The sequence below is a fragment of the Pagrus major genome, chromosome 19, assembly GCF_040436345.1.
Source record: "Pagrus major chromosome 19, Pma_NU_1.0".
NCBI lineage: Eukaryota > Metazoa > Chordata > Actinopteri > Spariformes > Sparidae > Pagrus > Pagrus major.
Genome location: NC_133233.1, coordinates 794768 through 866856, shown reverse-complemented (window position 1 = coordinate 866856; position 72089 = coordinate 794768). Strand labels below are relative to the sequence as shown.

The 72089-nt window shown below is 39.6% G+C and overlaps 1 protein-coding gene across 1 annotated transcript; it reads left to right on the top strand.

Moving 5' to 3' along the window:
* Positions 1 to 30002: 30002 nt before the first annotated feature.
* LOC141014905 (uncharacterized) lies at positions 30003 to 52949 on the top strand. The gene is made up of 5 exons (XM_073488847.1): positions 30003 to 30090; positions 50850 to 51025; positions 51113 to 51286; positions 51662 to 51706; positions 51822 to 52949. The coding sequence occupies exons 1-5, from the start codon at positions 30003 to 30005 to the stop codon at positions 52107 to 52109; spliced, it is 771 nt and encodes a 256-aa protein (XP_073344948.1). The 3' UTR covers positions 52110 to 52949.
* The last annotated feature ends 19140 nt before the right edge of the window (positions 52950 to 72089 follow it).

Here is a 72089-nt window from a genome sequence, read left to right as displayed (position 1 = left end):
ATACTAAGCACACAGTAGAACTACACAGCACACAGTGGAATAACACAGTAGAAATACACAGCCCATCGTAGAAATACACAGTAGAAATACACAGCACACAGTAGAAATCCACAGTAGAAACACACAACACACAGTAGAAATACACAGTAGAAACACACAGCACACCGTCAAAATACACTGGAAATACTAAGCACACAGTAGAAATACACAGCACACAGTGGAATTACACAGTAGAAATACACAGCCCACCGTAGAAATACACAGTAGAAATACACAGCACACAGTAGAAATCCACAGTAGAAACACACAGCACACAGTAGAAATACGCAGTAGAAACACACAGCACACTGTCAAAATACACTGGAAATATACAGCACACAGTAGAAATACACAGTAGAAACACACAGCACACAGTAGAACTACACAGCAGAAATACACAGTAGACATACACAGTAGAAAGACACATTAGAAATACACAGCACACAGTAGAAAACACAGTAGACATACACAGCACACAGTAGAAGTACACAGTAGAAATACAGAGCACACAGTAGACATACACACTAGAAATGCATATCACACAGTAGAAATACGCAGTAGAAATACACATCACACAGTAGAAATACACTAGAAATACACAGTAGAATTACACAGTAGACATACACAGTAGAAAGACACATTAGAAATACACAGCACACAGTAGAAAACACAGTAGACATACACAGCACACAGTAGAAGTACACAGTAGAAATACAGAGCACACAGTAGACATACACACTAGAAATGCATATCACACAGTAGAAATACGCAGTAGAAATACACATCACACAGTAGAAATACACTAGAAATACACAGTACATAGTAGAAATACACAGGAGAAATAAACTGTAGAAATAAAGAGCACACAGTAGAAATACACAGTAGAAATACACAGCAGCAATACACATCACACAATAGAAATACACATCACACGGTAGAAATACACTGTAGAAATACACATCACACAGTAGAAATACACTGTAGAAATACAGAGCACAGTAGAAATACACTGTAGAAATACACAGTACATAGAAGAAATACACTGTAAAAATATGCATCACACAGTAGAAATATACTGTAGAAATACAGAGCACACAGTTGAAATACACATCACGCAGTAGAAATACACAGCACATCGTAGAAATACACAGTAGAAGCACACAGCAGACAGTAGAAAAACACAGTAGAAACACAAAGTAAAATTCACACAGTAGAAATACACAGCACATAATAGAAATACACAGTAGAAATACACAAGAGAAATACACATCACAAAGTAGAAATACACTAGAAATACACAGTACATAGTAGAAATACACTGTAGAAATACACAGCACAGAGTAGAAATACACATTACACATTAGAAATACACAGCACACAGTAGAAATACACAGAAGTACACAACACACAGTAGAAAAACAGAGTAGAAATAAACATGACAGTAGAAATACAGAGTAGAAATACAGAGTAGAAACACACAACACAAAGTAGAAATACACAGTAGAAACACACAGCACATAATAGAAATACACAGTAGAAGTACACAGCACAGAGTAGAAATACACATTACACATTAGAAATAGATCACGTGATCGGCATTGACATACTCCACACTGTGGTTGACTGTAAAATGCTTGTATTCAAATTCAGGCAGAGCCTGACGGTAGGCCCGCCACTTATCAGTCAGTATTGTGGATCCCATCCGAACATGGTGCAGAACCAGTGGGATCAGCTCTCGTCTGGTCCGTCTTTCCACCAAGCAGAGAACAGGCATTGTCTTCTGTCCTCTGTGCCTGACACCCAGCATTCGAAACATCCACTTTTTCCGTGTCCACCCACCAACCATTCTTCCACGTCCATACTGTCAAAATATTCAAATAGAACACATATTAGAAATGGTAGTTATTCACATGATGATGTGTGACTAATATATGGTATTCCTTTGACCATTAAAACATTAAAAAATTAAACTAATTTAATTTACTTAAATTAGTTATAAAAATTATTATATCCCTGTAAGTATGGATTCACCCCCACCATTGTATCAACAAATCCTTCCTCTTAGTGCAAATAGTTTTCTCATGACAATGTTTTCAAATTTGCTGTCAGCATTAGTGAGCATTAGGTGGCAGTCTCCTTACCTGTTATTCATACAGTGACAAAACCCAAAGATACAGCTCCTCATGGAAAATAAATTTGTCACAATGACCTATGACCATTTTGGATTTTCCACCATTTCAAATGTTAATATAAAAGCACATCTTCCCCTACTCATACTACTGTTGACTGTACATCTGTCTCACCCAAAATTAAAGCAAAATATATTTTTCCTCTACAATTTTGTCAGCGTTCTCAGCCTACAAAACCCTCCTGAAGAGGAGAAGGAAAAGAAGATTTTTAATGTTACGAGTGCTGTCGGAGTTTGCTGGAGGGAGACCGCGTCGTTCTCCATTTGTTTAGGAACGTCGCCGGGTGAAGGACTTTTGGGAAGTCATACCACGACTTCACATCCGGGTTAGTCATGATTTATTCGCAAAACCTGTTTCAATAACAAAAAGTCGCATTTTCCTTTTATCGATACGCTGACAAATCCACCCCCTCCAAGCGTAAAAACTTTTTTGCGAATTTACTGCCTTTTTGCGAATTTCTGGCATTTGGAATAGAATTAATCTGGAGTTCACAAATGGTTAGTATAATGGACATCACTGCACAAAGTTGTCTAAAACTTAAAGAGGGTTTTTTAATATATTTTTTTGTTGTCATACAAACCAAATTATGTTGTCCATGACTGATTTATAAAAGCAATAAAGGGTAAAACATCCAAGGGGGTGAATACTTTTTATAGGCATTGTATGTGTAATATGCTTATAGCCCATCAGGTCCTCTGGCAGGAGACTGCTAATTGTTCCAAAGGGACTAAAACATCTGGTGAGGCAACTTTTAGTTTTGCTCTGAGCCACTGGAACAGTCTGCATGCAGATCTGAGAACAACTGGAAGAGTTGAAATCTTAAAACATAAACTTAAAACCTACTTAAACATAATTTACTACTATTACTGCTATTATAGCTTACCTGTATGAAAGGTGCTATACAAATAGTGTTCCCCCTAGAATGTTTTTTCAGGCCTGGTGGTACCCACCCATATTGATGCGGTCAGATTCAGTCAGATGGTGCAGCAGGCAGTCTGCAGTTCATATTTGCATTCAAATTTTTGTTCACTTGGTATATTCAAGACTTAGAACACTGTGTGCATGAAGTGCTAATGTAGAACGCAAGATCATTAAAGCTTCTCTTTGTGATCACTTTGTTGCATGGGCCTGAAAGGCTGCAGTGTGGTGGTCTGACTTCATATGAGTGTCAAGCACATCTTTCCTAAATTCCATCTGCCTCAGTCACATTTTTTCCGTTACCTCCAAATGAGGCACTTCATACACGAATACATCTCAGACTTCACAACTAAACCTAAGAACCATATGTTTCACGATATATGTAAGTCACACCCAAATTCTAAACACTTGGTTTCTCGTTTTTTCTCTGCCTTCCAGGCATCAGTGGACACTGGCCAGTTAAGAGATGCTTGGGCTAAAAAGCTGGGCATTCCAATATCAGATGAGCTGTGGGAGGAGGGTCTATCTAGTATTCAGAGTTGTTCTATTAATTCTAGATATAGACTGATACAATTTAAAATACTGCATAGGTTGCACTACTCCAAAATCAAACTAAATAAGATTGATACTTCAATCTCTGCCATGTGTGACAGATGTGGTACTGCCGAGGGATCTTTATCACATATATTTTGGCAATGCCCAGTTATGACTAACTTTTGGGAGGGCATATTTAAATTGTTCTCGAGGCAACTGGAAAGCAGCATTCAGCCTGATTGTAGCCTTGCGATATTTGGCTGCTCTAATGAGACAAGGGCCCTTCCCTCTCGCCAAAAACAGGTGTTAAAGGCGGGCATGGTTGTAGCTAAAAAGCTTATATTGTTTAATTGGAAATCCCCATCACCTCCCTGTTTCAAAAGATGGCTGAACAAAATGCTCTCCATTGCTAATGTAGCAGAATGAAGTTGTGTGGTGGATTTCAGCGGTGTGGCTCTTCCCAGCCAATGGCTGTGAGAGAGCACCTTATAAAAGGCAGGCAGAAGGCACCTGGTTGTCCTCTTGCCTGACGGATCCTGGGTCACGTCACTTCCTGACGCCCTCCACTTCCGCATTCATTTGGTGGCAGAGGCTCGCTTGGGTGTTGCTGCCGGCTGCACGCTGCTCACCGCTAGCTGCAGGCTGCTCACTGCTCACCGCTCGCTGTCCGCTGCTGGTCGCCCTCAGGTAGCCAAGCGCTTCGCTCCGCGCTGTGCCGATCGGGATTGCCTGACCGGGTAAAGATACCTGTGTAGCAGCACCCGCTAACCCGTCTGCAGGAAATCACTGCTGCTTTGCTTTGCTCTGCTTTGCGTTGGCTCGACTGTTGCTTCGCATTGCTGCTGCTTGGCTTCGCTTTGCTTCGCCTAGCTGCTTTGCTTCGCCTCCTTGTTATTACGGCGCTGCCCGCTGCTCGCCTACAGACTGTTATTTGTAACCGCTACTGCGGTAAGCTATTCCAACGCTGTCTGCCTGGCTCCCGGCTGTTCACTACAGCTGGCTAAGCGCTAGCCCGGCTCCTTTGTCCAGGTCGTGTTACTGTTTATTTTCGGACCTGCCGCAATTGCTTTCACTGCAACCTGTAATTTTGACTCTTATGCTGGCTTTACGGTTATTTTGGTTGCAGGCGGGCCCCGTTCTAGGCATGGGCACGGAGGGGCAATGCCCCCCCAAATGCTTCGACTGCCCCACCGCCAAACCGACCCCGCTTCTTTCCAAAAATCAAAATATATATATATATTAAATTGTAATTTAATCCCATAAATGCTGCTCAGAGTAATCACAATCCACGGCTCTTCTGCCAACAGAGCCGGGGTCTCTCTCTCTCTTGCTCCGTCCATACAGTCAGTAGCAGCTTCTCTCGGTTAGCATCACATTAGATACTGACTGACTCCATTACTCCATTTCTTAGACACATATAAAATGTTACGGAGAGGAATAGGGGCCACTGGGATAGCTTCTAGAGTGAGCCATGTAGAATCAGGGTCACCTCTGAACCAATGCCATAAATAACTACAAAGGCAAGCAATTTGGTAACGTTTAATATTCGGCACCGCCAGACCCCCTTCCTCGAAAGGGCGATGTAGGGTGGTGAGTTTCAGCCTAACACGTTTATTTCTCCAGAGAAAGGAAGATAGAGAGCTATTTAAAACTGAAAGTGATTTCCTTGTTAAAAGAACCGGGATCATTTGAAAGGGGTATTACAACCGAGGAAGTATGTTTATTTTGAAGAGGTTTACTCTCCCCAGAAGAGAACAGTGGAAGAGCCGTCCAGCGGGCTAAGTCTTCTTTAATCCTACGAATTAGGGGCACGAAGTTGGCTTTGTACAGGCCAGAGATGGAGGGAGTAATATGTATGCCCAAGTAGACAAAACCTGATGGGGACCAACGAAAAGGGACAGAGCAATTTGAAGACCATGACACATAAGGGGTCATTGGCATTGCCTCGGATTTAGAGTAATTAACCTTATAGCCTGAAATTTTTTTCGAAAGAAGAGCTGCCGGATGGTTTGCCAGAACTTCCTTGAGGCCGACCGAAAGTCCCTCTCCATAGCCACACCGAACTCCTCCCACACCCAGGTTTTTGCTTCAGTGACCACCAAAGCTGCAGCCCTCCTGGCCTCCCGGTACCAGTCTGCTGTTTCAGGAGACCCCTGGGCCAGCCAAGCCTGAAAGGCCTCCTTCTTCAGCTTGACGGCTTCCTTCACCACCGGTGTCCACCAGCGGGTCCTTGGGTTGCCGATGACGTCTGACCACAGCTCTTGGAGTCCGCCTCTACAATGGAGGCTCTGAACATGGTCCATTTGGATTCCATGTCCCCAGTCTCCCCTGGGATGAGCGAAAAGTTCTTCCAGAGGTGGGAGTTGAAGACCTGACGGACCGGGGCCTCTGCCAGACGTTCTCAGTTCACCCTCACTACCCGTTTGGGTTTCCCAGGTCTGTCCGGCAGCCTCCCCGCCACCTGATCCAACTTACCACCAGGTGGTGATCAGTTGACAGCTCCGCTCCTCTCTTCACCCGAGTGTCCAAGACATACAGCCGCAGGTCCGATGATACGACCACAAAGTCTATCATCGACCTTTGGCCTAAGGTGGCCTGGTACCAGGTACAGTTATGAGCCACCCTATGCTCGAACATGGTGTTTGTTATGGCCAATCCATGACTAGCACAGAAGTCCAATAACAAAACACTCTTCGGATTCAGATTGGGCAGGCCGTTCTTCCCAATCACCCCCCTCCAAGTTTCCCCATCGTCACCCACGTGAGCGTTAAAGTCCCCCAGAAGAACTATGGAGTCCCCAGGCGAAGCCCCTTCCAGGACACCACCCAAGGACTCCAAGAAGGCCGGGTATTCTGAGCTGCTGTTCGGTGCATACGCACAGATAACAGTCAGAGCCTTCCCCCCAGCGACCTGCAGTCGCATGGAGGCAATCCTCTCGTCCCTCGGGGAGAACTCCAACACAGCAGCGCTCAGCCGGGGGCTTGTGAGTATCCCCACACCCACCCGGCGCCTCTCACCCTGGGCAACCCGGAAAAGGAGAGAGTCCAGCCCCTCTCAAGGAGTTTGGTTCCAGAACCGGTGCTGTGTGTGGAGGTGAGCCCAACTATATCTAGTTGGTACCGCTCTACCTCCTGCACCAGCTCCGGTTCCTTCCCCGCCAGAGAGGTGACATTCCACGTACCGAGAGCTAGTCTGCAAAGCTGGGGGTCAGGACACCCAGGTCCCCCCCTTCGCCTACTGCCCGATGTACATTGCACCCGACCCCATCGCCTACCAGCACCGTGAGCAGACCTACGACAGACGTCAGACAGCAAACTCTATGCCTCTCTCTCTCTCTCTCTCTCTCTCTCTCTCTCTCTCTCTCTCTCCCCTTACTGCTACCTTACTCCTTTTGGAAAGGAATAATTATTTTATATACTCGTCACTTTACTTTTTACAGAAGTCCTTTAATTAAACATTTCTGTTTTTAAACTTTTTAAACCTTTTCTGATTTTCATTTGTCATTTTGTCAATTGAGATAGAATGATAGTGAAAGACAGTGTAGCGCTGGAGAAGTGGTGTGTGCTCTTCCTACACATAACAATGAAATAATTTTTTGTCTTGGGTTAGGATAAAATAACAAATAATTGTGTATAGGTCAGTGTTTTTATTGAGGTAAAAAAGTAACAAAGTAAAAAAGTAATAATAGGTACTTGATTTGAATTGTAAGCATTACTACACTTATTCACTCAGAAAGTTAAGTAACTTATAATTAGTTACCCCCAACACTGAAGTTCGAAAGGTTGCCACTACAGTTGCAGCTTGAAGTCATGTTGGTATTAAAAAATATTGTGAAGGTATTAAAAAAGGTATTAAAAGGTATTAAATTCAACTTAAGAATTTCTGTATATACCCTGTATATACATAGCAATAATACCACACTCAGAGCGAGGAATTAAACAGTTTGATAGCCACAGGCAGGAATGATTTCCTGTGGTGCTTTGTGGTGCATCTTGGTGGGATCAGTCTAGTGCTGAATGTACTCCTGTGGCTGACCACCACATCATGGACTGACCAATGGCTGGAGCTGCTCCAAGACGAGTCTCTCCAGAGTCTTCATGATGTGGGAGGTCAGTGCCACAGGTCTGTAGTCCTTGAAGCCACCAGGACGCGTCGTCTTCGGCACAGGGACAAGGCAGGATGTCTTCCACATCACAGGGACCCTCTGTAGACTCGGTGAAGTACTCCACATAGCTGGGGGGCACAGGCTCTGAGCACCTTGGGGCTGACACCATCAGGACCCGCAGCCTTGCCCGAGTGGAGTTTCACCAGCTGTCTCCTAACGTGGTCAGCTGTGATGTTCACTGTAGAGGTGACAGGTAGGGGAGGGTGAGGTGTAGAGTCAATTGGTTGTAGTGTGTAGTGAGTTTGGAGACCAGGGGAGGAGGAGTGGGGAGGGATCTCACAGGAGGATGAAAGGCTGTAAGGAGGAGGAAGGGGGGGAGAAGGTGGTAGTTGGTAGACAGCAGTAGGATTGATGGTGGTGTTATCAGGGGTTGCAGGGGTCTCAGTATCAAATCTGTTAAAAAACAAATTGAGTTTGTTGGCCCGGTCCACACTGCCTTCAACTCCTCTATTGCCAGCTGACCTGAATCCAGTGATGGTCCTCATTCCTTTCCAGACCTCTCATGTTATTCTGCTGAAGTTTCCACTCCAGCTTCCTCCTATAGTTTTCTTATAGAGTATAATTAAATGATTAATAATTAGTATAATGTGTATTTATACTGTGTACTGTGTATGTATACGGTGTAATGTGTTTTTATACTGTGTACAGTGTATTTATACTGTGTACTGTGTATTTACACTGTGTACAGTATATTTATACTGTGTACTGTGTATGTATACGATGTAATGTGTATTTTTACTATGTACTGTGTTTTTATACGGTGTACAGTGTATTTATACTGTGTACTGGGTATTTATACTGTGTAATGTGTATTTCTACTGTGTGCTCTGTATTTCTACAGTGTGTTTCTACTGTGTGATGTGTATTTCTACAAAGTATAGTACTATGTACTGTGTATTTCTAAAGTGTATTTCTACTGTGATGTGTATTTCTACTGTGTGCTGTGTATTTCTACAGTGTATTTCTACTGTGTGCGGTGTATTTCTACAGTGTATTTCTACTGTGTGCTGTGTTCTTCTACTGTCTATTTCTATTATGTGCTGTGTATTTCTACTGTGTGATGTGTATTTCTACTGTGTTTTTCTACTGTGCGCTGTGTTCTTCTACTGTGTATTTCTAATATGTGCTGTGTATTTCTACTGTGTGATGTGTATTTCTACTGTGTGCTCTGTATTTCTACAGTGTATTTCTACTGTGTGATGTGTATTTCTACAGTGTGCTTTATTTCTACTGTGTGATGCATATTTTTAGTGTATTTCTATTGTGTATTTCTACTGTGTATTTCTACTGTGCTCTGTATTTCTACAGTGTATTTCTACTGTATGATTTGTATTTCTACAGTGTATTTCTACTGTGTGATGTGTATTTCTACTGTGTAGTTCTACTGTGATGTGTATTTCTACTGTATATTTCTAATGTGTGCTGTGTATTTCTACTTTGTATTTGTACTGTTTTTCTACTGTGTGCTCTGTATTTATTTCTACTGTATGATGTGTATTTCTACTGTGTAATGTGTATTTCAAATGTGTGATTTGTATTCAAACTGTGTGCTGTGTATTTCTGTATTTCTACTGTATGATGTGTATTTCTACATTGTATTTCTACTGTGTGATGTGTATTTCTACAGTGTATTTCTACAATGTACTGTGTATTTCTACTGTGTTTCTACTGTGATGTGTATTTCTACTGTATATTTCTGCTGTGTGATATGTTTTCTGCTGTGTATTTGTACTGTGTATTTCTATTATGTGCTGTGTACTTCTACTGTGTGATGTGTATTTCTACTGTGTGATGTGTATTTCTACAGTGTATTTCTACTGTGTGCTCTATTTCTACAGTGTATTTCTACTGTGTGATGCATATTTTTACAGTGTCTTTCTATTGTGTATTTCTACTATAATGTGTATTTCTACTGTGTGATGTGTATTTCTACAGTTTATTTCTACTGTGTGCTCTATTTCTACAGTGTATTTCTACTGTGTGATGCATATTTTTACAGTGTCTTTCTATTGTGTATTTCTACTATGATGTGTATTTCTACTGTGTGATGTGTATTTCTACAGTGTATTTCTACTGTGTGATGTGTATTTCTACAGTGTATTTCAACTATGTACTGTGTATTTCTACTGTGTAGTTCTACTGTGATGTGTATTTCTACTGTGTATTTCTATTGTGTGCTCTGTATTTCTACTGTGTAATGTGTATTTCAACTGTGTGATTTGTATTCATACTGTGTGCTGTGTATTTCTGTATATCTACTGTATGATGTGTATTTCTACATTGTATTTCTACTGTGTGGTATGTATTTCTACAGTGTATTTCTACTATGTGTTTCTACTGTGATGTGTATTTCTACTGTGTGATGTGTATTTCTACTGTGTATTTCTACTGTGTGCTCTGTATTTCTACTCTGCTCTGTATTTCTACAGTTTATTTCTACTGCATGATGTGTATTTCTACTGTGTATTTCTACTGTGTGATGCATATTTTTACAGTGTCTTTCTATTGTGTATTTCTACTATAATGTGTATTTCTACTGTGTGATGTGTATTTCTACTGTGTGACGTGTATTTCTACAGTGTATTTCTACTGTGTGCTCTATTTCTACAGTGTATTTCTACTGTGTGATGCATATTTTTACAGTGTCTTTCTATTGTGTATTTCTACTATGATGTGTATTTCTACTGTGTGATGTGTATTTCTACAGTGTATTTCTACTGTGTGATGTGTATTTCTACAGTGTATTTCAACTATGTACTGTGTATTTCTACTCCGTAGTTCTACTGTGATGTGTATTTCTACTGTGTATTTCTATTGTGTGCTCTGTATTTCTACTGTGTAATGTGTATTTCAACTGTGTGATTTGTATTCATACTGTGTGCTGTATATTTCTGTATATCTACTGTATGATGTGTATTTCTACATTGTATTTCTACTGTGTGATATGTATTTCTACAGTGTATTTCTACTATGTGTTTCTACTGTGATGTGTATTTCTACTGTGTATTTCTACTGTGTGATGTGTATTTCTACAGTGTATTTCAACTATGTACTGTGTATTTCTACTGTGTAGTTCTACTGTGATGTGTATTTCTACTGTGTATTTCTATTGTGTGCTCTGTATTTCTACTGTGTAATGTGTATTTCAACTGTGTGATTTGTATTCATACTGTGTGCTGTGTATTTCTGTATATCTACTGTATGATGTGTATTTCTACATTGTATTTCTACTGTGTGGTATGTATTTCTACAGTGTATTTCTACTATGTGTTTCTACTGTGATGTGTATTTCTACTGTGTGATGTGTATTTCTACTGTGTATTTCTACTGTGTGCTCTGTATTTCTACTCTGCTCTGTATTTCTACAGTTTATTTCTACTGCATGATGTGTATTTCTACTGTGTATTTCTACTGTGTGATGCATATTTTTACAGTGTCTTTCTATTGTGTATTTCTACTATAATGTGTATTTCTACTGTGTGATGTGTATTTCTACTGTGTGACGTGTATTTCTACAGTGTATTTCTACTGTGTGCTCTATTTCTACAGTGTATTTCTACTGTGTGATGCATATTTTTACAGTGTCTTTCTATTGTGTATTTCTACTATGATGTGTATTTCTACTGTGTGATGTGTATTTCTACAGTGTATTTCTACTGTGTGATGTGTATTTCTACAGTGTATTTCAACTATGTACTGTGTATTTCTACTCCGTAGTTCTACTGTGATGTGTATTTCTACTGTGTATTTCTATTGTGTGCTCTGTATTTCTACTGTGTAATGTGTATTTCAACTGTGTGATTTGTATTCATACTGTGTGCTGTATATTTCTGTATATCTACTGTATGATGTGTATTTCTACATTGTATTTCTACTGTGTGATATGTATTTCTACAGTGTATTTCTACTATGTGTTTCTACTGTGATGTGTATTTCTACTGTGTATTTCTACTGTGTGCTCTGTATTTCTACTCTGCTCTGTATTTCTACAGTTTATTTCTACTGCATGATGTGTATTTCTACTGTGTATTTCTACTGTGTAATGTGTATTTCAACTGTGTGATTTGTATTCATACTGTGTGCTGTGTATTTCTGTATTTCTACTGTATGATGTGTATTTCTGTATTTCTACTGTATGATGTCTATTTCTACATTGTATTTCTACTGTGTGATATGTATTTCTACAGTGTATTTCTACTGTGATGTGTATTTCTGCTGTGTGATGTGTATTTCTGCTGTGTTTTTCTACTGTGTGCTGTGTATTTCTACTGTGTATTTCTAATGTGTGCTGTGTACTTCTACTGTGTATTTCTACTATGTGCTGTGTATTTTTACTGTGTGATGTGTATTTCTACTGTGTGATGTGTATTTCTACTGTGTATTTCTACTGTGTGCTCTGTATTTCTACAGTGTATTTCTACTGTGTGATGTCTATTTCTACAGAGTATAGTACTATGTACTGTGTATTTCTACTGTGTGATGTGTATTTCTACTGTGTATTTCTACTGTGTATTTCTACTGTGATGTGTATTTCTACTGTGTATTTTGACTGTGTGATGTTGTTTTCTACTGTGTGCTGTGTATTTTTACAGTGTATTTCTACTGTGTGATGTCTATTTCTACATTGTATTTCTACGGTGTGATGTCTATTTCTGCAGTGTATTTTTAATGTGTATTTCTACAGTGTGATGTGTTTTTTTTACTGTGTGCTCTGTATTTCTACTGTGTATTATTACAATGTGTTTTTACAGTGTGATGTTTATTGCTACTGGGTATTTATACTGTGTGCTGGTTATTTCTACTGTGTGATATGTATTTCTACGGTGTATTTCTACTGTGTGCTCTGTATTTCTAGTGTATTTGTACTGTGCTGTGTATTTCTAATGTGTATTTCTACTGTGATGTGTTTTTCTACTGTGTATTTCTATTGTGTGCTCTGTATTTCTACTGTGTATTTCAACTGTGTGCTGTGTATTTCTACTGTGTATTTCGACTGTGAGATGTCTATTTCTACTCTGTTTTTCTACTGTGTGCTGTGTACTTCTACTGTGCGATGTGTATTTCATCTCTGTGCTGTGTATTTCTACTGTGTGATGTGTATCGCTACTGTGTATTTCTACTTTTTGATGTGTATTTCTCCTGTGTGATGTTCATTTCTAGTGTGTATTTCTACTGTGTATTTTTACTGTTTTTTCTACTGTTTGCTGTGTACTTCTACTGTCTATATCTACTATGTGCTATGTATTTCTACAGTGTATTTCTACCGTGAGATGTGTATTTCTAATGTGTATTCTGTATTTCTACAGTCTACTTCTACTGTGTGATGTGTATTTCTATTGTTTATTTTTACTTTGTTCTCTGTATTTCTACTGTGTGCTGTGTATTTACACTGTGTACAGTGTATTTATACTGTGTACTGTGTATGTATACGGTGTAATGTGTATTTATACTATGTACTGTGTTTTCATACGGTGTACAGTGTTTTTACAGTGTTATGTTTATTGCTACTGGGTATTTATTCTGTGTGCTGGTTATTTCTACTGTGTGATATGTATTTCTACGGTGTATTTCTACTGTGTGATAAGTATTTCTACGGTGTATTTCTACTGTGTGCTCTGTATTTCTAGTGTATTTGTACTGTGCTGTGATTATTTCTAATGTGTATTTCTATTGTGATGTGTATTTCTACTGTGTATTTCAACTGTGTGCTGTGTATTTCTACTGTGTATTTCGACTGTGAGATGTCTATTTCTACTCTGTTTTTCTACTGTGTGCTGTGTACTTCTACTGTGTGATGTGTATTTCATCTCTGTACTGTGTATTTCTACTGTGTGTTGTGTATCGCTACTGTGTATTTCTACTTTTTGATGTGTATTTCTCCTGTGTGATGTTCATTTCTAGTGTGTATTTCCACTGTGTATTTTTACTGTTTTTTTCAACTGTTTGCTGTGTACTTCTACTGTCTATATCTACTATGTGCTATGTATTTCTACAGTGTATTTCTACCGTGAGATGTGTATTTCTAACGTGTATTCTGTATTTCTACAGTCTACTTCTACTGTGTGATGTGTATTTCTATTGTTTATTTTTACTTTGTTCTCTGTATTTCTACTGTGTGCTGTGTTTTTCTACTGTGTGATGTTTATTTCTACTGCGTACTTCTATTGTGTGACGTGTATTTCTACTGTGTGCTGTGTTCTTCTACTGTGTGATGTGTATTTCTACAGCGTACTTCTACTGTGAGATGTGTATTTCTACAGCGTACTTCTACTGTGTGATGTGTATTTCTACTGTGTGATGTGTATTTCTGTGTATTGCTACTGTGATGTGTATTTCTACTGTGTGCTGTGTATTTCTTCTGTGTATTTCTATTGTGTGCCGTGTATTTCTACTGTGTATTTCTACTATGCGCTGTGTTCTTCTACTGTGTGATGTGTATTTCTACAGCGTACTTCTACTGTGTATATCTACAGTGATGTGTATTTCTACTGTTATGTGTATTTCTACTGTCTGCTGTGTATTTCTGCAGTGTATTTCTGCTGTGTGATGTGTATTTCTGCAGTGTATTTCTACTGTGTGATGTGTATTTCTACTCTGTGCTGTGTATTTCTAGTGTATTTCCACTGTGTGATGTGTATTTCTACAGTGTATTTCTACTCTGTGATGTGCATTTCTACTTTGCATTTCTACTGTTCAGTTCAGTTCAGTTCATTTTCTTGACCGCTATATCCGTGAGGGTCGCGGGAATGTTGCCGCTTTATCCCCCCTTTCGGGGGGTTGCGGGGCTTACTGGGGCCAAATCCAGTGTTCATATGGGCGGAGGCCAGGGTATATCCCTGGACGAGTCGCCAGCTCATCGCAGGGCCCTCTGACGGCAGAGGCTGCCACACAGGGTGCCAACTGCGCGTCAGGAGCAATTTCGGGGTTCAGTATCTTGCTCAAGGATACTTCGGCATGTGGCTCAGTTCCGCCCAGGGGAGCCGGGGTTCGAACCAGCGACCACCTGCTCTCCCCACTGAGCCACAGCCGCCCTGCATTTCTACTGTGTGCACTGTATTTCTAGTATGTATTTCTGCAGTGTATTTCTGCTGTGTGATCTGTATTTCTACTGTGTGATGTGCATTTCTACTGTGTGCTGTGTATTTCTACAGTGTATTCCTACTGTTTGCTCTGTTTTTCAACAGTGTATTTCTATGTACTGTGTATTTCTACAGTGTATTCCTACTGTGTGATGTGTATTTCTACTGTTTCAGGCTAGGAGACCTCAGTGAAAACCCTTTTTTCAGTCAAATACAGCTTATGCTACTGCACAGTGCAGAAAGAGGCTTCTCTCATTCTGAAACGCTCAAAATTGACATAAGCCAGTTTTTACCCTTAATGAATTAAAGGACAGGAAAAACCTTGTTTGCCATGAAATAGATCCAAATTCAACCAGTGCAGGGCAGGAAACTTCCTTGAAAAACCTTTTTTCAGTGAAATACAGAGCACACAGTACAAATACACTGTAGAAATACACAGTAGTAACACACGTCACACAATAGAAATACACTGCACACATTAGAAATACACAGTAGAAATACAGAGCACGAAGTAGAAATACACATAACACAGTAGAAATACACAGAAAACAGTAGAAATACACAGTACATAGTAGAAATACATAGAAAAAATACACATCACACAGTAGTTATACACTGTAGAAATACACATCACACATTAGAAATACAGAGTAGCAATCCACATCACACAGTAGAAATAGACTGTAGAAATACAGAGCACAAATTGGAAATACACATCACAAATTTGAAATACACTATAGAAATACACAGTACATAGTAGAAATATACTGTAGAAATACACAGCACATAGTAGGAATACAGAGTAGAAATAAACATCACACAGTTGAAATACACAGTAGAAATACACAGCACACAGTCAAAATACACAGTAGAAATACAGAGCAGAAAATAGAAATACACAGTAGAAATACACATCACAGTAGAAATACACATCATAATAGAAATACACAGTAGAAATACATAGCACACAGTACAAATACACTAGAAATACATATCACAGTCGAAAAACAGGAGAAATACAGAGCAGACAATAGAAATACACAGTAGAAATACACATCACAGTAGAAATACACATCACAATAGAGATACACAGTAGAAATACACAGTAGAAATAAACATCACACAGTCGAAATACACAGTAGAAATACACAGCACACAGTCGAAATACACAGTAGAAAAACACATCACAACAGAGATACACAGTAGAAAGACACAGTAGAAATACACATCGCATAGTAGAAATACATATCACAATAGAGATATACAGTAGAAATACGCAGTAGAAATAAACATCACGCAGTCGAAATACACAGTAGAAATACACAGCACACAGTCGAAATATACAGTAGAAATACAGAGCAGACAATAGAAATACACAGTAGAAATACACATCACAATAGAAATACACAGTAGAAATACACAGCACACATTACAAATACACTAGAAATACATAGCACACAGTCGAAATACACAGTAGAAATACAGAGCAGACAATAGAAATACACCATACAAATACACATCACAGTTGAAATACACATCACAATAGAGATACACAGTAGAAATACATGGTAGAAATAAACATTGCACAGTAGAAATACACATCACAGTAAAAATACACATCACAATAGAGATAGACAGTAGAAATTCACAGTAGAAATAAACATTGCACAGTAGAAATACACATCACAGTAGAAATACACATCACAATATAGATACACAGTAGAAAAACACAGTAGAAATAAACATCACACAGTCAAAATACACAGTAGAAAGACAATAGAAATATACAGTAGAAATACACATCACAGTAGAAATACACATCACAATAGAAATACACATCACAGTAGAAATACACATCACAATAGAAATACACAGTAGAAATACACAGCACACAGTACACATACACTAGAAATACATGGCACACGGTAGAAATACATTGTAGAAATACACATCACACAGTCCAAATACACTGTGGAAATACAAAGTAGCAATACACATCACATTAGAAATACACAGTAGAAATACTGCACATTGCCAAAAGAAGCTTCTATCCCTCTGAAACACTCAAAATTGACATGAGTGAGTTTTCACCACAAATGAATTAAAGAACAAGGGAGACCATGTTTGCCATGATATTTATCCAAATTCAAATATTCCTGGCGAAGAAAATTCCTTGAAAAACCTTTTTTCAGTGAAATACAGATTAAGGAACTTCACAGTGCAAAAAGACGCTTTTCTGCTCTGAAACGCTCAAAATTGACATAAGCCAGTTTTCACCCTTAATGAAATAAAGGACAGGAAAAACCTTGTTTGCCATCAAATAGATCCAAATTCAACCAGCTCAGGCTAGGAAACTTGCTTGAAAGACCCTTTTTCAGTCAAATACAGCTCATGCTACTGCACAGTGCAAAAAGAGGCTTCCCTCGCTCTGAAACGCTCAAAATTGACATAAGCCAGTTTTCACCCTTAATGAATGAAAGGACAGGAAAAACCTTGTTTGCCATCAAGAAGATCCAAATTCAACCTGTTCAGGCTAGGAAATTTGCTTGAAAGACCTTTTTTCACTCAAATACAGCTTATGCTACTGCACAGTGCAAAAAGAGGCTTCCCTCGCTCTGAAACGCTCAAAATTGACATAAGCCAGTTTTCACCCTTAATGAATTAAAAGAAAGGAAAAACCTTGTTTGCCATGAAATAGATCCAAATTCAATCAGTTCAGTCTAGGAAACATGTTTGAAAGACCTTTTTTCACTCAAATACAGCTTATGCTACTGCACAGTGCAAAAGGATGCTTTTCTCGCTCTGACATGCTCAAAATTGACATAAGCCAGTTTTCACCCTTAATGAATTAAAGGACAGGAAAAACCTTGTTTGCCATCAAATAGATCCAAATTCAACCAGTTCAGGCTAGGAGACCTCAGTGAAAAACCTTTTTTCACTCAGATACAGCTTATGCTACTGCCATCGACCATCAGGCCCAGGCTTCAGCTCCAGCCATCGACCATCAGGCCCAGGCTTCGGCTCCAGCCATCGACCATCAGGCCCAGGCTTCAGCTCCAGCCATCAGCCACCAGGACCAGGCCCAGGCTTCAGCTCCAGCCATCGACCATCAGGCCCGGGCTTCAGCTCCAGCCATCGACCATCAGGCCCAGGCTTCGGCTCCAGCCATCCACCATCAGGCCCAGGCTTCGGCTCCAGCCATCGACCATCAGGCCCAGGCTTCGGCTCCAGCAGGCCCAGGCTTCAGCTCCAGCCATCGACCATCAGGCCCGGGCTTCAGCTCCAGCCATCGACCATCAGGCCTAGGCTTCGGCTCCAGCCATCGACCATCAGGCCCAGGCTTCGGCTCCAGCAGGCCCAGGCTTCGGCTCCAGCCATCGACCATCAGGCCTAGGCTTCAGCTCCAGCCATCAGCCACCAGGACCAGGCCCAGGCTTCAGCTCCAGCCATCGACCATCAGGCCCAGGCTTCAGCTCCAACCATCGACCATCAGGCCCAGGCTTCAGCTCCAGCCATCAGCCACCAGGCCCAGGCTTCAGCTCCAGCCATCAGCCACCAGGCCCAGGCTTTAGTTGCAGCCTTCTACCTCCAAACCTCAACACCAGATTTCTTGGCCAGTGAGGCTTGAAATAACAGCTAAGTAATTCTTGGCAGTTACATTTTTTTATATCTGACATAACAAGATGGCGGCAGGCGTTCTTGGCATTTTGATAGCCCTTTTAATCTATGGTTTTACATTAAAACTTTTTGATACTGGCCATGTTCTTAATCACAACAGTTCTGAGCAGGGTGACTTCAATACACGGGCTCATCCTGTAAATTGTAACATTCAATTTGAAAGCTCTAAAGTTAGCAAACATTTTGGATATGGAAATAAGATATTGCTGGACACATTTATCCAATCTTATTGTAACAACAGAATCAAAAAACGGACAATGACAACACCAAAAAGCCAACAAAGTGAGAATCTTGTCATCATACTTTGTCTGCTACTCTCGGGGGACATTCACCAGTGCCCTGGCCCTAATATTAACATCGCAAGCAGTCTGTCTGCTGGGGTTGGTGAATGCTGTTTCACTACACGACAGCTTACCTCCACCGATCGCTGTCCACCACAAATTACTGGTAACGTAATCAATTTGAACAACCCTGTTAGTGGTAGGCAAGCATTAGTGGTGCCAGTCAATCAAAATATTGAGATGAGTCAACAGCTAACCAAAATGAAGTATAGATCCATAAACCCTGCAATTATTAAACACAGGAGGCGGGACTTCTTTCAAACCGTCAATCAAGCAAAAATACTTTGGGATCCAAGAGCAAAACCTAAGGGACTACTTGGAGGTCATATAAACATTCGTAGTATCACTGGGAAATGCGAACAAATCCAACATCTCATTGCAGACTCTAATCTGGATTATTTATTTCTATCAGAGACTTGGCTACATAAAAACTCTCCAAGTGCAGCACTAAACATCCCTGGATACAACATCTATAGGAGGGACAGATCTGAAGGAAGGGGAGGGGGGGTGATGTGTTACATCAGAGACACTATCAGCTGCACTCAAATCGAGTGGCAGTGTGATAATAAACTTGAATGCATTGGACTGAATATTACACTATCTCCTCAAATGTCTTTTACTGTTCTTGGCTTGTACAGACCACCATCGTCTAAGATTTCCTTTTTCGAGCAATTGAACCATCTATTAAAAGAGTGTGATTTTGACAAAGAGGTAATACTAATGGGTGACTTAAATTGCAATTGGGAAGACAAACGCAGCAAAAGTGCTCTTAAACAAATAACTAAAACCTTTGACCTGACACAGTTAGTTAAAGGGCCGACAAGAATAACCCAGTCCTCTAAAACATTGATAGACTTAATATTCACAAATAAACCAGAGAGAGTTGTTAAGACTTTCAACATGATCACTGGGTTATCTGACCATAATCTAACCCTTATTGTTAGGAAACTGTCTAAAAAACGTTTTAGTCCTGGGGCAAAAAAATCAAGTCAATTTAGAATACCTAAGGGGGAACAAAATAATTTTGAAAATACAATTAAAGGGATAGAATGGAATAATATTCTGTCATATTCTGATGCAAACTCTGACTGTCAGGCCCTTTTGTCCACCATCAAACATGTAATGAATACTTTCATGAGGAAAATAACACCCAGCCATAGACAAAAAAACACCCTTCCATAGATAGGAGGTGATTTACTTAAAATGATGAGGGAGCGTGATGCAACATTGAAGGCAGCTATAAAATCAAAACTGACTACTGATAAATTAAAGTTTGTGGGGCTACGAAATAAGGTTACAAGAGAAATAAGGAAAGCAAAGGCCAATTTTTTTGTTAATATTATTGACCAAGCAAACGGCAATTCCAAATTAATCTGGGAGAATATGAATAAGCTGACTGGGAAACATAGTGGGGGGAAAAAGTGTCTCGAAATTCTTGTGAAAGGTAATATCACACAAGATGGGACTCAAATTGCAGAAAGCTTTAATTCTTATTTTGTGGAGTCAGTACAGACTCTGCAACAGAGCTTCCCTACCAATCTGAGTACGTTTCCAGTGGATCACAATCAGCCTGTTTTTGAGCTGTGTGATATCACTGAAACAAAGGTGACTACAATTATAAATTCCTTGAAGAACTCAAAAGCTAAGGATGTGTATGGCCTAGACACAATGTTTTTAAAAACTTTCAATGGGTGCTTGGCTGGACCAATATCAACTATTATTAACAGATCCTATAGTAAAGTTGTATTTCCAGAAGCATGGAAGGAAGCTATAATAACCCCTATATACAAGGCAGGTACATTCTCTGAAGTATCAAATTATAGACCAATTAGTATACTTCCTGTCTTGTCGAAAATAGCAGAAAAACATATAGCAGAACAACTGATAAATCACCTTAACACCAGTCCCTTTGGATTGCACCCCATGCAGTTTGGTTTTAGATCAAACCATTCAACGGAGACTGCAATATGCTTTCTCTTGGAGAATATTAGATCTAAGCTTGATAAGGGGGGAGTTGTTGCAGCCGCATTTTTAGATCTAAAGAAAGCCTTCGACACTGTGCATCACGGTGTCCTTCTCACTAAGCTTTCTCGGTACAACTTCTCCCCTAATACCATCAGATACATGAAGTCTTATCTTGAAGGTAGAACTCAGAGAGTTAGGGCAAATGGTGAGTTATCCTCTGTCCTTGGTTGTAGTTTTGGTGTCCCCCAAGGTTCCATATTGGGACCACTGTTGTTTAGTCTTTACATAAATGATCTTCCATCTGTATGCAGTGAGTCTGCCATGCAGATGTATGCAGATGATACGGTCATTTATGTTCATGCAGCAACCAAGCAGCAAGCTGCAAATAAGTTAACGGCAGCGATCACCCCGGTTGTCGAATGGCTGAAAAATTCATGTCTGCATCTAAACACTAAGAAAACGGTATGCATGATTTTTACTAAAAGTTCGATGAATACCGTATTACCTGATGTCTATGTTACTAGGGAAAAGTTGACAGTTGTGTCTGAATATAAATATCTTGGAATAAAAATTGATTCAAATCTTACATTCAAAAAACCAATTAAATTAGTAGTAAACACAGCAAAGTTTCATTTATCAAATTTCCGCCACATCAGAAACTCACTGTCAACAAAAGCAGCGGTATTGTATTTTAATGCTATCATTATGTCACACCTGTCATACTGTTTGACCAGCTGGGCACAAGCCTCTTGTACAACATTAAAATCTGTACAAGTAGTTTACCATCAGGCTGTGAAAGTACTGGACAAGAAGTCAAATACTTATCATCACTGTCACAGCATTTCAAATTACAATCTATTGAGCTGGGACAACTTCATTAAATTCAAAGATGCCTGTCTCACTTATAAGATCCTACATGGCTTGGCTCCTCCCCCCCTTGGTACTTTTATTACACAGAAAACATCCACTGACAGACATACTAGGTCTGTCAGCAGAGGGGACTGTGTAGTTCCAAAAAGAAGGACTGCTTTTGGTCAGGCAGCCTTCTCGGTGAGAGCTACTCACACCTGGAATACTCTTCCAGTGCAGCTCAGGGAGTATGACACTTATCTTTCTTTTAAAAGAAATTTAAAACTATGGTTGAGAGACGGTCAATTATGTGACCATCTGTTCTGAAACTGTAATGAAGGTATTTTATTGTATGCACTGTAATATATTGTATTGTATACTGTACTTTATAAGTAGGCATAGTACTGTTTTGTGTTTGTTTATTTTTTAATGCATTTTTAATTATTGTAGTGCTCAAGTCACCTGCCCCAGAGACTACGGTTGAAAATTAGCCAACGTGGCTAAACCGGCATGTTTACAGAAATGTTTATTAATGTGCATTGTCTCTGTATATTTAAACCAATAAACAAACAAACAAACAAACTGCACAGTGCAAAAAGAGGCTTCTCTGGCTCTGAAACGCTCAAAATTGACATAAGCCAGTTTTCACCCTTAATGAATTAAAGGACAGGAAAAACCTTGTTTGCCATCAAATAGATCCAAATTCAACCAGTTCAGGCTAGGAAACTTGCTTGAAAGACCTTTGTTCACTCAAATACAGCTTATGCTACTGCACAGTGCAAAAAGACGATTCTCTCGCTCTGAAACGCTCAAAATTGACATAAGCCAGTTTTCACCCTTAATGAATGAAAGGACAGGAAAAACCTTGTTTGCCATCAAGAAGATCCAAATTCGACCTGTTCAGGCTAGGAAACCTCAGTGAAAAAGCTTTTTTCAGCCAAATACAGCTTATGCTATTGTACAATGCAAAAAGACGCTTCTCTCGCTCTGAAACGCTCAAAATTGACATATACAAGCATACAAGCTTGTTCTCGTGCCCAACGCTTTTTCATTCTGTTCCTATCCTTTGTTACCTCTTGAAGTTTATTTCTAATAGCTTTCATCTCTCTAGAGTATCTCGCTCCTGTTTTCTTTCTTTCCCTTTCTCCTGCCATAGCCTGCCTACTCCGAGCTGGCTCGTGTATGGCATGATCCACTGGACTGTCTGGGGGAGTTTCTGGGTGATCTGATCCCTTCTCTGAGCCATTCTCTTGATACTTGTTGACTACGTTTCCAAGCCTTTCTCTGACTTCTCTTTTCCCTTTCATTCAAGTCATTGATATTTTTTATCTTCCCTTCCTTCACCCTCTTCTTCCATCTTTGCCTTTCCGTTCTGAGGTATTCCTCCTTTAACTCTGCATCACTGTGTGTTTTCTCTCTACGCTTCTTTTAATATTCCCTGTTTCTTCTCCTTCTCTCCTCCACAGATAGCTGCTGCCTAGCCATAACTTCCTAAAATACATAAAGTCAAAGTTGAGTGTAATGACTATGAAATTGGGGGGAATTACTGTTGGCTCAATAACTACGACAACAACTGTAGGTTTTCATGACTTTACTGCAACCTCAGCACACCAATAACAACGAAAGACTTCCGCATTCCTCCCCCAGAACAAACCTGTAACTTGCACATGCGCAGTGAGAAATAAAGCACATAACAAACTCCCCTTTTCTCTTTAAAGAAAAACAGTGCAAAGAAAATATTTATTTTTCTCCTTTTTTAGTGTCCTTAACAGATAGCCAGGTTTAAAGTTTCAGCTTTAATAACTAAAGTAGAACAGTAAAAAAAACTTTGTTGTTTAGTCCATTTAGCTTTTAAGCTGCCATACACCTTCGCTGAGAGCCCTCAGCAAAACGAGTGCAGATGCACCCTTCTTGGTCAAACAGTCAGCAAGCTGCTCCTTAGTTGCTGACCACATGATCTGCTGAATAGTCCCAGAGTGGATGAGTTCCTTGACACTGCTGATCTCTAGTCGGAGTCTTTTCTCTGTGACTGATTTGGTGGATTTGACAGCATCCAAAAGAGAGTGGTTGTCAGTTACACACACTATAGGCAAATTGTTGCTTGTACAGTCACCTGTGGTGATCTCTGAGTACAGTGTAGCTAGGAAGACTGCACTGTCGATGCCATCTCCAAGTGCCAAAGTCTCTCCAGCTAAAGTGCTCCGAACAACTCTCCTGATCCTCTGCCAGCATATAGGTGAGAATCTTCCAACCTCTCCCATAAGCATGATCAGGTGCCCACCTTGAGTGCCTCCATCTGGAAGATTTCCCATGGATGAATCACTGAACACCACCAGCTTTAGGGAGCTGTCTTTTCCCAAGTACTGAAACCTCAAAGTCACCTCCTCTGACTTCAGTTTTCTGATCAGTTTTTTTGCAGAGTCTAAACAGTGGCATGCTTTGTACTTGACGCCAGGATTGATATGTCACACATTATGTCGGGTCTGCTCTGCCTCGCCACCCACAATATTTGGCCAATCTTTGACTTAAGCATATCATATTCAGTGTCTGTTAGGGGGGCCTCTCGCTGTGTGGCTCTCGTGGGGTCCACATGAATGGTTTGGAGATTTTTTATGTACACCCATTGTTGCACCTGTATTTCATCCTCTACAAAGAGTACCTCCATTCCAATGTAGCTGAAGCTGTTGTGTTCTTCACGTCCAATTTGAAAAGTAGCTTTCAAGTGAGAAATGACTGTCATGGAGAACGTTTCCGAACCTCCCCAGATAAAGTCATCCACATGACAAGCAAGGACTCCCATCACATGGTAGGAGTCATCCAACCAGTAGAACACTGCTGGGGCAACTTTTGACACAGTACCTCCCTACTGCTGCATAATGTCCTTTACCCTGTTGTACCAATACAGAGAAGCATCTGTCAGGCCATAAACACACTTCTTCAACTTCCACACAGTTCCTTTGCTCTGAGCTTCTCGGGGAGGCCGAATGTAGACATCTCGGGTTAACTCTTTACCTTGCAAAAAGGCTGCTTTAATGTCTATGGAGTTCAGCTGCCATTTCTTTTGACATATAACAGCCATGATCATTTTTAGGGACTCTGAAGCACACGTAGGTGAATCTTTTGGTAGCTCCTCAGTGTTCATTTCCTCAAAGCCTCTTGCAACTAGTCTGGCTTTAGTTCAAAGTTCAAAGTTCAAAGTCGACTTTATTGTCAAAACTGCAATATGTACAGAGAATTGAAATTGTGTTTCCCTCTATCCAGACAATATAAGTGAATATGTAAAAAAACAAAAGCAGAAATAAGAAATATAAGAATATAAAATAAAATAGAAATATAGATCTAAAAATAAAAATAAAAATAAAAATAAAAATAAAAATATGTACAGCTAAGAGACATTCGGGAATATAAAGTCCGGAGATATAAATAGTGTAGAATAGATATGTCAGTATTGGGATTGGATATAAATATAGATATAAATATGGCAGTTTGATATAAATATGACAGTATAGGGGGACAACACCATCTGGTGTCTCCTTGAGTGTGCACACCCACCTTGTAGAGATGCATTTCTGACCTTCATCTTTCACCTCTTCAAACACATTGATCTGTTTCCAGTTGCTGAGTTCAGCGTGTTTGGCAGGTATGAAGGCATTATCATTCACAATCAGTACGTCCTCTTTATGGCAGTCTGCACATAACTCAACATGTTCAGATGGACCCAGTTGAAGATTGTCTACTTGTCCTAAGTCCACTGATCCAGTTGTACCAGCAATTTCCTCAGGCTCTGTGTACTGTAAATTGTACCAGTTTTTGTGCGTTCCAGTGGCCTTTCCTGCCCGGCTGAGGATTTTTCCAGTGTGTACTTGGTCACTTCCACTGTCTGTGTATGTAACTACTTGTCCAGTTTTCAGCTTAAGTCCTTCACAAGTAGTATTTGAGTGTGTTGATGTGTGAGGGGGCTCATTGTTATCCTCAGCATCTTCATCATTTGAGGGTGCCTCTTCCTCACTTTCATTGTCAGTCTTATTTTTATAGAGTCCAGTTTCTGGTAATGTGGCATTTTCAGTTCCCATCAACTGATTATCTCTTTCTCTCAGCATATCTTGCGAGCCATCAACCTTTCGAAGTCTGGATTGATGTACACGAACATAAGTGCCTCCGTGGCGAACAAATATCACCACACCATCTTGGCCGATGACCACACCTGGACCTTTCCACTCTGTAGAATCCACCCGTTTGTAGTAAACCTTATCCCCCGTTTCATATCGTTCATCAGTGGGTCGCAGTTGTTTACGAAGGGCTGTTCGTATCCTCTCAGAGCATTCTGTTTCTGTGAATGCTCTCCTTGTAGCATGTAGTGCTGAGATGTGTTGGGCCATCCAAGTAGCCATGCTAGTCCCTTGTAGAGCTGGCGGCTTATCAGTGAGAACTGACGGCAGATTTGGGTTCTGCCCGAACACTAGCTGGTAGGGACTGTAGCCATGTAAATTGTGCATAGAGTTTTTTTGCCATCAGGGCCCAGTCTAGGGCTGTCTTCCGATCACATCCGTTGTCTCTCTTTACTTTCAACAGGATTTCAGTGAGGGTTTGATTATGCCTTTCTAAGAGACCGTTGCTCCATGGACTATAAGCTGCAGTCGTTTTCACTTCAATGTTAAAGTTTTCAGCCATGTCACTCATTTCCTCATTATTAAATTCACCCCCATTGTCAGTGAACAGTCTGCGTGGAGGACCATGAACACTTATCCAGCAGTGAATAAAGTGCTTCACTATCTCTTTGGTTTTCTTGGTGGTTATAATGCTCCCTGCACTGAATGGTGTGAAGTGGTCAATGGCATGCAGATACCACACTCCTGGCTCTAGCTCATGTAAGTCCATAGCTACAGTTTCATTGTAGGTTGAGGCCATGGGTAAACCTACTGCTGGCTTTGGCTTTGGTTTACTGTATCTAATGCATGTCTCACAGTTCTTTACAATATCCTTCAGGATTGTGGTGCACTCCTCATCAGTATTACCTGAGCAGGTCAGTAGTTTTTTCAGTCTGTCAACTGAGGCATGTCCAAACTGCACAAGTTGTGCAGTTTCAATAGAATTTTTTGTTTTTCCTGTTTTGTCATGTTTTATATCACAATTAGGATGTCATCTTCATTTTGGATGTCACTTCCATCTGGGGTACTCTCATCCCTCAAGTTCACGCAATAATGTCCTGACGATTTCAGTTCAAGTTTCACAGGTTGCTTGAACATAATGGCTTTGTCATTCTCAATGTCCAAAACTGCACCTGCTCTTTTCAGTGACGTTTTGCTTAAAAGCAAAGGGATATCGGCTGGGACAACTTCTGTCTCAATTTGACATCTAGTCTGTGCTATCACAGCTGGGATTTTCACTTTTATTGTGGAATGGACAATTCTCTCATCACCAAACTTGAATGGTCTTGCACTTTTTATGTCCTTCATTTTCAGTAACTCATCCTGTGTTAGTTGACTGACATAATGATCAAGCCATTTTTCGCCACACACTGTTCTGGTGCAAGCTGTGTCAATCACAGCAGATTCTAAAGACTCCACCATGAAAATCTCTGTGTTAGACAATGTGTCTTTAGACAATAAAGTAATGTTGCATTCTTCAAACTCTGTTTGTCTTTCATCTTCTGTCAGTTTAGCATGTTCATTTTTGTGGGGGCAGTCCTTTGCCCAGTGATATATGCTTTGGCAGACTGCACATCTCGTTCTCCTACCGTATCTGTCAAGCGGATTGGTACCTTGAACAGCTGTTTGGCGTTGCATATTTGACCTACTTTCTCTCCTGCCGGTAAACTTTGTGTAGTAGGCAGCGTCAGTTGCATCTCCGCTCACCTGCAGTGCATCAGCGCCCCTCTGTGGCGTAGTATCGCCAAATATCCTCTTCAATGCGGCCTTCAGGTTGTCAAACGTGAGGCTTGGACAAGCGGTAAGCGCCAACTGTTTATCTTTAACATTCAGTCCCGCAGTGTCTAGCAGCTTGAATGCTAACACTGCATCCGGGAGCTCCATTTTGAACTGGTGAATTCTGTTGTACCTCCGTTCAAACTCAACAATGTAATCCACTATCGAAACGCCATTGTCTTTCGTTATCCGGTCAAACTCCGTGTACCCCTCGTATTGGCGGTCCTTTTCCTCTTTCAAAAACACAGAGTCCAGTTTTTTCAGAAGTGTAGTCATTCCATTATCTTTGTTCAAATCCTCTGTGGCTACTTCCAGCGCGCTGTCCCTCGCTCTTCCCATTAGCGACAAGGCAACCGCCAGGGCCTGCTTCTTCTTATCCAAGTCAGTAACCAGTCTCCAGATTTCGACCTCATTTTTCCAGCTTTCGTAAGATTTCTTCTCATCAAACGCTGGCGGAACTTTATAATTACCAGCGGCCATCCTCTGCTACCAATATTGGCTCAATAACTACGACGACAACTGTAGGTTTTCATGACTTTACTGCAACCACAGCACATCAATAACAATGACAGACTTCCGCATTCCTCCCCCAGAACAAACCTGTAACTTGCACATGCGCAGTGAGAAATAAAGCACATAACAATTACAGTGAATGTTAGATTTGGTTAAATGTTGTCATGCCATTTTCATTTGGCTTTAGTCATTGGAGATGCATAGCCTACAAGGGATATTGTATACTATGTGCTATGTAGGTAGGTAGTAGGTGCACTATGTGCATCCCAAATGACGTAAGCCAAATGAACATGGCATAATAGTGAATTGAGAGAGAAGGAAGGCACACCTCATCCCCTAGGGTTGGACGATATGGAAGAAATATAGGGGGAATTACATAAATAAAAATATAAAAGAGGTTAATGAAACATTACAGATCAACAATTATATTCTAGCCTCTGTTGAGGACCATTTGGAGGTTTTTGTCACCACCACCGTCAGATAGAAAACCTGACGGTGGTAACGTCTGAAGGTGGTGACAAAAACCTACTCTTTCACATGATATGCATGAGTTGTTCACATTAGCCATCTTGTTTCCCCTCTGTTGCTAGCTACTTCAGACCTCTTCTTAAAAAGTACATTTATGTCATAATCTAATATTTTTTATACAGAAGAGACGGTGTTGACATGTTATGGTTGTGACAGTAGCAGTGTCCAAAAATATGAACAAGTTTAAGAGAAAATAGCAAACTTACGGGAGCTTGAGTGATCTTGAAGCATGCAGTAGAGCTGAAGGTTTGAAAATGGGGTCCTCAGGAATGTAGTTGACCTTGTAGTTGCCTGATTATATTGCTTTTTATAAATATCTCACGGTGGTGACGAATATGTGGGACACATTTTGAGCAACCACAAAATAATAGTAAATATTGTTCAAAACTCACTGTTTGTACATATTACAATGTACTCTGTCATGTGGTAAAGATATTATTCTTTTTTAATCAAGTTGAAATGATTCTTTTATCCGAGAACAACTGATTTTGTAGGCAATGGGCCAGCATATAATCATTAAATTAATAAAAAATAAAAATAAACCTATAAAAGAACCTTACATATGTGCAAAGGACCCCCTGATTATAACCTTGATTCTTTTTATTCATGAAAATGTTATTCATTTCCAACATAATTAGCACTTTTCTTAGTGGGGCATGTTTTTGCCAAAGTTTCAAGAATCAGTGCTTTAATAGTGTGTCTGGCAGACACTAGTGCTACACACCTCTACTTACTTACCTTAAAAAGTTAACAACAATTCATAATTACCTTAAAAACTCTAAATTTATCTAAATTCATATGGAGATTATAACATTGGAGGAAAGGGGGAGGGACAAATGAAGTGAAGAAATCTATCTAAGAAGAAACCACTAAAGCTTAAGGGACACAAAATCGGGAGGTAATAAAAGGAGGCTTGTAGGAGAGAGAGCTCACTTCTGCTCTGACCACAGGAAGAGAAGCACCTCAGTCAGCCAGTCAAGAACAGCCAACTTGTTTTCTTTTTAGTGTGCCTTGGCTTGAGGAAGTGCTACAGGTCAAAACGTCGCCCTTGGCACACGCTTTTTTCATTTATATACTTAAAAACAATTTAATTTCTTTTCATTTTACACACAAATTTATTTTTTTCATTTCATAGATCATTTTAGTTAGTTAAAAAATACATAAATAAATGTATTTTCATTTCGTAGACAACAATAATAATAATAATAAAAGTAATAATAATAATAAAAAAATATTTCAATAACTATAATTACATAAATACACAACTCCAAAACAAAACAATGGATGGGGGTTGGACAGAGGTACGCTACGGCAGGAGGCGCCAGCGCGACCGTCAACCCGGTTGGGACAGAGTGATTGAGGCTTCAAGTGGGAAGGACCGTGCACCTGCTGTTAGTGATGGGACTTCCGGCTGTTTTAAGAGAGCCGGTTCTTATGGCTCGGCTCACTAAAAAGAGCCGGCTCTTTCGGCTCCCAAGTGGCTCCTCCGATTTTTTTGTTGCTTAAATAAATTTATTACAAAAAATAATGTAAAATTATGTGTAAATTTAATTACTAATGTACAAATATTTATTATTTATATGGCTTATTATACTCAACAGAGTGCTACAAAAAATAAATTTTTAAGTACATAGCCTTTTACACAAACTGTCTTTATAGAGCTCTGGGTTGTGGTGGTGTAGTGTAGACACTGGGTAACCAATAAGTGGAATTTATCAGTTTACTACCTATTCAGTTTTATTCACAATTTTCAATTTCTGAACTGAAATGCTACAAATGCTGGAAGTGGGAACCATAGAAATATACAATACCATCAACATACAACCACAACTGTATGACCTTAACTCTGCATCAATAGATAAAAATAAAAATAAAACACAAATGTATTTCCCTCTTTCTTTCTTTGTGAAAACAAATGATTGTTTACATTCTCTATAAACGATGAAATTATTATTTTTACTCTTTACAAAGGCACCGGACAAGATGCTCCTTTCTCAACCCATGAGAACAATTCAATACCGGACGGTCTTCAATTCAAAATTAAAGGAAGCCTTCGTTCGTCCTTTAATTGTTGTTAGCAAAAAAAATATGTTTAGTGCTGGACAGCAAAAAATAAAAGTTATATAGAGCTCTATATGTGAAGTGTAATGTGATGTTTTGCCTGAAAATATCAGACGGGGCCAAGAGATGGCAGGCGGCAGCTGTCCTCCCAGTAGCCACAGGAAAAGCACAGTCTCTGCTCCAGTGACGACCCATTTGCAAGGAAACATCGTATTTATAAATGAAATGAAGGCAGGCTAATACAGAGCACTGAAGAGCAGGACACACATGTGAACTACACAGCAATAATGATCTTCTGAGCCCGCGATCCCTGCCAGAAGCACCATACTATTGGCTGTCGTAACGCTGCCGTAATATGACACCGTCTTTAACTTAAAGGGCACTACACAAAACAACACTAACAGAAAACATCAGCTGACTGAAACTACAGCTGGGTTACAACTGCAGCAGCAGCAACAGATGCAGCAGACACACTGGCACTTTCATTAGTAGAAGGTTCACTTCCAACTGCACCGATGAATGTACAGTTCTAATGTGCCTGTGCAGGTTATTTGTAGAGCCTGCTCGATATGAGATTTTAACCTTGCGTACTCTACACTCAATTTTACTGCGCTTCCTGCCGTCACTAATTTTCTCACGTGTTGTCTCTGTAGGGGCTGTTCTCTCTCTCACGCACGCGTCTCCCTCCCTCCTGTTTCTCTCTGTCTGTGTGTGCTGTGTATGTAACCCCCGCCCCTCCCCCCCTGCTCAGTGCGGACACATAGACGCCACCACACATCATGTAGTTGACCACTCACGTGCGGCTTGAACAGAACACCTTACAAAGTTAGAACAACAATTCATACTTACCATAAAAGTTGAAAACAACAATTCATACTTACCTTAAAAAGTTAGAACCACAATTCATACTTACCATAAAAGTGAAAAACAACAATTCATACTTGCCTTAAAAAATTAGAACAACAATTCATACTAACCATAAAAGTTAAAAACAACAATTCATACTTGCCTTAAAAACTTAAAACAACAATTCATACTTGCCTTAAAAACTTAAAACAACAATTCATACTTACCTTAACCCTCGTGTAGTCCTGGGGTTCTGACCCCAAGTTAAATCTTTTCCCGTCAAAATTGTTTTTTTATTCATCAAATGGTCTGAAAATAATGGAGGTTGTCCGGATACTATGCTCTTCATGATTGAAATAAATTTGAAATAATTTGATTGAATTATTGTTCAATCAAATTACTTGTCCTTAACAATTGTCCTCTGGGGTCAAAAAGACCCTGCAGCACAAAGTGGTGCGATGGAGCAAATTGTCACACCATACTGCTTTCCAAAACATCTTTGATCTTGGATGTTTGATGTGTGGGGTCAAGCAATGGTTATGACAACAACAAAAAAGGTCTTTTCTCACAGGTGTTGGAGCATTTCACATTTTAGTCTGAGAGAGACAGGCAGCACAATGAGGAGGCAGAGGCGGGTCAGTGACAAATAAGGGTTTGCATTATGAGCAATTAAAAAATGTTTTAAAAAATTGTTTTAAAAGCTTGAATCAGGTTTGCTAAAATGTATATTTTGTATTTATGTTGGTTTCATGTAATTTGAAATAGCAGTTGAACTATTTTTTACAAAAGGTAAGACTGATTGCCCCTGAAAACGTCAAGTGGTGTAACCACAACAAAGGAGAAATATTAAATATTTATTTCCACCTAGAGTGTATGCAAGTGTACTACTTGTAATATAGAGCAGGACGAATGCTGAAAACACTTTGTTTTCTAAATAATATTTGACAAATTATGTATAAACTGTTAAAAAACATGTTAATACATTGCAATAGAGGATTACATCTTATTCCACATGAATTTTCCTGTACATTATATTTTTATGAAAAATACTGGTTACACCAATTGAAACAAACCAGTTTATTATTTTCGATGAAGAAAAAACATCAAGATTAATTCATTTTTACAAATTAAACATCCAAAAATCATGTGAACTTGATATTTTATGAATTAATTTAAAAAACAAACTTCCAAAAATCATGTGAACTTGTGTTATTTTATGAATTAATTTAAAAAACAAACTTCCAAAAATCATGTGAACTCATGTTTTGACTGCAATGAATAAGTGTAAAAACATGTCAAAAGTTGTGTGTGTGAGGCTGTGCTGGAAGGGATAGAGAGAGAGGGAGAATTGTGTGTTTAGGGCTGTGTGTTCGCTTGGAAATGTTTCCAGTCCTCTGTCATGAGTTTTGAATGACGTGAGTTCAAATGTTCTGGCTCAGAGATTATGTGCAGCACATTAGACTCATAATAGAATAGGATGTCAGGTGGATGAGGCCAGGTGAAGACATTCTTCCCACCCAGTGGGTTGCATGCAGCTCACTTCCACTTCTTCACCCACCACCTGGATGACCTGTCCCAGGAAAGGCTTACTTTCATATCTGACCAGAATGAACTTGCCTTTAAGATCCTGCTGACAGTTGGTAGATGTTGAGGGAGGTCTTCTGATTGCAGGTTGCGGAGATCTACTGCAGTTGGATCATAGCGCTTGCAGATATCAGGTCTTGCACAGAAACATGACATTTCCCTCCACTGAATCGCAGCTGGCTCTTCAGAGGTCACTTGGTGAATTTTCAGTGTACCTTTTACGGCTGGGACATTTGTTGGGACTGATTCGTCGTACTTGGCAATGGCTTCCTTGGATATCCAAAAGTACTTGATGCTTGAGGGCTGATCCTTCAGGAAGTTGTAAAGTTCCTCAGCTGTCTGCAAGTCAGTGCCTCTTTGAACTGCTGTGTCTGCAGTACGCTTGACAGCCCCTCCCACTCCATCAGGAGCTCCTTTCCCATGCGATTTCTCACTGAAATTCCAAGTGACCCTTTGAAACCCACTCAGTAAAGGAACTGTGCTGAGAAGAAAATTTTTTTTCTTGTTCCTGTATTGGGTCACTGGTCCATCACTTACGATATGTAGAGTGGTGGGTGTGTTACATTTGCCTATGGCATCCTTCAATACAGGCTCCATGTGAGCCTACATGAATGCAGACTTCTGAGGTGTCTCATGGCTGTTGAATTGTACAGTGCATGGAGGTCCTTGAGAGAGTGCAGCAGTACCCTCCTTTGCTGCTTGATTTTATTTTTAGTTATTGTATCCTTTTTGCCTGATAACATGCGACTATTCTCATCCCTACAGAGAAAGCTGGCCACTTCCTCTCTTTTCATTTGTGAGGCTTTCTTTTTGTTTTTCATTTTGTTCTTTTCACTGACCATTTTCTTTTTTTTCCTGTTCCCTTTTAACTTTGCGACGTTCAGACCTCAGCTTTTCCCTCTCTTTCAGCACTGAGCTATAATATTTGTTCTTTCTTTCCTTTCCTTTCCTTTCCTTGCAGGGGTTGAGGATGCTTGCAGTCTCTCTACAACTGGCTGCTCATAGTCATGATCGTCCAGATGATTATGCATAGGCTCTGGATTGTCGAGATGCTGAATTTGCTCATCTGACGTGTCCATAGATTGTGGGGTTAAGTTGAGAACATCAGCAAGCACCCTTTTCTGTTCTCTGTTGTCTCGCTGGTACTTTCTCCACTCTTCCCTCAACTTCTCCTGCTTTGTTTTGGAAAGCTCAGCTTCTGGAGTACTTTTAGTCTTTCCCTCTCTTTTTCTCCTTTGATAACTAAATAGTAAAATAGAAAAATAAAAGCAATTAGCCTAAATCACTATATTACTCTGACTTTAACCTGATATTCTTTCAAAGTATTTCAAGTGTGTGTGTGTGTGTGTGTGTGTGTGCAAAACCACCTTTCGCGCCTTTTGGCAAGGTAATTGGCCCTTGCAGCAGGATATGCACCGACTTGTGCTCTGTGACGAGCCACTTTTTCTTTGCTTGATAATGGCATCTATTGGGGGAAAAGAGGCTCTATTATATTGCAATAATTATGAAACAATAGAAAGTTTATAAATGTAATTTTACAGATCTAAAGTTTAATCTTTGACTAACATTTCTCATATTGGAGTTTTAAGTCTTTTTGAAGCTGCTGTTCATGTTCACCATTGTCACTGTTCACCCACTTCATTCTGCTATATTATGAAATTACATATATTGCACTATATATTGCTTAACATTGTAAGTGAATGGAATACAAATATATATTAAAGCTAAACATTTAAAAAATATCAAAGCCATGCAAAATAATGATTTTATCCTAACCTTCCAGAGCTTTGATAATAAAGTTGTGGATAAATCACCACTTCTTCACGAGAAATATAACACGTAACACTTGAAAATAGTTCCACATAGTAAGTTAGTTCATATTACATCTTTAATCAGCATCATAAACTACTGATATTTGACAAAATCGGCCTCTAACCAAAAGGAATGTAATAAAAGTCAGATGGTGTAACCGGTTACACCATTTGACATTTCAATTTAAATTCAAATTTAACAGGCATTATGATGGACACCTATGTAAGCACGTGGCCTTGGTGTGAAGATTTCAAACACATTTTTTAAAATAAATACTTATTTTTACAATTATTATGAATGATAAATGTTTTCCTGGGGTCATACCATTTGACTTGTAACCCTATGCACACCTGACCATACCCTAAAAATGTCAAATTATCAAGATTTCCAAGAGAGTTACTACCCTCGTCATGCAGCAGTTAGGCTAATCAGGGGTCCTTCTCTGTGATATAATTTCCTGTCACATGGTCTTCTTGCACAAATTAACAAAATGGCTCCTTAAATGTTGGTTACACCACCTTGACACTTTAGGAAGTTGACTTTAGAGACACAATTCCCCAAATTAATTATAATATTCAGAGCAATGGTGTTCCATTTATTTTATTCATTATTAAACAACACAAATGTAAGATTATGCCAAACTAGTTGATAGGGTGTTTTATTGAGAATTTCACCTTTTTTGAACAAGTTTAACTATTTGGTACAAAGTTTTTATGGTTACACCACATTGACATTTTTGCCATTATCCCCTGAATATTCTCTGAAAATTGATTAAATCCAGAAATTTTAGATGAGGTCTTCAAAAAGAGAATGTATGCGAGTAATTTGTAAGTTTATTTTCAAATTTTAACCTTTTATAAATTCAACTGAACCATAAGAAGACAAAAAAATTGCGTCACGTCATTGACCCACGCGCTATACTGCACAGGAGGCTTGTGAGCTCATTTTTAACCATGTTGTGGAAAAGAATGACCAGGAGGACAATGCTGAACATAATGAGGAGGAAGAATCAACTGATGAGGAGGATTCAGGGTCAGAAGAGGAGGGAGGAGGGAAACCTTGGAACGATTATAGGCTCAAAACTCACATATGAAACTAACTGTGAAGCTGTGTGTAAAAAAAAAAGAAGAAAAAAAAAGGGCATCAGTGCCTGTTCTGTTTGAGGAAATTGAGTCGCTTCCACATTGACAAATCCATCATGACTCTCTTTTACCATGCTTTTATTGAATCCATTTTATTATTTGCACTAGCAGCTTGGTTTGGGAACCTCTCTTTGAAAAAATAAAAGCTCACTCAACCAAATAGTAAAGTGGTCTAGCAGGCTGATTGGTGAGCCACAACTCAACGTGGAGACCTTGCATACAAAACAGCTACAGCGCATATGTGGTTCAATTTTAAATGACAGTTCCCATCCATTGCACACTGAGTTTCAGCTTCTCCCCTCTGAGCGCAGGTTTACAATCCCTAGGTGTAGAACATAAACACGCAAAAACAGTTTTGTCCCTGCAGCCATTACACTGAGGAATAAGTCATAGCTATATTTTGCACAGGTGATTATTTATTGCTGCTTTTATTTATTTACTCATTGCTGTATTTATTTTATTTACTTACTTATTTTCTTTTTACTATTAGTATTGTAGTTCACTTCTGTGAGAACTTTTTAATTTGCCATTTTTTAATTTCCACTGTCCTAAGTTGGATGATGTGTGATATTTGCCTCTATGTTTTTTCCATATGTGTGTATGAGGACTCTACTGCAAACAAAATCTACCTCTGGGTACAAATAAAGTAACTTGAACTTGAAATAATGATGAGGTGATTGATCCAACATACGGACCACATGCTACTTCTGCCTCTGAAGAAGCCCCCACATCGCCTGCTGCAGAAATGGAAGAAGGGTATGAAGTGAAGGAAAATGATGAACATGATGATGAGGTAGAATCTGAAGCTGAAATGGAAGAAGTGTCAGAAGTGGAGGACTGCACTTATGATGATGAAGAGAAGATGAAAATCAACTGATGAGGAAGAATCTGAGGAAAAGGACCCAGCTGAGATAGAAGAATATTTCCAGTCAAAGGATGAAACATTGATCTGGTCTTCCATCCCTCCCAGTGACGAACGACGCATGTTGACAGCAGAGAGAGAGACAAACCACCATGGTCCAACCGCATATGCAAGGTCTCGTATTGATGACATAAAGTCCACTTTTGACCTGTTTCTGCCCAAGCCTATTGAATATGACAAACGAGGAGGGGCAACGTGTGTATGGCAACAAGTGGAGAAAGATGGATCGAATGGTCCTGCAGGCATATGTGGGTATGTTGATTCTCGCTGGTGTGTACCGATCCAGTTAAGAAGCTACAGCTAGTATATGGCAAGCCCAGTCTGGCATGGAAATTTTCCGTGCTACCATGACACTCAAGATGTTTCATAAAATATCAAGAGTGATTCCATTTGATGATAAAGACACAAGAGAAGATCGCCGTGCACGAGACAAACTTGCTCCCGTTCGAGACGTATGGGACAAGTGGGTGTCTCTCTTGCCGTTGATGTACGATCCATGCACTGATGTGACTGTGGATGAGCGCCTGGTCCCCTTCAGATGTCACTGTCCATTCAAACAGTACATCCCGAGTAAACCAGGGAAATATGGGATAAAATTATGGGCAGCATGCCATGCCGGGTTAGGGTTAGGTTGAAAGGCCAGGTTAAAAGGCCAAAAATCATCGAAGATTACAGTCACAACAAAGGGGGTGTCGATAACCTTGACAAGGTAATGCACATTTAATATTCATAATATTTATAATATATATGGAAAGGAATAATGCATTGAATTTGTGTGTAGGGAAATAAACTTCCTTTCCTGAATATGAGCTCGGGCGACAACTGGTGATACCTCACATCAAGCGACGCAAGGTCAGCATTAAGCTACATTTCTGTTGCTCTTCCTTCTCCCTATTCTGAAAAGTTAGTTTTGAAAAGTTAAATGTTTTGGAAATGAATGTTGACATGTTTATATGTCAGGTAATGAGTTGGAATAAAGTTGACTAAAAAGTTGAAACACAGAGGTGGGTGATAATTTATACTTTGTTTCATAAACAGTCAAACCAGACGGGGTCATTTTTGACCCGGGAGGACAACAGGTGTGATTATTTGCTGCCATTAAAAAAATTGAAGTGGTTTAAAAACAGCGTCCTAACTCTACTTTGACATATACCAGTCTGTGATGATCTATCAACACACGTGACTCGTTAACTATAGTCAGAATAATTGATGATTTTATTTATTTTTACTCAAAAACAAGGTAAAAGTTCATTTAAATGAGGTCTCATAGGCCTTAAATTTCAAATGGAATAAAGAAATGGTGTTAATGTGTTTGAATGAAGTTGTTATTAAAGGTGTAACACAGTATTGGGTAAAGTATCCACTTTATATACTTTAAATAACAGTCAAACCAGACGGGGTCAATTTTGACCCCAGAGGACAGCAGGTGTGATTATGTGCTGCCATTAAAACAATTCAAATGATTCAAAAACGGCATCCTCACTAAACTTTGACATATACCACTCTGTGATAAGTCAAATAGTCAAAATGATATAAAGTCAAAATAATTAGTTGTTTCATTTTAATTTCACTCAAAAACAGGGTATACTTTTATGTAAACAAGGTATATTGGCCCTAAATTCCAAAACAAAGGGAAAAAATTGTGGTAATGCAACTGAAGTAAGACGAAAGGTGTAACACAGAATTGATTGACAATTTATACTATATGCTTTAAATAACAGTCAAACCAGACGGGGTCATTTTTGACCCCAGAGGACAAAAGGTGTATGGCAATTGGGAGGACATTACAAGGGTTAAAAAATTAAAACAACAATTTATACTTACCTTAAAAAGTTAGTCTTAAATTAGATCATTTCATAAATACAAAAATTCATACTTACTTTAAAAACCTATATTCAGATTATTTCATGTACAAAAAGTTTAAATCCGTAGGGGAACTATAGTATTGCTCCGTAACGTCGAAAGGGGGAGGGACCATTGAAACACAAGAGTAGAGGGGTATAAAATGTTACGCTCAGGAGAAGGATTCCACCTTTGCTCAGACCACTGAAAGGGAAGCATCTCTCCACAAGTCAGTCAGACAATTAGCATTTGTTTGCAGGCCTGAAGAAAACCCAGACAGGGTCGAAACAATGGGTTATTCTTATTGTTATCTTTTATTGCTTGCTTTTATTGTGCTGGGACCTGAGTACATGTTTCGTTCTATCATGTGCAAACGTGAATTGAATGACAATAAACAAACCTTTGAACCTTTTGAGCTCTCCATCTTAAAATAGAACATTCTAGCTTCATAATTACATTAAGTAACTAACAATGAGTGACAAATGGGTTATTCAACCTTTTATTCAACAACTGAAATCTTTTACAGCAAAACTAAACATCTTTCTTTTTTATCAAAAATGATTTAAAAAAAATAATAATAAGAGCAGCTCTACATCATATCTTGAGTGGTCCACAACCCCTTGTTTTGTAAATAGTGGAAAATAAGTAAACAAATTAGTTGTGTTACCTCTCGTTGTGGCAACAGATGCAAGGCACTGTCGACGCAGAACACGTGTTTGGTCAATATCATCCTTCGTGTAGCCGAAATAATTCCAGATAACTGACGTCGCTTTTCTTTTTGGCACCAAGTCTTCGTTTTTGGTGATTTTCTCTTGTTCGTTGCTCATTTTTCAATGTTGTTACAAGCGACTCACTCCATGTGCAGGGGCGTGGTCTGCTGAGGCACGCTGAATAAGAACTAATGTGATTGGTGGATCGCTGCGCATGCAGAGTCCGCATGCACAACGTGTGTCAGGTACCCTTGAAATTAGATGAGTTCATTTGCTTCCTACATCGCAGGCCCTGCGATGTGACTATTGCGCACACGTACATCGCGATGACGATGCTCAAACGATATATCGTGCAGCTCTACCAAACAGTGTCTTGGAAGGAGAAGTGGGATCATGTAGACATAATATACTGACATATGTAGGTTAAATGTTCCCAGGGCCCATCCATTAACACTGTTAAAAGGCACGTTGAAAAACAGGAACCTCTGAGGAAGATAATGATGCTCCAACTGTTGAACTTACAGCTGGAATTACACAGATGGATGCAATGGGACAAAGAAACTTGAATTCAGTCTCCCACAGTTCTCCAGATATTCAGACCTAGGTGTGAATTCCACCCATGGACCCAACTTTAAGTACAGCTTTTGGTTATTCTACCAACCTTGAACATGTTGTAGCTGGGGTAGATATTGTCTTTTAATAGCTTTTGGACTCTGTACAGGAACCTCATATCACTGATAACACTGATGCTCAATAGATGGGTACCATCCATGTTTGGGGTGGTTTTAATCCACTGCCCTGTCCTAGGTTGTGGCTCCTGGCTATGTAAAAGCTGGCAAGAAGTTGTAAAGGAAAGCAGCAGAGCTAACAGGCTGAGGTGGGGAAAACGCAATACAATCAACAAAGGACTAGATTTGGATCAACTTCATTTGTCTGAATCAACCCCAATACTGGTCTTTCAGTTTTACTCAAGACATGTCTAATTTACTGTAGTACTGTGGTATGACTATTACTTAATGGAGTTTGTTGTAATTTGTTTTCCTCTGGGTTTTTTCAGAGTCAAAGTATATACACTCAGGGAGAAGAGGACAAGAGCCCAATACCTGATGCACTCTATAGTGATGCAGCAGTACAGTAGGACGCTATGACCCCTCCACAAGCCTTTTACCACCAGTCACCAGAAATGGAAAAAGGTAAAGTTTTAACATCAAACTTTGTTACTGTGCCCTCTTCCAAGGTTGTATTAATTTATTTCATGGTGCTGCATTGTGACAGGCAGTGTGTGCACAGAGCTCAACCCGGAGGGACGATAAAATGTTGAATGACAACAACAAACTCTTTTCTCTTTGAGAAAAGAACTATAATGAGGATATATGACATCGAATTTGAAATTTCTCTTATTTGCCCCTTGCATTGTTAATGGTTTTCAGTCTATTTTGGACAGGAATTTCACATTTTGATCTTCTAAATCTAAAGGGAAATTTTGACACATTTGAGATTCTCCTCTGAAAATTCTGACACCACACACAATACAGTGAAATTCAATGAAATCAGAATTATTGCTTTAGTAATATTTGGCCTATGTTTGTATATATTTATGTAGCACTTTTGTTTCTATTCTTTCTACCAGTTACTACTTATTTTATTGTAGCCTACAACAGAGTTAGGAAGTCCCTATAACAGATATATTCCTGTGTTGCAGAAGAACCTCAGCGATATTGATGAAAAATGACGGGCTCTGACTGCCATTGTTTTACATACATTCAAACTAAAACTTACACAAATATTAATATAAATGATGCTGGAGAAGCCACATCATCTGCCTTTGTCTGCATGTTTGTGGTGCAGTGTAAATACAGCAATATTATCTGGAGAAACCATCTTTGTGTTCATTGAGAAATTCTTAATGCCTATTACTAACCCAACATCTTCCCTTTCCCACCATTTTATACTTTCTCTTCCCCTGTTACTCTCTGTAGGTATTTCGAGCTGTAGGGCCTGGACCTGTACAAACCACCCTCTGCCCCATGATTCTGCTCAACACCCTCTGTAATATTGTCATTATTGTTGTCATTTCATTAGTATCATTGATATTGTCATTGTTTGTTATTTCCTCCATCTTGCATCTAGTGGAATTTGCTTTGCTACTCTCTCTCCCTCCCTCTCTCTAACCTGTGTTTTGATTTGACGCTACATAAATAAAATTGAACTGAATTGAAACATTGGAATTCTTAATCTGTGTGATGGAAGATCTGAAAATGTAAATAAAGATGTAATAAACAGAAAGACACACAATTACTGCTTTTGAACACAAAGTGTAATACTTTTTAATGATAAAACAGGTAACGTGGGTTCCACACAAACTTCTTACTTCCAAATAAATAATGTGAGGTAGACAATGTAGACGAGCAGTAGACTTAACACCACGACAAAACAGACCACGAGGAAAATAGTCATGGAGTTCTTTCCACAGCAGCACTACAAAGGAGGCAAAGGTAATCTGTCAGTCACTCTGGCCACTGTAATTCAGATTCTGTAGTCATGACCATTTTCTAGTGCAGCCACTTACGCCTGTCTTATTATTATGTTAATACTTTATATCACAGCTCACTTTTACAAGAGTACCAGGAAACATGTAAGGATGTATGTTATACAAGGTAATTACAGTCTTGGTGGTTTTGCTCATGAATTGGCAAGAGTAGAGTATGAAGTGTACAAGTTCAACATTACATGAAGACAGCACACATCTACATGAACACAAGAAAGTAAAGACCTATTTTTCACAGGGTGACTGTAATGGTAGCCATTATCATTGTGGTCCACCGGAATGAGGATTTGTTCCACGCAGGTTGGTTGCATGGTGGTGTAGACTCTAAATAAAAACAAAGAAAACTGTTTATGTCAAACCAATCCCTGAAATTCCACACGTTACAAACATTTTTGGCCTGTCACATACAGCGTTGTAAATTTTTCTTCCGGTCCACACAGGTGGCTGGTTAACACAAACAAAGGAACATAATTAAAAACATGTCTTGATAGCATTAATGATTATCCAGTCATTGTGTGTGTGTGTGTGTGTGTGTGTGTGTGTGTGTGTGTGTGTGTGTGTGTGTGTGTGTGTGTGTGTGTGTGTGTGTGGAAGCACAGTATTGTGTGCTCACAGGTGTCTATACCTCAATGTCCTTGATGTCTGTAAGGTACACCTGTCTTGGAGTCAGCCTTCACAAGAAGTATTGTATTTTAATTGTTTGCTATTACCCTGCCAGAGAACTACACTCTCAGGATGCAGGCTTACTTGTGGTTCCTACAGTCTCTAAAAGTAGAATGGGAGGCAGAGCCTTCAGCTATCAGGCTCCTCTACTGTGTAACCAACTTCCAGTCTTGGTCCATGAGGCAGACACCGTCTCTCTGTTTAAGAGTAGACTTAAAACTTTTCTTTTTGACAAAGCTTACAGTTAGGGTTGGCTCAGCTGAACCCTGAACCATCCCTTAGCTATGCTGCTATAGGCCTAGACTGCTGGGGGATTTCCCATGATGCACTGAGCTTCTATTTCTTTCATTCCCTCTTCATCTGTACGCATGCATGTCCCACTGATGCCTGTTACTATTCCAACATCTTCCCTTCCCGTAGTTCTCTGCTTTGTCCCCTCAGTATAAGTCTGACAAAGGACCCAACTTTTGCACACAAACTCCTAACATGAAAAATTAATTTAATAATGAGTAATTGAACTTGTGGCACAAATTACCACCACACTCTTACTCTCACACTCTTACTTTCATGTTCATAAATAATGCTCCCCTCTTTAAAAAATTACATTTTATTTTGTCCTTGCTAAATACAAAGACACCACTATATAGTATAGTACATGATGCCCTCAGAATTATCATACCAGTGCTGTGTTATATAAAACAGCACAATCAACTCCGTCTGTGATTTTACAGTAGAGGAGATTTTAAAGACTAAATGGGTGTCGATTTATCATATCAAATTCAGAAAACACACCTTTGATTTCACACAAAATATAACTTTGGAAAAAAGAAACAAAAAAGCGGGCAAACACCTTGCGCTAAAATTCAAGTGTAGCAGAAAACAAACAGAAAAGGTGAGCCATCACCCTAAATGTGTCACTTACCTGGAAATGAGCTTCGATTAGCAGTGAAGCTAAATGAAGAAAGAAACAGAAAATTTCAGGAAAAGACCAGCTCAGCAGCCGATCAGACCCTCCAGGATTTTGCAGGCCTTTTTTGTGATAGTTGCGGCCAAATATTCCTGATTTTGCGGCAAATATTTCTGAAAAGTTGCAATGAAGTTGCGGGAGCAAGTCAAAGTTGCGAAAAAAAAGTAAAAAGGGTCAATGACGTCAGAACAACGTCAAATTCACGGTTATTGGTCAACTGGAGGGACCTACCTCTCAGGTAAGCACCCTACATCTCGTAACCGGATGTGGCGCCCACAGTCTCCTTGCATATGCTTTCATGCACAGTGTCGCTTGTTTATAGCAACTATAAAACCCGTGGCGGGCGCTACGTGGTTAATTGGTTCCGAAATTGGAGAAGTCCGAGTCACTGCGCTCTGCTACAGCAAGGGAAAATAATGGCATATGTAGAGGTAAGATAGCTCACCTGACTTTGTCATTCCATTAAAATGAACGTGTCAGATAGTGTTTGTTCTGCATGAATTATTTCAAACTGCAGAATGAAAATTTTAAAACTTTAAAACATTAAAGAGTCCTATTTCCACTACATTGTCCTTAATTGTTGTTATATCATCTATAGTAATTCTGAGCAAAGAACATCAATTTTACTATGAACTCTTGCTACTTGATATTTAGCCCATAAAGCCAGCAAATATGAAATAATATTAAATATAAAATATTTCCATTGCTGAAACCTGCAGGGAGAGAAGAGGGTGCATGTGTAACAACGTGTCCTCATGCAGTGGTCTGACATTATCTGATTATAACTGGATTTATTGAGCAAGCCTAATGATAATAATAACAAAAAAATAATAGTCGCTTTGTAATTATATTGCATTAATATAACATGAGGGTTCAATAGACAGTAGTCAATTACTCTTGATAAAAAGAAACACCAGGGGGAGACAGATCCACTTTAAGGGACAGTATTTATTTCACTGTGCGGCTTCACATGTTAAGTTTCCTGTTTATCAGCTCTCATGTGACAACACTATCCACTCAGAGTCAACTGAAATAAATGCATGTGAACCAATTTCAACACATTTTTTTCAACTGTTTTAAAGATGCTTCTGGAAATATTTAATATGTTAATGCTAAATGTAAAACACCAGTATGAAAATAGGCAGTTGTAGATATACATGTAAAATAACAACATTTTATGAATCAAATGAATTAACTTGAGCTGAAACACATGAATTAACATAACCTTGAAGTTAATATGATAATGATAGAATTAGTGAAAATAGTGAGGGAGAGAAGAGGGCGTGACAACTTGTGAATATATAGAGGTCTGAGCTACTATTATCTCCAAACAAGGGCAGTTATTGTGCAAACCTCAGCAATTCAGTTCTGTGCATAGTAATAAACATAACAACAATAACAAGCAAAACATTTTAACAACTGTCAATCAGGTGAGATGATGCCACTTTCACTACTTTTGAAAACATTTTTCTTGGACAAAAAAAGTAGCAATTCGCCTAATTTTAGTGCAAAATTTGACATGATTAAGATTGTATTTCTGTAAATCATCATGTTATTTTTTCCATCTCTTCCATTTGAACACAGAGACCAGAGAAGGCCGAAGCGCAGAAAAATCCTGTGCCAGCAAAGTCTCCTCACCCCAGAAGAAGGCCAGGAATAAAACAGCTGGCCATCAGTGTCCTATTTGTGGACTTAGATACGTGGATATAATGCAGCATCTCAAAGTCACAGAGAAGGTGAAAAACAAAGAAGAGCTCAGTCTTTTAAGCAAGTTGGCTCACAGACAGTAAATATTTTGGAGATATTACCATTCACACACACACGCACATGGAATGGGGACTTTTTTAATATTACAGTGGTAAATCCATAATGAATTGAGCAATCGGAGAACATTGGATACAGCTGAGGCCATGCAGGTGCAGCATGTTTCCACAGGAGAGAGGGAACCCACACCGTCATCAGCGACCAGAGGAGCCTGTTCAGTGAAAGACTGCTCCTTCCCAAGTGTAGGACCAACAGACTTAAGAACTCATTTGTCCCTCATGCCATCAGGCTGTACAACTCCTCACTTGGGGGGAGGAGGAAATAGATACTGCAATACTGCAATACTGTGTCACTGTGCAATAACTTATTTATCCATTTATCTATTTATTCACATACATACCTGGACACTCTTACTTTCGTGCAATAATTTCTGTACATAACACATATACAGTCCTCTACATTTATATTTATTTTATTTTATTTTATTTTATTTTATTTATCCTATTTTATTTTATTTTATTTTATTTTTATTGTATTCTATTGTATTTTGTTCTATTCCTATCTTTATTTTCTATTTTTAGCTAAGAGTTTATTGTGAACTGTATGCTGCTGGAAATTCAATTTCCCTGAGGGAGTCATCCCAACGGGATCAATAAAGTGAAGTCTAAGTCTAAGTCTAAGTCTCTAACAACACACTTGGGATTCCACTCCTCATGCTGTCGACTTTAGTTTGCCAACAGTGTCAGAACCTTCTTGCTCATAACAACACACGACAACAGGAAGAAAATATGCAGTGAAACGGGCAATCAGTGAATCCTGCAAACACAGTGGTAGTGCTGAAGGTAAACAAAGATGATTTAGATTCTTCCAGACTGTAAATCATGCAAAGGTCATATGGGAGTCAAAGACCAAACCAAAGGGTATTGTAGGAGGACACTTAAACATTCAAAGTATTATTTCAAAACAAGATCAGGTTCAACACCTACTAACAGACTCTAATAATCTAGATTATTTATGTTTGATTGAAACATGGCTTAACTGTAATATCCCAACACATATGACTGATGTATCAGGTTATGTATGCTTTAGGAAAGTTAGATTGATGGGCGGGGGGGGTGTAGCAATGATTTATATAAGAGAGAGTTTTAAATGTGTTGAAATTAATCTTAGAGTGTATTGCTATTAATGTAGTGTTGTCAACAAAAATGAAATTTAATATTGTAATCCTATATAATCCTCCCTCACATGGTGTCTCATTTTACCAAGATCTAGACGAACTACTTAAACAACTAAATTGTAGCTGTGAAACTATATTCTTGGGAGACTATAATATAAACTGGTTGGACAAAGGTAGCAAGCAAAAATTAAAAACAATTTATTCAAAGCATAATTTTCAGCAAATAAGTAAAGGACCAACGAGACTTACTAAAGTCAGCAAAACCCTTATTGACTTGGTCTTCACTAATAGAACTGAGAGAGTGACAAAGACATACAATTTAATCACAGGCCTGTCTGACCACAATATGGTTTTAATAGTTAGAAAACTAACCAAAAAACGTCTAAAATCCTGGTGCAATGGTAAACCAGAGTTTGCAGGTATTCCAAAGAACAAAACAACACAATTTGAAAATGAGTTACGGTATATTAATTGGAACGATGTTATACAATCTTACAATGTAAACACCTCTTGTGATACAATGACTTTTACTGATCTGATGCAGAAATATATTCAGAAATTGAAACAGCCACGACGTTCCAGGGCTTCACCGTGGTTAAATAAGGATATTCACCAAATAATGAAGAAAAGAGATCTCACAAACAGTCATTCGTAACAAGAAATAATTCAGACACACTTATTTTCAAAGGCTTAAGAAATAAGGTAACAAAGGAGTTGCGTATGGCAAAAAGCTGTTACTTTATGCAACTAATTGCTGACTCAAAAGGAAAAAGCACAGCACTCTGGAAACATCTAAATATTTTGACTAATCGGGCATCAAATATGAAAAGATCTAACGTGGAACTGAATATAAATGGAAGAGTTGGTAATGATGTTTTGGGAATTGCAAACGAATTTAATACTTTTTTTTTTAAAATCAGTTGAGGAACTGGCGACTAATTTCCGACCAATTGAGTTCGAAGACATACAGAGAGATCTCTCGACTTCTTTCATATTAAAGAGGTTAATCAAAGTGAAATTGGTAAAGTTATAATGCAGTTAAGGCAATCTAAAGCTAAGGATTATTTTGGATTAGATACTTTATTTATTAAAAAACACAGTTCTGTTGTTCAAGTGCCAGTGACTCATGTAGTCAACTGCTCTATCAGAAGTAATGAATTTCCTGAGCCCTGGAAAAAGGCAATTATAACTCCCCATTCACAAGTCTGGTTCACCTGACCTGGTCTCTAATTATAGGACAATTTTGGTTCCATACATATCTTAAACATAGAGAGCAGTGGGTTAGGTCCAATTCCACCCTGTCAACTGTCCAGACTTGTTCAATGGGAATCCCACAAGGTTCTATATTAGGCCCTTTACTTTTTAGCTTATATATTAATGATTTACCAGATAGTTGTAACAGAGCCAGATGCCAAATGTATGCGGACGACACCGTGGTATTTGTGTCTGCAAAAACTCCTCAGTTGGAAGCCAAAACTCTATCAGAAGAGATGTCTGGTGTATCCCAGTGGCTCAGAAACAATCATTTGACTCTAAATTATAAAAAGACAGTATCAATGTGCTTTTCAATTAAAAGAAAAGCCAAAGAAAATTCCAGAGTAAAGATTGATGACATAGAGATAGATCAGATGAGTTCAAATTTTAGGTGTTATTTTAGATTCTCAGCTTAAATTTAATAGACATGTTAAGAAGCTGTGCAAAACTGTCAAGACCAACTTAAATTGCTTTCGCCTAACAAAACTTCACAGGAGGAAGAGGAGACCAGTGTGAAGGAAAGGGTTCCCCAGCTGTTTAAGAAAGAGCTTGAGCCCCTGTCAGACGAAGATTGGTGAGAATTGTCTTTAGCAGTTTCAGTCCATACAACAATCTTTGAGTCGTAAGTGAGAAAATTAACTTTTTGTCTTATCAAAAACAGATGGCGAGCTCCTCTGAAGATGAGGGGTCAGGTGATTGGCAGCCCCCAAAGAATGGAACAGAAGAAGAGGGGCAAGAGCAGGGCTCTGTGAAGCCAAGGTTTCCCCAGCTGCGCAAGAAAGAGTTTTTGCCCTCAGCCAGCCCAAGATTGGTGAGAATTTTCTTCAGCAGTTTCAATCCATTCAATGATATTTGAGTCCTGAGAGAGAAAATTAAGGTTTTGTCTTATCTAAAACAGATGATGAGCTCCTCTGACGATGAGGGCAGACGCGGATTAATGCACAGGCTTCCCTAGGCTGCAGCCTAGGGGCCCCACGTGTGGAGGGGCCCTGGCGTCACAGCCGTGGGGAACTGTTAAAACAAGGTGATTTCATCCCCCCGACTTTCTCCTAAGGTATTAAACCGTTTGCCCGCCCTCGCGGTGTACCAGCGTACTAAAATGGAGCGCACCTCAGTCCCCCATACATGAAAACCCATTGGCCAAGTTAGATTGATTGACAGCCATCAAGCCAATCACAGCCATTTGACCAAACCCACTAGTCCCGCCCCCCGGGAAAGTAAACACGTACATGCTAACACGGAGCTGCCGTCACTCGCTGCCGCAGACAGCGAACAGAGCAGAGGTATGAAACGGTTATTTAACTAGTTAATAATGTAGAATTTTGTCTGTAAATAACTAAACTATGTCTTGCTTTGTGGCATGTCCGCTAATATTAAGCAAGCCAGGTGGCAAACAAAGTTAATGCAAGCCAGGTAAAGTTAATGGTAACTGACAGATAGTTTTCTAGAGACATCCACTGATTTTGATATTATTCAACATTATTCTTTTTGTTAGGAATGCCAAACAGGAAGAGGCAGCAGAAGATTGACTTCTTTTTCAAGTCAAGTTGTCATTTAATTGGAGTTATGTGACAGGAGGGAAACAGAAAGCTAGCTTTCAATCCATAAATGCACTAATTCAATTTTATGGTAGTACATTCATATTCTTGCATTGATGCCATGTAGGTGTTCATTTACGTAACTTAAAGCTATTTGTTGGAGCTTAAAACCTTCTTTTCAATGAAGAAAATCTCCTACATCAACTCATCCCTGTTACTGCTCTCAGAAACTAGAAAAGAATTGAAATGAAGACAATGAAATGCAATAAAACTATTAAAATCTTAAATAATAAGAGGAATAAAATAATATAGAGTACAATAAAGGCTAGGATGAAAGATTAGTTAAAACAGATTAGAACAAGAAAATATATGTAAAATAATTAATAAAAAGCAGATAAAAGAACAACAAAAGAATTGAATGTTTCCTAATCAAAATCAAGGCTGTTTGTTTTAAGTTTACATAAAATATTTCAACACTTCCATGTTCAGGAATATTAACATTGAGTTCTTTATGTAGGATGTTTCTGAGGAAGGGAAATTCAGGAGTCAGGAGAAAGGAGAGCATGGAGAAGATGAGGGAGAGAACAGGAGAGAAGTTGGAGAGAAGACAAGATGGGGAGAACACAGGAGAAGAGAGGGAGAACACAAAAGAAGGAGAAGGGGAGAACATGAGAGAAGGAGAGGGAGATGGCACAAGAGGGAGGAACACAGTGTTCTTGCCAATTTCACTCACTCACACTTGTTCTTTAATAAGACATATACATTAATTTCTTAATACCATGGTATGTGATTGCTTGTGAATATATAATATCTTAGGTTAAAGAGCGTTGTGCTATAATATACATTTTGAATGCAATATTATTGGCATATCCTAGTGAAGAAAATCTAGAAATGCATCGCATTAGTTTTGGAGACTGAAATAGGGGCCAAAGGTGGTTGCGGTGCTCATTTGCTACCCCAGAACCCCCCCACATTTAAAATTGCTGCTCCACCCCTGTGGAGGGGTCCTTGAATTGGTCAGATTATTTTTTAAAAATTTAAATACACTTGTATAATTATGGTACTTGTACAATAATGGAAAAATTCATTGACCTCTATTGGTCCATGGGGTAATAAACAAACAAAACAGCACTGATTGGGCAGACATGGGTCACCTCATCCAATCAAGCTCATCGATTCGATTTGACCTACCTGTGTGCTAACTGGAGTGTGTGTGGATCATATTTGCCAAATATTCTCCTGCACTGTTACACATGGTGCAAAATTACATTTTTTCTGGGAGAGCATGATGCATAAGGGGGGGCCCACATAAAAAATAGCCTAGGGGCCCATGACTACCTTAATCCTCCTCTGGATGAGGGGTCAGGTGATTGGCAGCCCCCCAAGAATGGAACAGAAGAAGAGGCCAGTGTGAAGCTAAGGGTTCCCCAGCTTCGAAAGAAAAGGCCTACACCCACACCCAGGAACAGACTGGTAAGAGTTGTCTTAAGTAGTTTCTGTGCTTACAATAATGTTTGTGTCTTAAGTGAGAAAAATAACTTTTTATCTAATCTAAAACAGAGCTCTGAGCTGAGCTCCTCTGAAGATGAGGGGTCAGGTGATTGGCAGCCCCCAAAGAATGGAACAGAAGAAGAGGATTCTGAAGAGGAGGAGGAGGAAGATGGGGCCAGTGTGAAGCGAAGGGTTCCCCAGCTGCGAAAGAAAAGGCCTGCACCCACACCCAGGAACAGTCCGGTGAGAGCTCCAATTTAATGAAGTTGGAATTTCTTTAATCCACCCAGTCATAGCCATGACAATAGCATTTCATGATGATGATATGATAACTGACAACAATGGAGGTAAGGAGAGGAAGTGAAGTCAAACTAGCCATAATTTCCCTAATCTCTATTATCCACCCAATTATTCTGTTTGAAGGTTGCTGCAATTCTAAATGACAATAACATTTCATTTTAAGTATGATAACTAACAACAGCAGAGCTAGGGAGAGGAAGTGTTGGTAAACCTAGATTTGGTTGAAAAAATTTCCACATTGAAGCCACTGATACAGTATATGGAAACTTGGCCTTCACTATTTTGTGTATCTGATAATATGGGGTTTTCTGTCTGTAGGAAATGACAAAAAAGGCAAAGATGGCTGCACAAGTCCCTCCCCGGGTAGGTGTACGTCACAATAAACAAAACCAAAGATCTGGAATTGGTACATTTTCATTGAGAACTTGTTTGTGTTTGTTTTTGGTTTTGATGTTTCTTGTTTGTTTGTTTTTGTAAGATGAAGCAGGCTTGTGTAAGGCCAGTCACAGCTAAAACCTTGGTACAACCTTCACAGAATGTTCATCGCAAGTCAAAGCTGTGTGACACCACAGAGGAGAGAAAGACCTGTGAGGAGGAAAGAGAGAAACAGCAGGAGGAGCCATCAGAGGAGGAGAGAAAGACTTGCAAGGAGGAAAGAATGAAGCTGCAGGAGGAGCCATCAGAGGTGGAGAGAAAAACCTGCGAGGAAGAAAGAGAGAAACAGCAGGAGGAGCCATCAGAGGAGGAGAGAAAGACCTGCGAGTAGGAAAGAGAGAAACAGCAGGAGGAGCCATCAGAGGAGGAAAGAAAGACCTGCGAGGAGGAAAGAGAGAAGCAGCAGGAGGAGCCATCAGAGGAGGAAGGGTTAGAGGCAAGAAGAACGACATGGAGAAGAAGAGACAAAGGAGAGAGGGCGTCCAAGGAGAAAAGGATCAGGTGGAGAATAGGGAATGAAAGAGAAGGGGGGATGTCCGTGGAGAAGAGGACAACATGGAGACAAAGAAGTCAAAGTGGAGAGAGGGCGTCCAAGGAGAAAAGGATCAGGTGGAGAAGAGGCAGTGAAAGAGGAGGTGGGATGTCCGAGGAAGAGGATGTCATGGAGCAGGAGAGTTGAAACACTAAGAGAGATGTGATAGGAAAAGAGATGATGTAAAGAAAAAGTGAAAAAACACGAGGAAAAATGTTTTCACATAAACAAATTTGGAGATATTGTTTCAAATTAAACATTGTTTTGAAAAACATCAAAACATGTCTACTGTACAAGTTGACAGACAGTCAGTGGTCCTCTGACTTCCAAGTTCAACAGATCAACAGTTAGCCTATTCAATTTCTACAACAATAAACAAGGGAAGATACAAAAGGTAGCACGTAAATAGTGTTGAGTTGTTATGAAAAACTTTCCTGTATCAAACTAAAAATCATGGTATCTTTTGATTGGATCAAGTAAATAGACAGTGTAGAAAAAAACCCTGAATATAACTGAGCTTTGGCTTTGCTGCCAGATAATTAGTAGTTAGCTACAGAAAATAAACATAAATCCTATCTTTTGTCAATTGGCAGTGTCAATCAATTTGATTTCCATTTTGCATTGTTTGAGAGTCATAAATAAACCTTGACTGAGTCACCAGATTATCATTGTTGTAGTAAAATTATGTGTGACATCACACCAATATACTGTTTGGACTGACTGGTCTCCACAAAGGCTGTACATGTCATCTGAAAGATATCTTGCTGAAGCAATGGCATAATGTTTAATGTTGTTATGAGAAGTCTTAAAATATTTCTGGTTCATAATGAGACTATGGCAAGATAAATTAGACTGTGGGGGGTTGCCACATTCTGGGTAATTAATGGAGAACACTGATATTAAAGTTAGAACCGCTTGTGGGTTAAGTTGAAGGACAATTCATTTGTTGGCAAACCAGTACTGCAGAGACATAAAGCTTCTTTGTAATATTTGGTTGCACTAGGGCTTGTGATAATCACTCACCCTCTCTTCTAAGGTTATCATCTCAACTTCTTAGCCGTGATCTATGCTGCCTAAAAATGTTAACATTGTTCAGCCCTCTGAATAATGTCTACTTTTCTTATTCCACTGGCCTTGCTTTGAGCTTGTAATAATAACTCTGTGACATGGTATGTGTTTAGGGCTCCTTTGAAATTTCTTACTGTGTATATACATTTTTTATCAAAGCTGTTGTCTTCATATCTAATGTATCTAGATACAAAGACATCTCTAGAGGAGCATTAGAAACATCAGAATTCGTCAAATGTCATATTGTATTCCACAATCAGCGCAGTGTGCTAAGTTATACATATGATTTTACACATGTCAGACACCTCTGTCAAGACATGAAAGAGACCCAATGGGTTTTAACAACTGAGGTGCGAGTGACTTTGGAATCTTACTGTAAACATGTACTTCTCTAAGTTACAATATATCAAAAAAAAAGCAATTACACTGACTTACCATATACTCCCGAATTGGAAGTCCATCATCCTCACCAAGGTAGAGGCAAAGTGCCTTGAGAACTGCTGCCTTTTTGAGATTAACATCACTTGTAGCCTGTGTGAAGAGATTCCACCGATTAAAACATTCAGAAACACATAAATAACTACAAAAAATATTTCCAATATCCAACCTGTGGTAACCTACAAACACTGACTTCCAATCAACTTTGTCAAGTTTGATCTATATAGCTCAATATTATGTCAAACATACTGTAAAAGGTCATCCTTTTTAAACTACAAAATAACTGTGAAGCGTGGCCTGTTTTTATTTTTTTTAAAAAGTGAGGTATGAACATGTTGTTTTAACTCCTGTTTATTCAGGGACATACAGTACAACTGACAACAATGCTGTCCTCTTAACACATAGGTACACTGTACATCTACAGCCCGATCTTATTATCACCACCTGGGAACACAGGATTGAACTGGCACCTGTCTGATCACATGGCTGCATCTCTAGCCCATATGGTATTGTTGCCTTAAAAAGACAATACATTTCCTTAGAAATTATTTATTTTCCTTAGAAATAATCCAGGCTGTTACTGATGATGCAAACTGGGGCTTCATATGGACAATACAATTACACAGTGTATGAAGTATGTATGAAAAAAAATTCCATAACATTGTATACACAGATTTACAGATGTTTGGATAGTTTCTGGCCAGAAACACCTCCCTTCTTCTGGAAAACAGATGTCAGCTGGGGTAAAAGATTGTCCAACTGTACCATGAAGTTTGTCTCAAGTGGAAGTGTAATCTGCTGGAATTAAGCATTTATCTGTTAGAAGTTAGAAGAGTAGCTTGCCATAGAGTTCTTCTGCCCCCAAGTGACCAAAATAAAGAACTGCTTCCTCCACAGGAGATTTTTCTCTCTCCAAATGCTGGTCATCTTTTGTTTTACCTTATCAGACTTTAAATTTTAACAGCTACACACTGAAATTGCATAATAAGAAGAGGGGAAAAGGCAAGCATGCGTTTACCTCATCAATATGAAAGAATGCAGGCCACCTGGCTTTAAACTCTCCGGCTGCTGGGTTTTGCTTCACCACCTCACTGTTTCTTTGTCTGACATCATTCGAAAGTTCAACTCTCACATTTTCCAGACTTTCATCTGTGAGGGTGTGATGGACAATTTTATTTTGTATTTTCATTAATAGTGCATGGGTGACATAATACATAATTGATAGTGAACCCTTGCCAAAACTTTGACCACATTTGAAACCAGACAGACCAGGTAAATATTCCTACTTATATCTGCATCAGACAACACAATGTTAACTTCACGGTTGACCTTTCCTCCAATAAAGTAATGAGGACATTAGTGTTCTGTTATTTTGTCACTTTTTGAATTAAATTCTTGAGAATTTGGATAAAACTGGTTTGAACTTTGAAAAAAACAAAACAATTAAGAAATCTATACTCATGTTCATAGAACAATTTCTCAACAATTAAGTAACGTAAATAAAATGTTATGTCATTTGTTCATAAAGTATGTGTTTTTCCTGTCATAACTTATACTATACTATTTGTTTGGTCTGATATAGATTTAGAGCATTTAAACCCTTGTGTCTTCACCTTGAGTACACAAATGTTAAATGTTGAATATTCCTTTTTATTCAATTTTTATGCTGTGTCACATCATGTAAATTTTACTTTCTTTCACCACCGTCAGACAGAGAAAATGACGGTGTTGACAAAAACATCAAACCTACGGGAGCTTTTTTGACCTTTTTTCATTTAGCAGATGTGCAGAGTTGTAGGGGGGTCCTCAGGAATATAGCTGACTATCTATTTGTCTGATTTTACTGCTAAATTATAAATAGCTTTTTTGTGTGATGCTAGTTTGGATGCCTCTTTCATTTTATTTCATTCTGGCTGTTAAGTACAAACGCCTCAAGACATATTCGCCATCACAAACCCCTGCTTATGGTACATATACCATATTTCATCATATTTCCATTGCACAGTCAGTAGTGTAGATGTCAGAGTTAGATGTTAACTGCTATCTGATATTATTTTGCTTCTGGATTCTTTCTCTTCAGAAAAATTGGTCAGGGATTATCAAGGCCACGTTGCAGGTGCCAACCACACAAAAAATGCTGGAGAACGCTAAACAGCGTGCGCCGGATGGAAGTGCAATTGTCTGAGGTGTGACTGGATTAAAGTCTGCAGTAACTGAAGGAACTTTCAGCACCATGAGTGAGGAGGACTTTGCTGTCCTTCAAGACAGTATAGCTCCCCTGGAAGTCAAAAGATGTCATGATCATCATAATGATATAATTGAAATATTAAGGAGATAGATGAAAAGAGACTTAGACTTAGATTTAGACTTGACTTTATTGATCCCTTTGATCATTTATATATATATATATATGTGTATATATATATATACACATATATATATATATATATATATATATATATATATATATATATATATATATATATATATATATAAATATATATATATATATATATAAATGAGATAAAAAAATAAACAATAAACTCTTAGCTAAAAATAAAGAATAAACAATAAATTCTTGGTTAAAAATAGAAAATAGAGATAAGAATAAAATTAAAATAAATATAGAGGACTGTATATGGCATTGTGTTATTGTACAGTGGATAAATACAAGATACAGTTCAGTCACCAAACACGCTAATGAATGCACTAATGTTGTCAAAGAAATATACTAAAGTTACACTAAAATAAACATTGTTAGTTTACTTACTTTGTAGCTTGACATGATGCTGTTCGCAGTTGTAGGCTACCAACGTCGGTCCTGCGGTAAACAGTCACGTGAACAACGAGTAAAGAAACAATGGTAGTGTCACAGCATCAGCTGCACTGCTGTGAAGAGTTCATGCGCGCTCCCGTGCCGGCTTGGCCGTTGGCTGCAGTTACCCTAACGGCCGCAACGGCCGTCGTGTCACTATCGAATCTTACTTCTTGATCCTGCCCCATGTCCCTTTAATTTTGTGGATTGTTACTCTTCATCTTGTGCCCTGATCAGGTTAATTAATAAGAAAGACAGATGATAAAGCTAAGATTCAACTATAATTCTCCTTGAGCATTAACATTTCAGGTCCGTCCTAATGTATATTTGTTAATTGATAGTATCAAGGATCAAGTAATACTGTATGTACTTTGCATGTACTTTGTCTTAGAGAATGTGGTAAAATTAATCCTTTATATTTTGTTTTTTGATCTTTTGTTTGTGTCAACACACACCTATGCACATAAATATGTATATATTATATCACTGTATACATATATTTGTGTGCATATATACTGTATATATATTTGTATAAATTATTCACCCCCTTGGATGTTTTCCTCTTATATATAAAAAATATACAAAACAAAACATTTTCAGAAATGGGGGAAAGCTGAAAATTCGGTATACAACAACTGTTGCCCAGGTTCTTCATCAGTCAAAGCTTTATTGTAGAGTGGCAAAGAGAAAGCCACTGTTGAAGAAAGCTCATTAAATCTCAACTAGTGTTCACCCAAAGGCATGCGGGAGACTCCAAGGTCAACTGGAAGAAGTTTCTTTGGTCTGACGAGACCAAAATGGAGCTTTTTAGCTATCAGACTAGATGCTATGTTTTGCTGACACCAAACACTGAACATCACCACAAACATACCATCCCCACTGTGAAGCATGGTGGTGGCAGCATCATGCTGTGGGGAGAGGGTTTAATGAATGAAGCAAAATATATGGAAATCCTGGAGGACATCCTGATGCAGTCTGCTACTACTTGGGAGAAGATTTATTTTCCAGCAAGACAATGACCCGAAGCAAACAGCCAATGCTACACAGAAATGGTTTAAACACAACAAGGTGAATGTTCTGGAGTGGCCCAGTCAAAGCCCAGACCTCAACCCAATAGAGAATTTGTGGCTGGACTTGAAAAGGGCTGTTCACACCCAATCCCTGTTCAACCTAACAGAGCTTGAGCAGTTTTGCAAACAAGAATGGAGTAAAATTGCAGTGTCCAGATGTGCAGGCCCGATTAAGATCTATCCACACACACAGAGACTCAGTGATGTGATTGAGGCCAAAGGTGCATCTACTAAATACTGACTTTAAGGGGCGAAAATGCAATCAATTATATATATTCAATTAATTTACATCAATTTGTAGAAATCTATTTTCACTTTGACATTGAAGAGTTTCTTTTTTTGCATATTTTTTGTTTTGTATACATTTTCTATATTGTCCATGATTCCATTTCTAAAAGCAATGAAAAGGGGAAAACAAATATATATTTATATATGTTAATTGAGATGTGAGATATCAATATTTGCTCTTATGGCAAGTATGGTGAACTCAATCAAAAGCAAAATGATTTGTGACAGAGCCCCAGCAGACCAGACTAGGAAATCCATTTAATTCGCTGAGTAGCACGTTACCTTCCCTTCAATAATCGCCATTACATTGTGACTTCCGCCGGTAGGCTTTTAATGTGAAATCTAACAGGAAGTGGACTATCATACAACCGCCAGCGTAACAGCTCCGAGCCACCGCAACAGCTCCGTGCCACCGCTGAAGTCGATGAAACAGGGTATAACAAGCGGCGTGTTCAGTAAGTATTAAGTATTTTCTTGAAATATACAGTAGCGTAATGCCATGACAGTTTGATGCATTGTGTAGCCATTTATTTATTTACTAAAACTGTCGGCTTTCTTGTTTAAAGGTCTCTGTCTTGTTCATCTTTTAAAATGATGAGGCTTTTGTCTTTCATATGAGCTAACGCTCAAAACCTTTATTTATGTCTTCATCCACGTTCTGAATGACCCCCACAGGAAGTGCCTCTATATGTTGTTCACAATCACCAGCCCCCTCTATTGGTCACCACTGGTAATGACACATAACCCTAACTATGAGCATAAGAAAACATATGCCTTAACACACTTATGTAGTACCAGTACGATAAGTCAGAATTATTGTAACCACAATTACAACATTTCTCATTTCTATATCAACTTCTTGTAAACTGTTATCTCCAGCTTGTTTTTGTTGAACTGTTCACCATGTTTTCAATTAACACCAAGCTCTTATAGACAAATAAACACATTTCAAAACCATACATTGTACAATCCTTCTTTCTTTTGTTTTGTTTTTTGTTTTGTTTTTGTTTTTTTAACATTAGAACCTCAGCATCCAATACACTGATTTAAAAATCAAGTTTAACTGGTCTTTTGATCTGACGTTCAGATCGCCTCAGTACAGGTAACTCTGTGGAAATATCACTTGTTTTCACCTGCACATGTCCATCTGATTTCAACTCAGGCACTGTGTCAGCCTGTGACACAGCATTCTTTCCATCTGCATCACCACACAGTGTCCCTTGAAAAGTCTCTCTGGTTTTCAGAAGGTTACGACGGTTCCTTCTGAACACATGTCCATCCTCAGTTCTCACTTCATAGGACCTTGGTCCTATTTCTTGAAGAACTGTTGCTTTCTGTTCCATGCATCCTGGTCTTGGATTCTCACCACATCATCCTTTGCAAGTAGTCTGAGAGCTTTTGTTGACTTGTCATAAAGCTGTTTTTGTTTCCATTTCAAGTTCTCCATTTTCGACTGAATCTCAGTTCTCTGATTGCTCTCTGTGTAGCGGGGCAGTGTAGTGCGCAGCTTGCGATTCATCAAAAGTTCTGCTGGGGAGAGACCACAGTCAAGGGGGGGCAGACCTGTAGCTCAGCAGAGCTAAATATGGATCTGACTTACTATCTGTGGCCTTCTTCAAAAGCTGCTTAATGATATGCACTCCCTTTTCAGCTTTGCCATTTGCCTGTGCATGCTGGGGACTGGATGTGGATGTGGATATGCATGCTGGGGACTGGATGTGGTATCGACAGAGAGCTTGATACCTACGCAAAGAGAAAAAAATTCAAGCAACATGGACCTCCAACTCCAATCTGTAGTCTGAAAAATAAGGTAAATGAGTTGAGAATTACAATGTTGGAAAATGATCTACACTTAGTTGCTATCTCCGAAACTCATCTGGATGAATCTATTGACAATACTGAGGTAGACATACAAGGTTATAATATAATCAGACTGGATAGAAATAGGCACGGGGGAGGAGTGGCTTTCTATGTACAAGATCACATTCCAACAAAAATAAGAGGAGATCTCAAATGGCCAGATGTGGAGGCAATCTGGATTCAGGTTCACTTGCCCCGTCTTAAGCCATTAATAGTATGCTGCTGCTATAGACCGCCTTCCTCTCACGCCATATACCTTGAAAAAGTCTGTACTATGCTTCAGCATGCCTCTGACACAGACAGAGAAATTTATTTCATGGGAGAGTTAAATATAGACTGGCTTTCAAAAAACTGTCCTATGAAAAGAAAGCTCAATGACACTGCCACTGTATGTAACCTTTTTAAAATGATAAACCTACCAACCAGAATAAATAGTAATAATTCAGGTGTATCATCATCAACTTGCATAGACCATATTTTCACCAATTCACCAGATAAATGTTCAAAAGTTGTTTCAGTACCAATCGGATTCAGTGATCATAATATGATTGCTATGGCAAAGTCCCCAAAGTGGGACCCAAAATTATATATAAGAGAATTCATAAAAATTTCTGTGAAAATGCATTTCTTGCAGATCTGCACAATTTAGAGTGGGACAGTATATTTAAATCTACCCATACTGATACTGCTCTACACGAATTCATGAAGTTATTTTCCTCTGTCTGTGACAAGCATGCACCCATTAAAAAATTACCGTCAGATCCACTAAAGCGCCCTGGCTTGACCCTGATCTGAGAGGTTGGATGAAGGAAAGAGATCAACTAAAGAGAATTGCTGTAAATTCAGGGAATTCTGATGACTGGCAAAAATATCGCTCTTCAAGAAACAGAGTGACTAAACTGAATAAACAGAAAAAAAGAGGATACTACCAATTTAGAATTGATGAAATTCAATATGACAGTAAAAAACTTTGGAGTACTTTCAATCAAATCATGGGCAGAGATAAAAAGGGAAAAACACCATCATTTATTGACTCAGATGATGGTTTTATTACCAAACCCCAAGAAATTGCAAATTATTTCAACAATTATTACATAAATAAAGTAAATACTATAAGAAATGGCATGTCGCCTGTAAATGGCCAGTTATCTGAATCAATCATAAAAGAACACATCATGCGGCACAAGGAATGCAAATTTGAATTTTCAATCACTAATATATTGGAAATTCAAAAGTAGACTCTTAAAGCTTTCAGCTGGAATCGTAGCCAGTCCTATTTGTTGTATTTTTAACTTGTGTATTAAGGAAGGAATTTAACCTCAAGTATGGAAGGTAGCTAAGCTTACTCCTCTACAGAAAAACAGGAAAGAAGCATTCACTGGATCGAACAGTAGGCCAATCAGTATTTTACCTGTCTTAGGAAAACTTATGGAGACAATTGTATTTAGGCAAATTCAAAACTATTTCTCTAGTAATAGTATCAATTCTGACTTTCAACACGCTTACAAAAGTGGCTACTCAACATGCACTGCTCTCACGCAATTAACGGATGATTGGCTGAAACAAATTGACAACAAATTATTAGTTGGAACAGTGATGCCGGATTTTAGCGCAGCTTTTGATCTTATCGACCACGAATTGCTAATTATAAAACTAGCTGCTTATGGTTTTAAACTTCCAGCCATTAACTGGATGAAAAGCTACCTGTTTAACAGACAGCAATGTGTCTCGTTTAATGGATCTCTTTCAAGTTGCAAAATATTAAATTGTGGCCTTCCTCAGGGAAGCTGCCTTGGACCTTTATTATACTCAGTGTTTGTAAATGATATTCCATATGTCTTAAAAAATGCTCGCAGTATAATTGACGCAGATGACACTACAATATATGCCTCGGCAGAGAATGATACAGATCTGAGTAGTGTACTTCAAGATGAGTTAATGCAGATCTCTCAATGGGTCACTGAAAATAAGTTGAAACTGAATATATCAAAAACCAAATGTCTTGTTATTAGCTCAAATTATGCTCATAGAAAGGAACAAAGATTATGTGTTTCTTTGCTTGGAGCTAATATTGAGCAAGTTAAGGAGGCCAGACTGCTGGGGATTACAGTCGATGAAACACTTTCTTGGGCTACTCACATTAACAACATTGTAACAAAAACGAGCAGAAGTATTTCAGTCGTTAGAAGAAGTGCCTACTTTTTAACCAAAACAACTACTAAGCAAGTAATAGAATCACTTGTGCTTACACATCTTGACTATTGCCCAGCAATTTGGTCAAATGCATCCAAACTACAACTAAATAAAATTCAGCTCACTCAAAATAGGGCTGCAAGACTTGCTCTACGTTGCTCATTTAGGCACAGTGTCGAAAAAATGCACAATGAATTGTCATGAATGAGAGTTGGTGAGAGACTTGCTTGTAGCCTAATTTTATTTTTGAAAAACATTTATACATCAACTAAGCCTTCTTGTCTCTACTCTCAGCTGGTGCGTGCTAGTGACAGTCACAACCATGGAACTAGACGAGCCTTAAGAGGTGTTTTTACCCTGCCTATACCTAGATCAGATGCTTTAAAAAGAACAGTTACGTACAGGGCAATTACATGCTGGAATAGACTCCCACAGCATCTGGTCTCAATCACGAGTAGAGCTGGTTTCCGGAAAAGACTAAAAGAGAGTGTTGCACAGAAAGAGATTTTTTTGGACTGCATTTAATATTTAGACATACATTTGCCTCATTTATTTTCTTTATTTTCTTTTTTTTTCAACTGTCATTTATTTTATTTTATTTTTTGTAGTGGTTGTTTGTTACAGGACAAGTGCTACTGGATAAGTGTCATTTGTAGTTGTTGTTTGCTACAGAATAGGTTTGGAGAATTGTCTTGAATGTCTTAAATATTTTAACATGTATGTAATATTTGTATACATGTATGTAATATTTGTATATGTATATGTGTATATATGTTTTCGGATTGAGCATATATATATATATATATTTTAAATTTTGTATTGTGATGTAGGACCCCAGGAAGAATAGTCGCTGCTGAGGCAGTGACTAATGGGGATCCATAAAAATAAACAAACAAACATGATGGAAACCATGTTGTTCTGCAAACTGCCGCCATTCACTGCAGTTATAACACGGACCATTGTCACTAACTACAGTCTCTGGTATTCCATGCCTAGCGAATATGGACTTTACATGAGTAATAACACTGTTGGCAGTTGCATTTGTGAGCAGAGCAATTTCTGGGAAATTGGAATAGTAATCAATAACTAACACATAATCTTTCCCATTACAATGAAACAAATCTGTTCCTACTTTCTTCCAGGGTTCAGTAGGAAGATCAGGAATCATCATGGGTTCCTTTGCCTGCTTACTCTGGTGCCTTTTGCATGTTTCACATTTTCCTATCATGTTTTCAATGTCCTTGTTTATACCATGCCAGTATACAGTGTCTCTGGATCTCCTTTTACATTTTTCAATTCCCAAGTGTCCCTCATGTAGTTTCTGTAGTACTTCCAGTCTCAGGCTGTGTGGAATGACAATCCGATTGTCCCTTAATAACAGTCCATTTGCCACACTTGGCTCAGATCTGATGTGATAGTACTTTGAGCAGGACCCCCTGGGCCAGCCACTTTGGAGGTGTTCTATCACAGCTTGCAGCTCCTTGTCTTTAGCAGTCTCCTCACTTATTTGCTTTGATTTAGCATCTGACACTGGCAGAGACTCAACTATCATGTTGACATGATTTTCTACTTCTTTTTCAGTGGAACTCACAGGACTCATCTCTGGAGCTCGTGATAGTGCATCGGCTAACGCTAGATGCTTGCCAGGTGTGTATATCAACTCGAAGTCATACCTTTGCATTTTCATGATGAGGCGCTGAATCCTCGGCAACATCTCATTCAGGCTTTTCTTGATGATCGACACAAGAGGACGATGATCTGTCTCAACTGTGAAAGTGGGAAGTCCATATACATAACAATAAAAGATTTCCAGTCCATAAGTCAGTCCAAGACACTCTTTTTCAATTTGAGCATATCTGCTTTCAGTCTTAGTCATGGATCTGGAAACATACGCTACTGGCTTCCAACCTTCTCCTTCTGCCTGTAGCAAGACAGCACCAAGCCCATCCTTTGAAGAATCTGTGGAAATCTTCAGTCTCTCGGTTGAATCATAATAAGCCAGCACGGGGACAGTTGTCAGTGTGGTCTTTAAAGCATTCCACTCTCTCTCATTCCTCTCTGTCCACTCAAATTCTGTGGAATCATGAAGGAGCTCTCTTAATGCTGACGTTCTCACTGACAAGTTTGGTATGAACTTTCCAATAAAGTTTATCATGCCCATTACTCTAAGCACACCTTTCTTGTCAGTAGGGCGTGGCATGCCTAGGATAGCTTTTATCTTTATTTCATCAGGCTCAATGCCCCGAGCAGACAGTGTGTCACCCAAAAATATTATCTCCTGTACACCAAATTGGCACTTGGCACGGTTTAGTCTCAGTCCATTTTCATGTACTAGTCCCTCCAACATGTTGTCCATGGCACGATGAAAAATCTCAGAAGCTGAGATTATGCCAAATGGCATTCTGAGAAACCTGTATCTGCCATAAGGTGTATTGAAAGTGCAGTATCTTGAACTTTCCTCATCCAACTTGATTTGCCAGAATCCCTGCGCTGCATCAAGTTTTGAGAAATATTTGGCTCTTGCCATTTCACTTGCAATCTCCTCATGCTTTGGTATCTGGTAATGCTCACGTTTTATGTTCTTGTTTAAATCTCCAGGATCCATGCATATTCTCAGTTCTTTGTTTTTATTCTTTTTATCCATGCACACCATCGAGTTTACCCACTCAGTAGGTTGCTCCACTTTTGTGACGACTTGCAGCTGAGACATCCTGTCCAGTTCCTTTTTGAGACGCTCTCGAAGTGGAGCTGGAACTCTGCGTGGCGCATGAATTACTGGTTTTGCATCGTCTTTTAGTTGGATTTTATATGTGTATGGCAGGCATCCCAATCCTTTGAAGACATCATCATAACACTGCAAAATGGAGTCAACTGTGCATGAGTGTACACTTATTGCTTCTGAGCAGTTAATGTGGTACACTCTCCTCACCAGGTTCAATGCCTTTGATGCAACCCCGCCCAGCAGTGACTCACGGCCCTCAGGTACAACTGAAAACAGCACATTGTAAGTTTTATTCTTCACTGTTACTTTTAGTCTGCACTGACCTTTGCTTTCAATGTCTTTTCAATTGTAGTCCTTCAGCGGCACTCTTTTCTTGATTATTTTGGGCTTTTCTTTCACAGCACTGATTTCTGTCATGCTGATCAGGTTCGCCTGTGCACCTGTATCAATCCTTAGTGCTACTATAGCTCCATTTATTTGAAGTGACACAAGCCACGTGTCTCTTTATTCTGAGCGCCTGTCATTTTCCTCTGTGTCCTCCTGCTCTGTTTGTGTATTATCACATGACACCATCCTGACAAAGAAAGTCTCACTCAGGTCAGTCTCTTCCACTAACCGCACTGATTTGGGCTTGCTTTTAGAGATACTTTTTTTGCAAAATGATTTTTTCCATTACATTTTGAACATTTTTTGCCATACGCAGGACACTGCCGGGGCTCGTGTCTGCCACCACAGCGTTTGCAGGAGTAGCTCGCATCATCTGTGCTTTTCTTTTGTGGCATGATTCTTTTCATTTTATTTTTAACCACAGCTACTTTTACACTGTCATGTCCCGCAGTGATACCTGTTTCACTGAACGTCTTTGCATGCTGTTGTGCTAACTCACTTGCATGGCACTGTCTCTCCGCCTCCCGTAGCAGCCGTTCCCTGGTCTGCTTATCATAGATCCCGTACACAATTTGATCATGGATCATGGAGTCTTTCAGATCCCAGAAATCACATGATTGTGCCTTTAGTTTTAAATCAGTCACAAAGCAATCAAACGTCTCTTCAGACTGTTGCATCCGTGAACAGAACACGTATCTCTCATATACTGTGTTTTGTTTTTGGTGAGCAATGTGCCTGGAACTTCCCGATTTTGAGTCCAGTCCAATGGCAGCCATGTACAGCTCAAATTGCTGCTTGAAACACCGCCAGTTGCCGTCGACATTTCCCACCAGTTTCAGTTCCTCCGGTGGCCTCAAAGTCTCCATCTCGAGTAGAAAGTTATGCTTGACCTGCCTTTCGCTCCTGGTACCATGTCTTGTTCATCTTTTAAAATGATGAGGCTTTTGTCTTTCATATGAGCTAACGCTCAAAACCTTTATTTACGTCTTCATCCACATTCTGAATGACCCCCACAGGAAGTGCCTCTATATGTTGTTCACAATCACCAGCCCCCTCTATTGGTCACCACTGGTAATGACACATTAATACCAACACAGTCGCTAGCCAAACACAGGTGTAGCTATCATAAATTAGCACTTGCTAGAGTTAACAGTCAGCTAATTAAGACAGTTATCAGAGTTTTCGGGTACCAGGGTGGACTGACTCGTAAAAATTAAGGTCATTTGTATGTTCGGGTGTCAGTTATATTATTTATTTTTATTTTTTATCTGTGCCAGGGTAGGAATATAGCGGCTATATTCACCGAGTCCATCACACCTGGTGTGGGGGGACGGGTGGTTGGTTTCGCAGGACAATGCACTTGACTCGATCACAATTTGACCTGAAGTCATGCTTATGTGGGCGACGATAATCCAGCCATATTTTTATACTTTATACTTTTTATTTAGTTCTCTCTTTTTCTTGCTGTCGTTGCTGTAGGGTTGCTGTCGTTTATATGTCTCTGTTACAGTCAGCTGAGTAAGTGGCGTCTGGGTTGCTGCACGCTCCTTTTCTTTCTCTGCCTTAGCAGCAGCCAACTTTGAAAACTCAGTATACTCCTTGATGTGAGAAACTTTCAAATGTCTTATCAGGTTTGTTGTGTTGAAATTCTTTTGTAGCATTCCTCCTCGAGGTATCTCCTTTGCACATGTAACCAGGTTGAAATGTACTTTAATTTTATCTTTTGAAATCTCACCAAAACCCTGATTTTATTTTGAAAGGAACCATTTTATTTGGTTTCACCTTTATTTTGTAGTTTGGTCTGCAGAGACGTTAAATCAGTACTGTCTCTTTAAGAGTTCGTCGTCTGCTTGACCCGCGAACTGCTCCGCTCTCAGTCGGTGATGACCCCACTGAGAGCAGGTATGTGTTCATTTCTCTCGTCATGTTTACATTTTGTTTTGGGTTGAAAGGTATTAAAAACGTAATAATATACATGTATGGATGATAAATGAAGAGTGTGAACGGTTGTGGTGTGTGTTGCTAGGTGAATTTCGCAGCTATGCCATTGTAAAACTACTGCAGGCACAAGTGTTTATTTTTCGTTGTTTTCTTCATGTGTGTGTATGTGTGTGCTGCTAACAGGGGCCTGCTGTGAGCTAGCTCAAGACCGCATGTCACAGATGCACTTTCATTTGATTCTCATACAGGTATGGATACTGATGTATTTCACTGTTTACTGGTTTCATTTTTCCATTGACTTGGTTGATTGTTGGTTGAATTTATGTTCATGTACAGATACAACTCAACAAGGAACATTTTAATATATTTTTTTATTTCATTTTATTTCAGTATTTTATTAAATATAATTGTGAACTTTATAGTTAGCTCAGTCGGTGATGACCCCACTGAGAGCAGGGGCCTGCTGTGAGCTAGCTCAAGACCGCATGTCACAGATGCACTTTCATTTGATTCTCATACAGATGCCACCATTGCCTGTTGAATAAATGTCCGGTGGATCAGCAGCCTGAGTCCTGTGTCCATCTTTCCCTCACCCCCAAGAACACAACGCAGGATAGAAACAACACACACAAGAAACAAGTTAACGGATGTGCATAGGCCAGAGACAAGACACACCCGTTACAATGGTGCCGTGACCTTTCAAGGATTGGTCAGAAGTTCGACGTCAGCTCGTCCACCGAGGGAAGCTGCAGTCACTCACCTTTCATGGTACTCAGGTATTTCCACGGACTATGCCCAGCGGACAGTTTCTTTTGGATTTACATGGACTAAGATTCTGAGACAGAAAAGAATTAAAGGACAAAAAAAAAAAAAAAAAAAAAAAAAAAAATGATAAGAAAGAAAGATGTGGAAAATGGCCTGTGTCAACATAACAGCGCCTAGATGTTGATTTATTGTTTTGAAACTGTTGATTGATGTGGTTATCTGTTTTTTTTCTGCTATTTTGATTTAACCACTCTGACTGATTTGATATCTTTACCAGATATTTTTTTTGTTTGTGTGTATGAAGTGAAAGTACCATGGCAGAGGGCGGTGAGACATTTTTTGTTGAGGGGGAAGGTGATGATGTTGGGCGTGACTCTTTTGAGTTCCAGTTTGGTGTGGGGAGGGGGTTTGCCAGGCAGCCTTCAGAGACCAGGACACCAGGGCACAGAGTCAGTGCACTAGACATGCCACAACTTACCTCAACACAATATGTAGATCGTGCCAGGCCAAGCCATGTCGAGCAGGACCCAGACTTGGGCTCACTCATCACACAGTTAGCTGCAAAGCTAGGTGAGTCCATTGCAGCTCAGCTACAGCACGACAGGTACACAATCAGTACAGACACTCCTGACAAATCCTCAGACATGTCACAATCTAATGTCAAGTTTGTCATGCAGTCAGATGCAAAGGAGCCTCCTATATTTAGGGGCGATGGCTCAGACAGATTCACTGTTCATGAGTGGGAAAATTTGATGACTCTGTACTTAAAGAAAAGACATATTCCTGTTCATGAGCAATCACAAGAAATTCTAGCGAGGCTTATGGGCAAGGCAGGGGATGTAGTGAGGATAAAGCTGCGTAATAACACCTCTATCAACCATACTACAGACCCACACATGATTTTTGACATTTTGAAACAACACTTTAGCGAATTGACATACTCCAACATGCCACTGGCAGATTTTTATAACACACTACCTGCACCAGGTGAAGATGCCATGGAGTATTGGATCAGGCTAAATAAAACTGTGGATGTGGCAGATGAATGTTTGAGAAGGCAAGGCCGTAACATTGATGACCCAAGCCATGAAGTTAGCATGATGTTTATCAAACACTGCCCAGACCAATCTCTTGCCAGTGTTTTCAAGTACAAGTCTGCAGAGAAATGGTCAGCTTGTGAGATCCAAGAGAGACTGGATGAACACATGCAGGAGAAGAAGACTCGAGCTGCTGTCATAAGACCAACTAGACCAAGTACAGTAGAACACAAAGTCCATTCCCAGTGTCAAGTTTCTAAGGTTGACAATGCACCTGTCCCTAATGTTACTATGCAGTCTGTGCCACTTTCAGTACCCTCAGCTGCATCTTGTGTTAATAATGACTGCATGAAGAGCTTGGTGACTTTGTTAGATCGGCTAGTCACACAACAGACACAAGTGCCTGCTACAGACTTTCGCTCTCGAGCCACAGCACCTCACGCTCTCCAGAGGGTGTGTAGAGTTTGTGGGGCTTCTAATCATTCTACATTGTCTCACTGCAGGAAGGAGAACAGGTGCCTGAAGTGTTTGTCTCCTGGTCATTGGAAGAAGGACTGTCCACAGCAGGCTAGCCAGCGCCGCTTCCAGCCCGACAGCAGCGCTGGTGGGCAGAACCAGCAGTTAAACTAGAGCGCCTGCACCTGGAGGGGGGCGGTGTGGGTGATTTGACTGAATCCCTCTCTGACACATCTGATCCTGCTTGGCTATATGAGAACAGCTGTGCAAAGGCTCCAAAAGGGACCAAGATTGTCATTCAAGCCTCTCAGAAAATTCAAGCCTTCAGTGAGCTGTTCTATGCTCCTGTCCTCGTCAACAACAGCGTGGAGCTTAAAGGTATGTTGGACTCTGGGTCTATGGCGTGTAGCGTCAGTGAGCCAGCTGTGGAGAAACTCAGCTCTGCCGGTGTTTTGCCTGAGAGACAGTACCCTGAAGAGAATGTTGTTTTGATTGGCTGTGGAGGTCTGCAAACTCAACCTGAGGGTTTTCATGAGTTAGAAATGAAGATTTATGGTGTTCATTGTGTTGTACCTACCTTGGTGGTCCCTGGCCAGCGTGACGACCTCATCTTGGGTTCAAATGTCATCAAGCACATCATTCATGTCATGAAGAGCGACAGCGACTATTGGGACATTGCATCCAGACATGGATATCAGCCTGATCCTGATGTTGAGCAGTTCTTGTCTATGTTCACCAATGTTGAGTCATGGAAAGGGCGTGAAGTTCCTGACAAAATAGGCACTGTTAAACTCACCCAAGCAGTAACACTCCTGCCGAGACATGAACATTTGGTTTGGGGCAGACTCCCTGCAAACTCACCTATGTCTCCAGGCAGCACGGTTGTTATAGAGCCGACCAGCTCCAAGTCCATGCCACGAGGTGTTTTGGTGGGTCGTCTCGTCTCGCCTCTTTGGGGTGATAGATGGGTACCTATGACTGTTGTGAACCCGTCTGAAAAAGCAGTCACACTGAAAAGAAACTGTAAATTGGCTGATGTGTTTTCTTGTGTGGCAATTGAAGATTTGGATGTTTTCCAGGGCATGCAAGCTGCTTCTGAGAAGCTGCAGTCAGATGCAGAGACACCAGCTTCTGGCGCAGACACGCAGCATTCTGGCAGCTCATCCTGTGTCCCTCCTGCCGTTCACTTGGACAAAAGTTTGTTGGAGTTGGGCCTGAGTGACATCGATGTAGACTCTTGTCAGGTCAGTGCTGCCTGTAAGTCTCAGCTCACACAGTTGATATCTGAATATCAGGACATTTTCTCGAGACATTCTTTGGACTGTGGTGAAGTCAGTGGGTACGTGCACCGCATTCGTCTCACGGACGACCGTCCTTTTCGCCTGCCGTACCGAAGAGTTCCTCCTGCGCATTATCAGAAGCTGAGGCAAGTTCTTACTGAGATGGAGGAGAAGGGTATCATTAGGAAATCCTCAAGTGAATATGCTTCGCCTCTGGTGATGGTGTGGAAGAAAGACGGTGGGGTGCGGATTTGCACCGACTTCAGGTGGCTGAACGCCAGAACTTTGAAAGACGCTCACCCTTTACCGCACCAGTCCGATTGTCTGGCCGCTCTTGGAGGCAACTGTCTCTTTAGCACAATGGACCTCACTTCGGGCTTCTTTAACATCCCGCTTCACGAGGACGACAAGAAGTACACAGCTTTCACAACTCCTCTGGGGCTGCATGAATACAATCGCATGCCCCAGGGATTGTGTAACAGTCCCGCGTCCTTCATGAGGATGATGATTGGGATCTTTGGGGACATGAACTTTTCAAAGCTGTTGTGTTACCTCGACGATCTCCTTGTTTTTGCGCCGTCAGAGGATGAGGCCTTGTCCAGACTCCGGCTAGTGTTTCAGAGGTTGCGGGAGAATAATTTGAAATTGGCTCCTAAAAAATGCCATTTCCTGAAGAAGCAAGTTGGTTTCCTCGGCCATGTCATCAATGGTGAGGGTGTGTCAGTCGATCCCGCCAAGGTGGAAGTCATCACCAAGATGACTGTACAGGATCTCATGGAGGTTGATGAGTGTACACCCTCTGTCCGAAGAATCAAATCTTTCCTTGGTATGGTATTCTACTACCAGCATTTCATCCCACATTGTTCAGCTATTGCAAAGCCACTGTTTGCTCTAACAGCTGGACAGAAAAGAAAAGGAAAGTTTGCTAAAGACAGGAAGTCTCAGGGCACTTATCGTAAACTTACCTCCGCTGATTGGTCAGTAGAATGTCAAGACGCTTTTGAGCAGTTGAAGACCATGTTGTTGCAGTGTGTTGTGCTTGCTCATCCAGACTTTAGCGAACCTTTCATTTTGTCAGTTGACGCGTCATTGGACGGACTTGGGGCGGTTCTATCTCAAGTGCCTCAAGGGGAGTCTAAAGCCAGACCCGTGGCTTTTGCGAGCAAGACACTGAACGCGTCACAGCGAAGATATCCAGCGCACAGATTGGAGTTTATGGCTTTGAAGTGGAGTGTTTGCGAAAAATTCAGCCACTGGCTGAAAGGCCGTAGCTTCACCATTTGGACGGATAATAATCCGCTTACATACCTGCTGACGAAGCCGAAGCTCGACGCCTGTGAGATCCGCTGGGTGTCTAAGCTCGCATCCTACTCCTTTGACCTCAATCATCTACCTGGAAAGAAGAACGTGGTGGCTGATGCTCTGAGCCGCGACCCATTCGCCAAGTCTATCAGTCAGA

Excerpts from the sequence above, each read along its gene's own strand:
- LOC141014905 (XM_073488847.1), top strand. The coding sequence starts at position 30,003 with ATGGATGGGGGTTGGACAGAGGTACGCTACGGCAGGAGGCGCCAGCGC. Across the intron at positions 51,026-51,112 it reads CCACACCCAGGAACAGACTG|AGCTCTGAGCTGAGCTCCTC; the intron begins GTAAGAGTTGTC and ends AATCTAAAACAG. Across the intron at positions 51,707-51,821 it reads CTGCACAAGTCCCTCCCCGG|ATGAAGCAGGCTTGTGTAAG; the intron begins GTAGGTGTACGT and ends TGTTTTTGTAAG.